This window comes from Leptodactylus fuscus, chromosome 1, assembly GCF_031893055.1.
Source record: "Leptodactylus fuscus isolate aLepFus1 chromosome 1, aLepFus1.hap2, whole genome shotgun sequence".
NCBI lineage: Eukaryota > Metazoa > Chordata > Amphibia > Anura > Leptodactylidae > Leptodactylus > Leptodactylus fuscus.
Window position 1 is genome coordinate 355,584,475 of NC_134265.1, and position 60,948 is coordinate 355,645,422.

Consider the following 60,948-nt stretch of genomic DNA (forward strand, 5'->3'; position numbering starts at 1 on the left):
GCAGACATGGCTGAGTTCATGTTGGGGTGCTTTACAACTGACAAGCGTATTGTCAAAATCATGGAGGACAACCAGTACTGGATCTTTGCTATCCTTGACCCCCGGTATAAAAACAACATCTCCTCTTTTATTCCGGTAGAGGGGAGGGCCAATCGCATCAATGCTTGCCACAAGCAATTGGTGCAGAATATGATGGAGGTGTTTCCAGCATGTTGCGTTGACGGCAGGGAGGGCAGTTCCTCCACTAGGTGACCAAGTGCTCACTGGTCCACACAAACAAGGGGCACTCTGTATAAGGTCTGGGACACCTTGATGGCACCCCCTCGCCAAAGTACCGCCACTGAGGGTCCTAGTGTCACCAGGCGTGAGAAGTATAGGCGCATGTTGCGGGAATACCTTTCCGACCACAGCCCTGTCCTCTCCGATCCCTCTGCGCCCTACACGTATTGGGTGTCGAAGTTGGACCTGTGGCTTGAACTTGTCCTATACGCCTTGGAGGTGCTGTCCTGTCCTGCCGCCAGCGTCCTATTTGAGAGGGTGTTCAGTGCAGCCGGTGGCATCATCACTGACAAGCGCACCCGCCTGTCAGCTGAGAGTGCTGACCGGCTCACTTTGATAAAAATGAACGACCACTGGATAGAGCCTTCATTTTCGTGCCCACCTGTGTAAAGCACCCCAACATGAAACTCCATGTCTGTGCTCAACCTCTCCAATTCCTCCGCATCCTCATACTCATCCACCATAAGCGTTGCACAATTCTGCTCCTACTAGGCTCCCTCCACCCTGATTTCCCTACACTCTGCTGGTTAGAGGCTCCCTCCACCCTGATTTCCCACAACTCTTCTGGTTAGAGGTTCCCTCCACCCTGATTTCCCACAACTCTGCTGGTTAGAGGCTCTCTCCACCCTGATTTCCCACAACTCTGCTGGTTAGAGGCTCCCTCCACCGTTATTTCCCACAACTCTGCTGGTTAGAGGCAACCTCCACCGTGATTTCCCACAACTCTGCTGGTTAGAGGCAACCTCCACCCTGATTTCCCACAACTCTGCTGGTTAGAGGCTCCCTCCACCCTGATTTCCCACAACTCTGCTGGTTAGAGGCTCCCTCCACCCTGATTTCCCACAACTCTGCTGGTTAGAGGCTCCCTCCACCCTGATTTCCAACAACTCGGCTGGTTAGAGGCTCCCTCCACCATGAATTTCCCAAAACTTGGCTGGTTAGAGGCTCCTTCCACCATGAATTTCCCCAAACTGTGCTGGTTAGAGGCTCCCTCCACCATGAATTTCCCAAAACTTGGCTGGTTACAGGCTTCCTCCACTATGAATTTCCCAAAACTTGGCTAGTTACAGGCTCCTTCCACCTTGAATTTCCCAAAACTGGGCTGGTTACAGGCTCCCTCCACCATGAATTTCCCAAAACTATGCTGGTTAGAGGCTCCCTCCACCATGACTTTCCCAAAACTGTGCTGGTTACAGGCTCCCTCCACCATGAATTTCCCAAAACTGTGCTGGTTAGAGGCTCCCTCCACTATGAATTTCCCAAAACTTGGCTAGTTACAGGCTCCTTCCACCTTGAATTTCCCAAAACTGTGCTGGTTACAGGCTCCCTCCACCATGAATTTCTCAAAACTGTGCTGGTTAGAGGCTCCCTCCACCATGAATTTCCCAAAACTTGGCTGGTTAGAGGCTCCCTCCACCCTGATTTCCCACAACTCTGCTGGTTAGAGGCTCCCTCCACCCTGATTTCCCACAACTCTACTGGTTAGAGGCTCCCTCCACCCTGATTTCCCACAACTCTGCTGGTTAGAGGCTCCCTCCACCCTGATTTCCCACAACTCGGCTGGTTAGAGGCTCCCTCCACCATGAATTTCCCAAAACTCTGCTGGTTAGAGGCTCCTTCCACCATGAATTTCCCAAAACTTGGCTGGTTAGAGGCTCCCTCCACCATGAATTTCCCAAAACTTGGCTGGTTACAGGCTCCCTCCACTATGAATTTCCCAAAACTTGGCTGGTTAGAGGCTCCCTCCACCATGAATTTCCCAAAACTATGCTGGTTAGAGGCTCCCTCCACCATGACTTTCCCAAAACTGTGCTGGTTACAGGCTCCCTCCACCATGAATTTCCTAAAACTGTGCTGGTTAGAGGCTCCCTCCACCATGAATTTCCCCAAACTGTGCTGGTTAGAGTCTCCCTCCACCATGAATTTCCCCAAACTGTGCTGGTTAGAGTCTCCCTCCACCATGAATTTCCCAAAACTTGGCTGGTTAGAGTCTCCCTCCACCATGAATTTCCCAAAACTGTGCTGGTTAGAGCCTCCCTCCACCATGATTTTCCCCAAACTGTGCTGGTTAGAGGCTCCTTCCACCATGAATTTACCCAAACTGGGCTGGTTAGAGGCTCCTTCCACCATGAATTTCCCAAAACTCTGCTGGTTAGAGGCTCAATCCACCCTGATTTTCAAAAACAATGTTGGTGCCAACCTCAACTCACTACAAGGGCCAAATTCACTGCTGGTGACAGGCTCTCCTCACTCCAAGGGCCAAATACACATGTTTCAAGGTGTTTTTCCACTGTCTGAGAGGTGGTATTGTGTGTGTAAAATGTGTAGTTGTTAGGCTGTGATGTTGGGGTAATAGAGGGTCTTGGGTGTGTTAGATGCCCCCAGACATGCTTCCCCTGCTGTCCCAGTGTCATTCCAGAGGTGTTGGCATCATTTCCTGTGGTATCATAGTGGACTTGTTGACCCTCAGACACGGATTTGGGTTTCCCCCTTAACGAGTATATGTTCCCCATAGACTATAATGGGGAACCTCGAACATTTTAGTGTTCGCTCATCTGTATTCTTAACCTCTTCCTCTAAATGACTGCCCAGCGGACTAATCCCACAAAATAACGAATCCTTGTGTAAACTAGCCCTGACCGGAGAGGCAGTGACAGCTCTACTATCCTTATCCTTCTCCAACTGTTTTGTCAATGCCTTAAGTGCGGGACGTAGACCAGACTTATCCACACTACCCAGCCCCCAAGCATCAGAAAAAGAGAACTCACCAGGAGTTGGAAGCGCCTCAGGAGGAACCAAAACCGTATGAGGAACCGCACTGGCCACGCTATCCCCACGGGACCACCGCTCCTGCGGCTGCTCAGGCACCTGCCTCTTGGAACGACAACGGGAGGACCTGCCAGAACCAGGGGAACTGCAGGAAGATTCATCCGAGGAAGAGGGTGAACGACGACGGCGTGCCCTGGGACTCTTTGACCTCCTACTCCTCTTGGACGCATGAGAAGTCCGGCCAGAATGACCCTTCCTCCGCTTAGAAGACCGATGGCGCCTACGCCTGTCCCGGTTCTGGGAAGATGACGATGAAGAAACTGAACTAGGGGTCCTGGGCCTCCGAGTACTATCCCATCTAACACTGGCATCAGGCTCCAAGTGGGCCCTAAGGGCATCCATGAGCAGCTGTGAAGAAGGAGATGGTGAGGTAGAAGGAGAACGCCGGACCGCAGCAGCAGGCCTAACTACAGCAGGAGGGGTGGGAACAGCCAGTTGGGTGGCAGGAGGAGTCAACAGGGGGTGAGCAGGAGCCACCTCCGGCACTGACTCTCTGGAGCCCATGAACACTCTGCTGCTGTCTCCGGCGCCGATGGATACTAAAATGGCAGCCGGAGACACGAAGGTGGAAGGGGTGGGGCTATAAGATGGCGTGAGCGGAGGCCCCGCCTGACGTGACCTCATCGCGGCAGATGAGCCTGTGACCATCCCACCGCGCGCTATACTGGAGGAGGAGGGGCTTGGACTCAGGCACTCCGGAGGCCTGGAGCGCCTGCCGGATTTGCGGGTAGGCGGCACGGAAGCCGCCGACACCGAGGAGGGATCCTGACGAACACCCACCATCATGCGGGACAGGAAGGCTTCCCCCCCGGCAGCGATACTGGCCCGCAGGGCCGCAATAAGGGACTGCTTGTCAACCATACCTACAGACCGAAGCTCGCTCGTCTGGAACACAGGCAGCCGGAGAGGAAGATGGCGGCGCTGCCTGGAAACAAAAGGGGGTGGGTCAAACCAACTCAGAACACGCCTCCACTTTAGCGGGGGGGGGGAAACCGGACGAAACCAACTACACAGACAACAGGTGAACCATTACAGGGGAAGACACACAAGACCACAGGCAAAGGTAAGGGGTAATGACACACAAAACAACAGGGAAAACAGCTCACAACAACAGAAGGAAGGGAGATGACAAGAGGAAGGGATAACATAACCCACCATCGCAGTCCCTGGCATCCTCCCGCAGTGGGTCCGGTGCCAACAAAGTTAGCAACACAGACATCTTTGGCTCCTTTTCCAATTAAAATAAAAAAAGATCGGTGGTGATCCGACACCCAGGACCCCAACTGATCAGTTACTTGAAAGGGATCATAGCACTTGTGCAAGCACTGTGGATCCTTCCCTGTTTACATTGTATCATTAATTTCATAGTGAGCATGTAATAAATCTACAGCTTTGTCCTATAGGACGAGAATGTAGTTACATCATAAGGTCAATATGAAACAGCATACAATATAAACAGAGAAGGGGTCAGTGTTCCTACACGTGCGCCATGGCCCCTCTGAACATCTTGTGTGTGGTCCTGACACCTTGTAAACCAGCAGTCCTTAAGTGGCATATGGCTTACAGAATGGCAGAGCAGGAAGCTGAATGCTTCCTGCTCTAGCATGTATTTCAACTGAACTGAATGATATGGCTGAAAGAATTGCATGTGTTTATGGTGGCCCCCAGGTTGAAGTTGAAACTCTCGGCTTTCAAATGACACCAGAACCACATTGTAAGTGAGGTACAGATATATGAACTGCTCTATCTGTATATACTGGCAATACAAGGTGAATACAGGGCAGATCTCCCTAACAATGCTTAGTCAGAGCTTTGTTTGAGAGAATTTTAGAACTTGGTTTCTAATAAAAAATCTGTACAATAGAGTAATAAAGCGTTTTATAAAAATATAATCATATATAAAACCCCTCCCTATAAAATAGCAAAAAAGAAAAGCGAAAAGTCACTTTAGCAATGGTAAACAATGGAAACACAGGAAAGACTATGAAACAGTTAAAACTATTGTGAATTAAGAAGGTAAAATTATCTTGAGACATTTACACATTTACTCGGATCTTTTCTGAGACTTCTATTCCCTCATCTCGCAATTCTCCTGCTCCGTCTGTGGATCGTAATAACTCTCTGTAACCTTTATAAGCTGCAGTTCACAGTCATGTTATTCCATTGCTGATATTCTGCCGAGCTGTCAGCATCTACACGGCAGGACACAACCTGGTGTAAGACATGATATGGTCTCCTCCTCACCATGTCTGGAATATACTGATGATCCTTCTACCTGGAGCGTTATATGGGAAAACAAAAGGGATGTGTCGAATGTCAAAGCTAAGGCCGTTATTTGAGTATGAATATTATCAGAAAGGAGACATCATTATTGGAGGACTGATCTCTGTCTATTATAATATTATATTAAATTCATTGGATCCAAGAGATAGTTGCTTATTTTATACTTGTAGAAGGTAAGGTTATCTGTCTACTTCCATTACGTCTTTCTTCATCTTTCAGGATCCTGAATGTATCTGATAAAAACAACCAAGATAGGTTAATGTGTCAGCACCAGGGGAAATCTGCTCAAACAGGAGGTATAGGAGGTACAAGAGGTATAGACAGTATAGGAGGTATAGGAGGTACAAGAGGTATAGACAGTATAGGAGGTATAGGAGGTACAAGAGGTATAGACAGTATAGGAGGTATAGGAGGTGCAGGACATATAGAAGGGACAGGAGGTGTAGACAGGTATATGTTTTCTTCATTGACAAAGTAAACTATTAACCCTTCTCTTTTACCAGAATTCTTATTTTGTAGCATTTCTTAGTACAATATACAGATGTAGATGAACCTGAGTCTTAACAAGTTAAATAAACAATTGCAGCCAGCTTCAAGATGGTTTTTGTAAAGGTTTTCTGTGGGTTATTTTTTTTTATATTTTTTGAGATATGAGGTTGCAGCGAGTTATCAGATCCATAATGCAGAATAGTAGTAGTGCAGTGTGTATACTGTATGGCAGGACATATGGCTGTGGGACATGGAGCCTGAGCCTATGTGCATTATACATTATCCATGCAATGTTTGGTCCATGTGACTGTTGTCTTAGGATCATTGCTTGCCATATAATGGAGGTTTAGTGTAAGATGACAATCTCCAGCTTAGGCTTTCCTCTTACTAGAGAGAGAATATAAAGGATTGTTCTTCTCACATTTATCCTATTGGAAATATTTCAGCATTTACATTACCCAATATAAAGCCATCTTGTCCTTCATGTTTACTATCGATGAGATTAATGAGAACGATGACCTTCTGCCCAACATTACCCTTGGCTATCACATATTTGATACTTGTGGATATCCATTAAAAGCCATAAATTCTGCCATTCATATCATATCTGGAAAAGGCGTCGAGATCCCGAATTATTCCTGCTCAGGTCATGGGGAAGTGGCTGCTTTTGTGACTCATCCTGGTTTTCATCACAACAGTGCCTTGATACAATTACTCAGCTTGTATAAGTTTGTGCAGGTAAGTTGTGTCTCCATAGTGTCGTTACCTGCAATGTCATGTAGCAATTGTTATGTATTAGTAAAGTCAGTAAAGGATAAAGTCCTGGCCCAGATCTTCTTACTGTGACACGGGACTATAACATATCTGTAATACAGTGAGAGGTGAAGGAAATATTGAGTCTTATCATATTATGACACAATCCGACTTCTACACCAATTTTACTTGTTCGTTTTTAATTTCCTAATTTTCGTATATTGCCACTATATAATATCAAAGGGCTTGGCCAGGTTTTCTTTTTATTTATGGCCTATCCATAGGATGGGTTATAAACATTTTATCGGTAGGGGGTCCAACAGGTGGGCCTACATAGATCTACTCTTCAGAGGTCCCTCTATACATTGTGGCATACATTGCGTACAGTTGGCTCTCGGCTCCATGTCAAAAAAGTAAATGTATTATGGGGGCAATGACTGGACCGAGGAAGCATAAAAATGTACATGATAAGGTTAGAGAGCACAGAGACCTCTACAAGAGGTATCTAATATAATAAAGAGACCCTAGTGTCCCATCAGGCCATGTTAGATATCAGAGTACTAGAAGATGTCCCTGTATGTTACCCTCTATTAGGTTCTACCCTCCAGTCATCTTCCATCTGTTCCGCATCTTTCCTGATTTCATCATTATTGTATGATATGGGACAGACACAGTTTTGTCTTTTTTTTTTTTTTTTGCTTGTTTTTTTTATTTTTCCATTTACAGAGCCATATGAGGTCTTAATGTTTGAGGGACAAATTGTTAATTCGAAGCCGAATTAATAAAGGATGAAAGGGAGGTAGAGGGTTTTCACCCTGCTAGTTCGTCCTTTATACTTGAGGACAAATTCTCCCCAAAAAATGCCACCAGTACCCTGTCTGGCCAATCCAGCTCAGATGCTAAGGTCTGAAACTCGATAGCAAAATCAACTACCGAGCTCTGGCCTTGCCTTAAGCGTAAGTGCTGAGAGGCGTAGGTGAACTGGGACACTGGGCTATGAAACACCAGGCGTAGTGCTTCAAATAGCAAAGATAGCGTAGCCAACTCCGCCGTGCCCCATTCTTTTAACGGGGTGACCCAGACCAAAGTTCTCCCAGTGACCAAGGAAACCACAAAGGCCACCTTAGACTTCTCACCTGGGAAGAGACTTACATACATACAGGCTTCTATGTATGTGTCACACTGGTGGATGAATCCACGATATCCCTGCATCTCACCCGTATACCTCTCTGGAGGCAGGAGAGGACACGGTGATGGTGCAGAGGTCGGCAGACTACCCACCAACTTAGCCATAGCCTGAACTAAACCCTGTGACAGGGCAGAAAGGTCAGCTGGGGCAGCTAGTGAAGCTTGCTGTAAGTGTTATTCCACCGCTCCCAGGCATGTGTTCAGACTGGTCAACAAGGCCGGACAGTTGACTTCACTGCCGGGCTACACCGCCAACTAAAGTGCCTCTCTGATAGCTTTTCAGAAAAGCTGCCACTGCAGGACCAAGCAGCCGACAAATGAATACAAAAGTCCTAGTGGTTACCTCACCACTAGACAAAATATCAATAATGACTGTGTGCTCTCAGCAGCTTACTGAGCCGCATACATGCCACAGCCCCCTGCTGTGGAGTACCACAGATAAAAGCCTACCTAAAGTAACTGACAGACTGTGAAACATACAGTATAACAGTGCTGGGCCAAACACACAGCCAGGGTCGGACTGGCCCGCCGGGGAGCCGGGGAATCCCCCGGTGGGCCCCAGCCTTGACTATTAGTGCTCATTTCCCCAATGCAGAAGCATTGGTCAGGGGCCCGATCGGGATTTTCAGTGGCTGGGTCGGGCCCCTGAACCAATGCATTTGCACTGGCAAACTGAGCACTTTATAGAGGCAGGGGCCGGATCTGCAAGCTCGGGGCCCCAGGCTGCCGGCAGCACTGTAATGATTAAAGATGGCTGGCTGCCGTCAGTTTCCCAGGGCCCCGACACTTACACTGAGGGGCCTCCTGACAGGGAGAACTGAAGACACGGGGCAGCAGCTGCAGTAGCTATTGCTACCATCCTATGTAGAACTCTCTGCCCGGACTTTCCCCTCCCCCTCCCAGCAGTGAGTCATTGCTCACATCGTACTGTGAGGGGACAGAGACAAGTCTGCTGCTGCGATCAGATCATCATCTTTCTACTTCACAAATGTGATTTTTTTTTTTTTTTTCATTTTTTGGTAAAATGTAATATTTAATATGTATATGTGTACATTTTTTTAACCCTCAAGTCCTATCATGGTGTCTGTCATACACCACTACCTACACATATCATTATCATAGACACCATGATAGTACTTAAGGGTTAAAGTATGTGTCTTGTATACTGTGTGAGGACTGTATGTTTGTATATAGGTATGTGTGTGTATACACAGTATGCTATAATAATGTGTGAGTGTATGTATATAGGTAAGTATATATAGTATTCATATATGTATATATATGGCTTATATATGAATATATATAAATGTATATATGCTATAATGTATATGAGTGAATGTATGGCTATATTTAGTATTCATATAAGTATATATTTGACTTATATATGGTATACTAGCATGTGCCCGCGACTTAGTCTGCGGGTTGGTTGCGGCGCTGAGCCGCTTATATGTAGCGAACTCATGGTGGCTATGATCCGCTGCACACCTTACGTCATCGGGCCCCCTCCCTATTGCCCCCCATGCACCAGGGCTCTTCCCCCCCGCAGGTCCCTTCCCCCATACATGCGCTACCGCGCCCATGCGCCTCCCCCCCCTTACGTCTGCCTGTGCCCATGCCCCTCCTTCCCTTGTGGTGTGACCGCAGCTGCCCCTCCTGCTACGCGTGTCAGCAGTTTGTGCGCTCAAAAAGATCCCATTGATTTCAATGGGAGTTACGATTGTATACGCCACGTTATTTTGCGCCCGTAATTTTACGGGCGCAAAATTACGGGCACAAAATAAAGCGGCGTATACACTCGTAACTCCCATTGCAATCAATGGGATCTTTTTGAGCGCACAAACTGCTGACACACGTAGTCGTGCCAGATCATGCTCCACTTAACATCGTGTGAACGCACCCTATGAGTGTCTAAGTAACTGTTGCAGTTTTTTTAAATTGCAGCATGTCACTTATACCTACAGAAACACCGGCGGTCCCTATAGGTATAATGGAAGCAGGAAACCTCTGTGGAGTTTCTGTAAAAAGTGCTGCAAGAAAACTGATGTGTTGCCGCCGGGGGGTTTTCCCACAGCGCTTTATGGCTGCGGGACGCTGTGCTAGGCCTTGTCCTTATAGTGTGGTGTACAGTATTTTGAGATGTTAAAGAGGAGCTCTCACCACCTGGGACACATGCAGTTTTATACACTGCTAGAAAGTCGGCAGTGCGCTGAATTCATCACACTGTCGGCTTTCCCGTTCTGTGCCCCTGGTGAACAGCTATTGGTGCCAGTACCGTAGCTCTTAATTGTCAGAAGGGCATTTCTGACAGTCTGTCAGGAACGCCCCTCCTCACAGTAGCGTCTATTGCGCTGTACTGTGAGCGTGGAGGAACGCCCCCTCCCCTCCTGATAATACTCGCCGATAGACAAGTACTGGGGGGGGGGGAGCAATCCTCACTGCTCAGCTTCATGGCTGGGCGGTAAGGAACACCCCCTCTCAGAGTACAGCGCAATAGACGCTACTGTGAGGAAGGGGCGTTCCTGACTGTCAGAAACGCCCTTCTGACACTGAATAGCTACAGTAATGGCACCGATAGCTCTTCACCGGTGGCACAGAATGGGAAAGCTGAATTCAGCGCACTGTCGGCTTTCAAGCAGTGTATTAATCCGCCTGTACCCCAAATGGTGAAAGGTCCTCTTTAAGGATTAGGCGCAACAGTGAGACGCAGTGTTTTTCATTGAGCTTTTGTCCCCAGCCCCCCATTGTCCCCGCCTGTGTCTGTTCAGTCTCATGGCCTTATTTCTGGAAATCCTGTACCTAATTAGTCTTAGTGATCACATGAGGTGCAGGACTCCCAGCAAGTAGGTGCCGGCACAAGACTAAATGGACACTGGCGGCGGACAACAGAGTAACGGGGACAGGTGAAGGCGCTTTCTATTGATTTATTTTTTATTTTACAACTCCCGTCCGGCACATGGGTCGCTCCAATTCCTAGACAAATCTTTAAAGGATTTATCCATCTTTCTAATATTGATGGCCTGTCTTTAGGATAGATCAGGGGTAGGGAACCTTTGGCTCTCCAGCTGCTGTGAAACTACAACTCCCAGCATGCTCCATTCACTTCCATGGGAGTTCCCAGAACAGCAAGTATGCATGCTGGGAGTTGAAGTTTTGCAACAGCTGGAGAGTCGTACGTTCCCTACCCCTGGGATAGACCATCAATATTACATCTGTGATGATACAACAGCCAGGACCTCTGCAGATCAGCTCTTCCAGGACAGTGTGGCTACAGGTAATGGTAACATTTCTAGGAGCCATGCTGATCACTTTCCATACAGTGCGTAGCAGTGGGTTTAGGTCAGGCATGTCAAACATGCGGCCCGCACAAAAGTCTCAAACTTTGTCTCTAAACTTTAGAGACAAAGTTTGAGACTTTTGTGCGGGCCGCAGATGTACAAGGAAAGTGAGTGGTGGATTGGGGCGGCCCTGCTGGATGCAGCGCTGCTCCAGCGGCTGCCCCTCACCCTTCGCAGAGAGCAGGTCTCCCTGTCTGCTCGGCTTAGCCACCTCCTCCCTCCGCCCCCTCCTCCCTCCACTCCCCCCCTCGTCCCCACACGCCGGGTGACATGGCCACGTAATCAGGCCCACACCCAACGTGTGCCTGCGTCCTACGCGGTCTCACAAAACCGCTACACAGGCTGAAGAGGATAAATACTAGATTTATGATGATGGGGGGGGGGTTGATGTCTGTCTGGCCCTTCCTTGGGCTTGAGGACTGTTTTTTTTTCCCACCCACCTTGTAATTCTTTCACTTGGAGGTTAATTGGAGCATTACAGTCTGTAGTGCTCCTATTAACCCCCAAGTGCAAGAATTGCAAGTGGGTGGAAAAAACAGTCCTCAGGCCCAAGGAAGGGCCAGACATCCAGAGGCCCCCCTCCCCCAGCCCCTCCTTCCCCAGCACCCCCCCCCCAGCACTCCAACCCTTCCCCAGCACTCCAACACAATAATGGTGTCTGCCAGCTTTAACTGAGGTGCCATTTTACCAGCAATCGCAGGCACCCGGAGCAAGATTCGGGGCCTGCGTGCATTTTTATGGCAGCCGGGAGCCTTGTGAGGCTCCAGCCTGTCATTCTATACTTTCTATTGTAGGCTACTCTATGTAGCCTGCAATAGAAATGCCGGATTTTTGCGATGCATGGTATCAGTCCCCTAGGCCCTAGCCATTAGCTGCTGTGTGCGGCCCTCACAACAACCTCTTGTTACTCATGTGGCCCTCGGGGTACCCTGAGTTTGACATGCCTGGTTTAGGTAGTGCGTTGTTGCATATCGTATGGCAGGTGAGCTGCATGGCTCCCAACATGTTATTACCTTTAGCCTCCCTGTCTCGGTATCGCTGGTCTGCAGTGGTCCTGATGGTGGGCCCCTAGAAACAATTCCACTGGTGGGCCCTAGACACCCCAGTCCGACCCTGCACACAGCCACAGCACATGAAACAATGTAGATTAAGTTTAGCTAGGTGGGAATTCCCTGGGCAATTTTAGGGAAAATTCAACTGAAGCCCTACCTAGCTAAGGTAGCTACTCTGCCAAACTAAAGTACTGCACCGAGGTGCAGCATGTGGTATCTGAATTCAGGCAAGAGCACTGAGCGCCCAAAACAGTCTCCACAAATGGAGGGAAGGCAGGACCGATCAGCCCGCCCAGGTGCTCAAGCCAGATGCCGATAGGCTGACACCAGTGTCTGTCAGAAGACCAACCACACCTATCGTCTGCAAAGGGATTAACCCCATGCATGCTGGACTGAAAGGAACCAGTGGAACAGGCTGCAACACTAATACCATGGCCACACTTGCTGCACAGTCCTAACGCACACAATCATACTTTATGTTTGTCTTGCACTGGAGTAACTTCAAGATTTTAGTTTTCATTTGTTGCTGCTCTGTGCTGAAAGAGACAGCTTCCCTGTGAAGTAACAGGGAGCACTCAGTTGGCGGTGTAGCCCGGCAGTTAAGGTAACTGTCGGGCCTTGTTCACACCAGGGTGACCTGCAGTTCAGAATTCAGTTGGGCTCCGCAGGCTTTTTTTAATTTTTTTTTTTTTTAAGAAAGCCTGCCGCCCATAACAGTAGGCTAAGGCCTGAGCCCCGCCGCAAAATGTATTCGCCTTTGCAATTAACGAAGCTTCTGAGCAGCCTGGACACACGACTGGGCTTGGTGGAGCAGCAGTTGCAGCAATCTCCACAAGCTGCCTCAGTTGACCTTTCTGCCTTGTCTCAAGGGTTAGTTCAGGCAATGGCTCAGTTGGTGGGTTGTCTGCCGACCCCTGCACCATGTCCTCTTCTGCCTCCAGAGAAGTACGCGGGTGAGCCGCAGGGATGTCGGGGATTCATCCACCAGTGTGAAACATACATTGAGGCCTGTCTCAGTCTGTTCCCAGATGAGAAGTCTAAGACGGCCTTTGTAATTTCCTTACTCTCCAGAAGAGCATTGGCCTGGGTTACCCAGGGTTAATCAGAGCTCGGTGGTGGACTTTGCTATCGAGTTTCGAACCTTAGCATCCAAGCTGGATTGGCTGAACAGAGTATTAACGGCCATTTTTGGGGAAAGCTTGTCCTCAAGTATAAAGGATGAACTTGCAGGCTGAAATCCTTCTACCTCCCTCTCATCTCTTATTAACTTGGTGACTTGTCTTGATACACAGTTGTCTGATTGGAAAGTGGAGCGAGGGCTCGAGCATAACCTCATATCACAGAAGGGAGCCTTTAAGTCATCCACTGCCCTGCCTGTTGAGGAGTTCACAGAACCTATGAACACCTCCCGTGCTTCCTCTTCTGCTGGCAGCAGGAGTAGGAAAATCAGGGGGGTGATCTGCTACCGTTGCAACAGGCTAGGGCATATTGCCGCTCAATATTCAAGCCCACCAGAAAAAAAGGTTAGCGAAGTGTCCATCGGGGGTGGGCTACTTGGTACACAAAAAACCCATGCTTGAGCCCGTTTCCTAGTAGCCCTTAAGCTGGGAAATGGTTGGGTCAACACTAGGGCATTTGTAGACTCTGGGGCCATGGGGAATTTTATCTCACATAATTTCGCCCAGCAGAATGGCATTCCCAAGAGAGCTCTTGAGACCCCCATTGACATTACAGTGGTCGACGGGTCTCAGATTCGGCCACAGATCCGGTTTGAGACACCACTGTTGCTTCTGCGGAGTGGGGCACTGCACTCCGAGTAGCTCTCCTTCCACATTATGAAGGGCTTAGGAGATGCAGTGTTGTTAGGTCTCCCATGGTTACGTAGGTACTCCCCAGTCATAGACTGGAGGCAGGGGGAGATCATTAGGTGGAGTCCGGAGTGTCAGGAGAGGTGTTGTGTACCTATACCACCAGCTTTCTCTCCAGTGAGGCCTTCGCAACAGGAGGGCTTGCCCCCTCAGTATGCAGGGTTTGAAAACCTCTCTTCTAGGAGAGCTGCTGAGACTGCTAGTACACAGGCCTTGTGTATACTTCACGGACCTGTTGCCAGGGGCAACACCATCTCTTGGCAGAAGGAGGAAGCCAAGAACTCCAAAAAAATTATTGTTCTCCCCTGCCATCAGGTGCTATGGAGGGTTTCTGCCCACAAAAGAAAAGTGGGAAAAAACTGAACACTAAGCATAGTGAAGGCACAGTATCTGGGCAGAATAAAAGGACTAGACATGTTCACTCCCCTGACTTGCTAAATCCTGTGGTAAAATTACCAAATGGCAAAGGTCCACGGCATATACATTCTACCATGAGACAGGCCAATGACAGGAGGAGAGAATCAGCTGACATCAGACATAGGTCAGGGATGGAATTGTCCCCGGGGAATCTTTTCTGACACACTTCTCGCCATTTTCGTTTGGAGACACATTGCATCATTGCCTCGTGGAGGGGGGGTAGTGTTAGGACTGTGCGGCAGGTGCGGCCAGGGGATCAGGGTCGCAGCCTGTTCCGCTGTTACTGCTCAGTCCTGCATGCATGGGGTTAATTCACTTGCAGCTGTGGTCGGTCTTCTGACTGACGGTGGTGATAGCCTATGAGCACCTGGCGTGGGCACCTGAGGCTTGCTGTTTAGACCTGCCTTCCCTCTATATTAGGAGGCAGGTCTGTTCGCCCAGTGCCTTAGCTTAAATCCTGAATTGTGATCATCTGTGCAAACTTTAGCTTGGCAGTAAGCTGCCTTAGCTAGGTAGGTTTTTGGTTAAAATTGTTCCCCAGATAGAATTGTTCCCTAGTTAGAATTGTTCCTTAGTAATTGCCCAGGGAACTCCTACCTTAGCTAGTCTGATAACTGTAATGCTTCTACAGCAAGTGGCTGTAGTGGGTGCGGCCCAGGAAGATACTGGGAACACACAGTCATACTTTATATATGTCTTGCAGTAGAGTAACTGCAGAACTTTAATTTTCATTTGTGGCTGATCTATGCTGCAAGAGGCAGCTTCCCTATGAAGTAACAGGGAGCACTCAGTTGGTGGTGTAGCCCGGCAGTAAAGCTAACTGTCGGTCCTTGTTCACACCAGGGTGCCCTGCGGTTTAGAATCCAGTTGGGCTCCACAGGATTTTGTTTATTTTAGTTTTTTTTTAAGTAAGCCTGCCGACCGTAACAACCCTTTAGTCAGTTTGGTCCTGCTAGTAAGTAGTATGTAGTTGTCTGCAGTGTGGTGGAAACATGTCTCAGATACAACTTTTCTATCTCGAGTTATTGGTAGTTTGGCTAGGACAAGCTTCCCAACAGCTGCCCCCACAGCTCAGAATAGAAACCGTTGTATTACTAAGAGAACATCTCCACTTGCCATTATTGAGGAAAACTGAAACAAGCCATGAATCTCCCCAATAGTGGAAGAAACTAAAAGGAAAAAAAAAAAAAGTCTGGATTTGCCCCATATTTATCCCAGTGGAAAGGGGTAAAAGACTAGAGGAAGGAGTGATGAGCAAACACCATTTTCATCCAAGTATGGTATGTACACTGTCTACCAATAAGTATTTGGACACCTAAGGTAGAATAGAAAAACAACATGTATTCCTATTCAATAGCTGATAGAACCCAACAGATGCTTCCTTACGGATGGCATTGATCAACACAATACTCCCAGATGTCTGGAGAAACTCCTGGTGTATGTGAGTCATCGGTTGGGTGCAGTTTCTCTGGCCAGCACTCATCGGTCTCAACCTCCCAGTTTCGGGGATCTGCCAATTCGGGGCACATTCGACTCTCACCGTTCACCTTCGTTGATTTTGGGTAATTCAGTTCTGCTGTGTCCCTTATGGATCGACCATTTCTGTGGTACCCCCACAATTACGCCATTCTCGAAATCGGACAACTCTGCAGTTCGTGGCATCTATTTAATGGCGGAAGATGTGACGTACATCACGGCTGCAGATATCTTCATTTGCATGGCTGTCTAAATATTTTTTGGTAGACAGTGTAGAGTACCCTGTGGTGATACTGCCTGACTAAGAATCTTTGCTATATGTTACTCTTAGTAAAATGTGCTCCAAGTGTCACCTGTTCAACAGCCATTGTGTCCCCTGTGTATTGTTTATATCAACATCAAGAGCCCCAAAAACAGCAGCAGTCAGGAGAACCAACTCAGGGAGTGCCAATGGTGAACAATCTAGATCATCAACCACATAGATGTGATCCCTCCTCACTGGGCCGCCATAGGGCCTGTAAGAGACTTTGGTTCCAAAGCCACAATGTCAGGTGAGGATGAGACCAGCTGCCATCTTAGCCTCCCCTATGGCACTACTTCCCTACTGCTAGCCCTAGTTGCACTTACTTATTTGTGGGATTAGGATTAAAATAAATAAGAATTTTATGTTTTCTACTTATACAGGTCAGTTATGGAATTGCTGACCCTCTCCTCAGTGATAGATTATTATATCCAACTTTGTATCACGTTTCCTCCAATGATTATATTCGATACGCGGCTATTGTTAAGTTGCTGAAATACTTTGGATGGAATTGGCTTGGGATCATTACAATAGATAACTGGAATGGTGAAATGGAGGCGGATATACTCAGTAAGAAGATGGCCCAGCATGGGATCTGCACTGCGTTTGTGGCTAAAATAAATAAACGTATGGCAGAAGAAACCAAGATGAGGTTGGCCAAGATTAGAAATCTAACTGTAGAAGTCATCGTGATTGCTGTTATTTTTGATGCAGATTATGCAAAGTATATTTATGAAGCCAAACTGGGAAACTACACATTGATCCTTCATGAGTCCTGGATGAGTGTTTTAGAGTTTGGAGAAAAGTACCTACAATTGCTCAACTGCAGCTTTATGGTGACGTTGCATCAAATATATTTCCCTGATTACGATATAGAAAGTGTGAACCCTTCCACCCGTCCAGACGACCCAATTCTACAAGACCTTTGGGTGTATGCTTATCGTTGCTTGACTTCAGATAAGAAGAAAAACTATTTTTTTCAAGGGTTGAGTATAAGACTTGTAAATAACTGCACTGAGATATATGACTTTCCTAGAACATCACACACAAATAAAAATATATACTATTCATACACAACGGTATATATTCTGGCGCATGCATTACATGCATTATTGAAAAGAAGAAATGCGATAAGGAAATCCAGATTAAGACAATCGGTAAGTAAAATATAATATATGATTTGTAGAGATGTTTAACCGGTCACGGACCAAGTCTGACAGTGCCTTATGGACCGGGCCTCATTTTTCAAAACTGACACTTTATATGGCAATAACTTGGAGACGCTATAACTCACACAGGTGATTTTGGAAAAATAAAATTGCTAATTTTCAAAATGTGCTTTTCAGACAGTCATGCCACGCAAATACATAAATAAATATCTGTAATATCTCTGCTTTATATTGGAATTATCGTCCTTTATTTTATTTTGGAAATTATAAACCTTACAAGTGTAAAAACAATTTTCCAGATTAACAAGAACATTTCCCAGACTCATTTTTTAGGGACCAGCGAGAATTATAAAGACCTATATAATAGAAACCTCCAAAAACCATCCCATTATCCAAACTGCACCCCTCAAATAATTCAGAACAGCATTGGGGAAGGTTTTTTTTTTTTTTTTTTTTTTTTTTAACCCTTTAAGCATTTCACAAAAATGAAAACATTATGGAGGTGAAATTTAGACATTTAAGTTTTTTTTTTTCACTAATACATTCATTTAGCTCTAAGATCAACACATTCACAAAGGGTTAACAGAGAAATTTATCATACAATTTGTTATGCTATTTCTCATGAGCACAGAAATCCCCCACATGTGGGTGTAAACTAATGTTTGGGCACACGGCAGCACATGGAAGGGAAGGGCATTTGAAAAGCAAATTTTGCTGGAATAGTTTTCAGGTGCGATTTCTCATTTGCAAAGCCAATAGAGTGTCTATACAAAGAAACCCCCCAAAAATGTCCCCATTTTGGAAACTACACTCCTGACATAATTTATCAAGGGCATTTTCACCCTACAGCTGTTTCACATATTTTAATAACATTGGGATGTGTAAATGAAAAATTAATAAAGCACCAAATTTATCTCCAAAGTTTTTATTTTCACAAGGGTTTAAAGTAGAAAAAGCCCCCAGAGTTTTTTTTACACAATTTCTCCTGAACACAGTAATATCCCATATGTGGTTGTAATCTGCCGTATGGGTACATGGCGGGGCTCAGAATAGAAAGAGCGCTATTTGGATTTTGGAGAGCAGATTTTGCTGGAATAGTTTTCAGGTGCCATGTCACATTTGCAGAACCTCTAAGGTACCAATACAATGGAAACCCATAAATGTGACCCCATGTTGGAAACTACACCCATCATGAAATTTCTCAAGGAGTATTATCATTTTGGGCCCAAAAAATTAATGTACAAACTTAAAATTGAAATTTTTAAAGAGATATGCCATTTTGGTGCCCAATACATTGTACTCACTTTGTGGCATCAGAGACATATACTCCTAACACTATCAAGTGGGCTATTCTGGGTACAAAAAAGTTATATATGTGGTTGTAAAGTGCTGCTTGGGCACACAACAAGGGTCACGGAAGGAGCACTGCACTTTTTAGCCTTTGGGGTATAGATTTAGAGGGACTTTCTGGACGCTATATTGTTTTTGCAGTGCCCTGGAGGTGCCAGTAAACTGACATTCCCCAAGAAGTGACTTAATTTTGTGCCAGTAACTTTATGATCAAATGTGACATTGTGTCCTAATCCAACAATCTTAATGAATGCTCAAAAAGCCGCATAGCACTTCCCTTCTGAACCTCTTCTGTGTGCCTAAACGGCAGTTTATGCCCACATGTATGACACTGGTGTACCCAGGATAACATACTTAATGCCATATGTGGGTATAAACTGCTGAACAGAAGGGATTTTGGTTTTTGAAGCACAGTTTGGTTTTTAGACATCATGCCACTTTTGCAGAGCCCCTGAATTGCCAGTAAAGTGGAACCTGCAGACATGTCACACCATTTTGGAAACTACACTCCTGAACGGATTTATCAAGTAGGGTAGCAAGCGTTTTTAATAGAGATGAGCGAGTAGTGTTCGATCGAATACTACGGTATTCAATCCAACACTACTCGATCGAACACTACTAGTTGCTCTAAGTTTAATGTTCGATGCAGAACCAGCGTTGATTGGCAGAATGCTATACATTCTGCCAATCAACGCTGGTTCTTCTCTTATCTTTCCGACGTCTTCTCCGTGCAGCGTCCGGCGGCGTCTTCCGCCTGGAAATTCACTCTGCCTAGGCATCCGGCCTAGGCAGAGCCGACTGCGCATGCGTGGGCACGCACGCACGCGCATGCGCAGTCGGCTCTGCTCAGGCCTCGGAACCTCGGCAGAACCGACTGCGCATGCGCGTGCGTGCGCGCACATGCGCAGTCGGCTCTGCCTAGGCCGCATGCCTAGACAAAGTGAATTTCCAGGCGGAAGAAGACGCGGGGACCCTGCGCCGGAAGAAGATATGAAGCAGAAGCCAGCCCGACTGTCACTCGTGGACTAGGTAAGTATAATTGTATCGAATTTTGCGTACCCCTGAAACGAGCATTTTCCCCCGTAGACTATAATGGGGTTCGAAATCCGTTCAAACAGTCGGACAGTGTGCGGCTGTTTGAATCGGATTTCTAACCTCGGACATTTTAGTGTTCGTTCATCTCTAGTTTTTAACCCTGGAGCCTTGCATTCATTTAATTTCAATAAATAATTACACAGCTGATATTGAAAAAGGAAAATTGCACTACAGCTTTTGTAGCGTTCTATCATCTATGATACAAACCAGGCACAACATATTACAAATCAAACATATTACAAATCAAAATGATGTATTCCTGGAAAAATTGCCATTTTCTCTTTTCACATTCAGGTGCGTATTCATTTCTGGAGAATAAATTATAGCAACCCTTGGATGAATTCCTTCAGGGGTGTAATTTCCAAAATGGGGTCACATGTCAGGAAATTACACCTTACTGTCATTTCAAGGCTCTAGAAAATTGTCATGACGTCCAAAAGCTAAACTGTCTAATTCTATGCACCATAAACCAAAAATAGCGCTCCTGCCCTTTCTGTGCCCGGCTCTTCCCAAGCAGCAGTTTATACCCACATTTGACATTGAGTCCGTTATCCTTGGTACACCAGTCTCACACATATGTGACATAAACTGCAGTTTGAGAACACAGCAGGGTGCAAAAATGAAGGTGCGCTATGTGGCTTTTGGAGTGCAGATTTAGATATTTGGTATCTGGACGCCATGTCATATTTGCAGAGCCTCTACGATACCAGATAAGTCAAATCCCCTAAGGAGTGACCCCATTTTTTATAACTGCACCCCTCAAAGAATTTATCAAGGGGTGTAGAGTACATTAGTATCCCAGGATGGAATGCACAGCGGATGGTGAAGAGTGAATATATAAGCTGTGTGGAGTAAATTGTGAACACCAAATTCCCTACTATATTCCCAGTAGCTCCTATGACAAGGGAGGGGGGTGGGGGTTACTCTTGCGGTCACTTCAGGTGTCTTTTTCTTCGTAAGCTCTAATTCTGGTTTGTATACTGATATACTCTCGCACAGCTTGTACATTGCCTTCCTGCCACAGCCAGTTGTGTTCTAACCATTTAGCGACTTTGGGGTTTTTTGTCTTCACATTGTGTAAGCTATACGCTTTTTATATAGGGCTTATTTTTTTGCGGGATGACCTGTGCTTTTATTTGTACTGTTTTGGATATGTATAACTTGATCACTTTTTATAGCATTTTTTGAAAGGCGAAATGGGCAAATATAATTACTTCCAGCAGTTCTTGCAATTATTATTATTATTATTATTTTTTTTTTTAATAATTCATTTAATTATTAGTCGATGATCTGCCTATATTCAGTAAATTGCTGCCGTCGATGGTTTGCCTGCTCCGGCGTATCAGCAGCTTTTAAGCTGTCCTGCTGCTGAACTTGTTCCTCACGCCGTTCCTGTGAATGTTCTGGCATCTCAGCAGCTCGCTGGGGCGCCATATAATGAGCGTGTTGTTGGCTTGTCAGCACTGCCTGGAGCAGATCAAATAATAAGCAGATGCATGTACACAATGGACTGATGGTTAGTTGAGTGTTTACATAGAGCGATAACAGCCCTGGATTTATCAGAACCTGAGATAAGCTGCTGCCAAGAGCAGTGTAATATAGTATATGAACATAAATTCATAACAGTCGTAAAGCCATGTGATTTAGTGGGATAAAATGTAGCCTATGTGTTAATTGAGGTTACAAACTATCTATGTGCCAAATACCATTGAAATCCGTTCAACCGTTTTTGCATGATTGAGTAACAAACATCCATACACACAAACTTTCACATTTATAATATAATTTGGATGTACAACACACACAGTGTAAAATCGGGATTTCCATAGCATACCTTACTTTGGTCGGTCACTGCGCTCGAGCAGGCATGTAAAAAAGGTAAAACAAGTTTGAGGAATAAATTATTTTTTCTGCATTATTAGAAAAACTAGAAACCCATTAAAATGTAACATTTTGTGTTCTTATAGGGGGCCGCCCTGCTGGCCGAGTTGTGCATAGCGTTGCGTTTCTTTGTAGGTTTGAATAATGATTCTCATGGGATTTATTTCTCTTCTTTTTGTCACACTTTATGTTTCTTTGCCAGTTGAATAAGTATGTGAAAGCTGTGAACTATATAGATAATATTGGACTTCGGATTCACTTTAATGACAGAGGTGAAGTGCCTACCGGGTGGCACGTAACGTTCAGGACTCTGTGGATAAATCATGACATTGGTGTGCCCAGAATGAATAAGACGTCTTTCTACTTTAATGAAACTAATGATGATTTGCAAGTTAATGAAATAAAAATTATATGGAAAAATGATAAAGTAAGTAAATATTCATTAGATGACATGTGATAATAAACTATAGCGTATATAGAGCTTGCGAGTTCTCAAAGAATCTACTGAAATGTTCTTGACTAGAGATGAGCGAATAGTAAAATATTCGATATTCGTTATTTGTTTCGAATAGCCGCTCAATATTCAACTATTCAATCACAAATCGAACCCCATTACAGTCTATGGAGAAAAATGCTTAGTTTCAGGGGAACCCACCATTCGACTCAGGAGGGTCACCAAGTCCACTATGACACCTCAGCAAATGATGCCAACACCTCTGCAATGCAACTGGGACCCTTTGGGTGAGTAGAATCTTGCACCAGCAGTGTTTCTGGCCCTTGGCATGAGTAGAGCCTTGCACCGCCAGTGCTTTTGGCCCATGGAGTGATTAGAGCCTCTAACTAGCAGAGTTGGGGGAATGAGGGTAGATTGAGACTCTAACCAGCATAACTGGGGGGAATCAGAGCGGATTGAGACTGTAACCAGCAGAGTTGGGAAGAATTAGGGTGGATTGAGCCTAGTAGGAGCACAATTGTGCAACGCTGACGGTGGAGGAGTATGAGGAGGAGGAGGAATTATAGAGGGTGAGCACACACATGAAACTTCATGTTGTGGTGCTTGACACCAGTGGACATGAAAATGATGGGTCTATCCAGTGGCTGTTCATTTTTATCAGCGTCAGCTGGTCAGCACTGTCAGCTGACAGCCGCCTGCGCTTATCCGTAATTTTTAGAGATGAGCGAGTAGTATTCGATTGAGTAGGTATTCGATCGAACACTATGGTATTCGAAATACTCATACTCGTACTACTAGCTATTCGAAGTTAAGATTCGATGCAGAACCAGCGTTGATTGCCAACGCTTACACTGTAAGCGGCTATTTTTTTGCAGCACGGGCATGCGCAGTCGGCTCTGCCTAGGCCCGATGCCTAGCAGAGTGAATTCAAGGCCGGAAGAGGACGCGGGGATGCTGCGCGGGGAGAAGAATCCAGCCCGACCCTCACTCATGGACTTGGTAAGTACAATTTAATCGAATGTTGCGTACCCCTGAAACAAGCATTTCCCCCATAGACTATAATGGGGTTCGAAACCCGTTCAAACAGTCGAACAGTGTGCGGCTGTTCGAATCGGATTTCGAACCTCGGACATTTTAGTGTTCGCTCATCTCTAGTAATTATGCTACCAGTTGCACTGAAGACCCTTTCCGAAAGCATGCTGGTGGCAGGGCAGGAAAGGACCTCCAATGCGTACAGCGCAAGTTACAGCCACAAATCCAACTTGGAAACCCAAAAAGTATAGGGCGCAGAGGGATTGGAGAGGACAGGGCTGGGGTCGGCCAGGTACTCCCGCAACATGCGCCTATACAGTCCTATGAAAAAGTTTGGGCACCCCTATTAATCTTAATCATTTTTAGTTCTAAATATTTTGGTGTTTGCAGCAGCCATTTCAGTTTGATATATCTAATAACTGATGGACACAGTACTATTTCAGGATTGAAATGAGGTTTATTGTACTAACAGAAAATGTGCACTATGCAATAAACCAAAATTTGACCAGTGCAAAAGTATGGGCACCTCAACAGAAAAGTGACATTAATATTTAGTAGATCCTCCTTTTGCAAAGATAACAGCCTCTAGTCGCTTCCTGTAGCTTTTAATCAGTTCCTGGATCCTGGATGAAGGTATTTTGGACCATTCTTCTTTACAAAACAATTCAAGTTCAGTTAAGTTTGATGGTGGCCGAGCATGGACAGCCCGCTTCAAATCATCCGACAGATGTTCAATGATATTCAGGTCTGGGGACTGGGATGGCCATTCCAGAACATTGTAATTGTTCCTCTGCATGAATGCCTGAGTCGATTTGGAGCGTTGTTTTGGATTATTGTCTTGCTGAAATATCCATCCCCGGCGTAACTTCAACTTCGTCACTGATTCTTGAACATTATTCTCAAGAATCTGCTGATACTGAGTGGAATCCATGCGACCCTCAACTTTAACAAGATTCCCGGTGCCAGCATTGGCCACACAGCCCCAAAGCATGATGGAACCTCCACCAAATTTTACAGTGGGTAGCAAGTGTTTTTCTTGGAATGCTGTTTCTTTTTGGACGCCATGCATAACGCCTTTTTTTATAACCAAACAACTCAATCTTTGTTTCCAAAATGAAGCTGGCTTGTCCCAATGTGCTTTTTCATACCTCAGGCAACTCTATTTGTGGCGTACGTGCAGAAACGGCTTCTTTCTCATCACTCTCCCATACAGCTTCTATTTGTGCAAAGTGCGCTGTATAGTTGACCGATGCACAGTGACCCCATCTGCAGCAAGATGATGCTGCAGCTCTTTGGAGGTGGTCTGTGGATTGTCCTTGACTGTTTTCACCATTCTTCTTCTCTGCCTTTCTGATATTTTTCTTGGCCTGCCACTTCTGGGCTTAACAAGAACTGTCCCTGTGGTCTTCCATTTCCTTACTATGTTCCTCACAGTGGAAACTGACAGGTTCAATCTCTGAGACAACTTTTTGTATCCTTCCCCTGAACAACTATGTTGAACAATCTTTGTTTTCAGATCATTTGAGAGTTGTTTTAAGTAGCCCATGATGCCACTCTTCAGAGGAGATTCAAATAGGAGAACAACTTGCAATTGGCCACCTTAAATACCTTTTCTCATGATTGGATAGATCTGGCTATGAAGTTCAAAGCTCAGTGAGGTTACAAAAACAATTTTGTGCTTCAGTAAGTCAGTAAAAAGTAGTTAGGAGTATTCAAATCAATAAAATGATAAGGGTGCCCATACTTTTGCACCGGTCAAATTTTGGTTTAATGCATATTGCACATTTTCTGTTAGTACAATAAACCTCATTTCAATCCTGAAATATTACTGTGTCCATCAGTTATTAGATATGTCAAACTGAAATGGCTGCTGCAAACACCAAAATATTTAGAACTAAAAATGATTAAGATTAATAGGGGTGCCCAAACTTTTTCATAGGACTGTACTTGTCCCTCCTGGTGACACTAGGCCCCTCAGTGGCAGTACTTTGGCCACGGGGTGCCATTAACGTGTCCCAGACCTTGGAGGGTGTGCCCCTGCCAGGAGTGGACCGGATGACAGTTGCTCGACTGTTGGAGGAACTCTCCTGTGTGTTGCCAACGAGAGTTGATGGAAACATCTCTATCATATTCTGCACCAGTTGCTTGTGGCAATCACTCATGCGACTTGCCCTCCCCTCTACCGGAATAAAATTACAAACATTATTTTTATACCGGAGGTCGAGGATTGCAAAAATCCAGTAGTCGTTGCTCTCCAGGATTTTGGCAATGCGTTTGTCAGTTGCAAAGCACTCAACATGTATTCAGCCATGTGGGCCAGAGTGGCTGCCCCCACCGGAATGGTCACTCTCCATTTCCTCCTCTTCCTCTTCCATTTTGCCCCAACCGCGCTGCAGCAATGGGACACAATGAACTTCCCCGCTAGCCTCCTGTGTGACAATGAGATCTGCCACTTCGACATCGTCCTCCTCCTCCCTCAATATACGCTGTGGAGCGGACCGGAGTGTGCCCTGACTATCCTGCTGAGATGGTTGTGCTCCTATGCCCGACTCCTCAGCGTCCAATGCGTTATCCCTGATGGCGATGAGGGATTCTCGCATCACACACAGAAGCGGGATTGTAACACTCATGAGTGTGTCGTCACAGCTGACCCTCATGGTTGAATCCTCAAAGACACCTAAGATCTCGCATAAGTCTGCCATCCATGGCCACTCATGGTGCAGAAACTGCGGGAGCTGACTCTGAGGAACCCTTGGGTTTTGGAGATGGTACTCCATCAAGGTTCTCTGCTGCTCACACACTCTGCTCAACATGTGGTACGAGTTCCAGCGTGTGGGAACGTCGCACATCAGCCAGTGTTCTGGCAGATGGAGGCGTTGCTGGAGGCTTCAGAGGCTAGCAGCGGCTACTGTGGACTTGCGAAAGTGGGCGCAGAAGCGCCGCACTTTCACCAGTAGCTTGGGTACATTTGGGTATGTTTTTAAGAAACATTGCACCACTAAATTGAACACATGGGCCAGGCATGGAAAGTGTCGGAGGTTGGCAAGCTCCAGAGCCGCTACCAGGTTGCGGCCATTACCACACACGACCATGCCTGGGCCCAGTTGCAGTGGCGAAAAACATGTTGCCGTCTCATCGAGGAGGGCATCCCTCACCTCGGAGGCAGTGTGCTTTCTGTCCCCCAAGTTGATGAGCTTCAGCACAGCCTGCTGACGTCTCCCCACGCCAGTGCTGCAGCGTTTCCAGCTGGTAGCTGGGGTCGATGTGATGGTGGAGGAGGAGGAGGAAGAGAAGGGTGGTGGTTCAGAGCCCCTGCCAGGAATGTTGGGAGGGGAAATGAGGTAGACCGCCCCAGATTGTGACCCGGTCCCAGCCTCAACTACATTCACCCAGTGTGCCGTCAGTGAAATGAAGCGTCCCTGTCCGCATGCACTTTGTACAAATTGAGGAACTTAGGGCCCACCTGATGTTGCATGACACGTGCTGGTGCAAAGCGGGGACGGCACAGCGGGAGAAGTAGTGACAGCTAGGGACGGCATAACGAGGTGCCACACTTGCCATCAGGTCATGGAAGGCCTTTGTTTCCACAAGCCGGAATGGAAGCATCTCCTGGGCCAGGAGTTTGGAGATGTGCGTGTTTAAAGAGGACCTTTCACCACTTTTGGGCACAGGCAGTTCTATATACTGCTGGAAAGCTGACAGTGCGCTGAATTCAGCGCACTGTCGGCTTTCCCGATTCGTGCCCGGTGTAAAGAGCTTACGGTGCCGGTACCGTAGTGCTCTATGGTCAGAAGGGCGTTTCTGACCATTAGCCAGGAACGTCCTTCTGCCTCGCGGCGCCTATCGCGCTGTGCTGTGGAGCAGGGAGGAACGCCCCCTCCCGCTCCTGATAATGCTCGTCTATGGACGAGCTGTGTAAGCAGAGGGAGGGGGCGTTCCTCCCCGCTCCACAGCACAGCGCGATTGGCGCCGCGAGGCAGAAGGACGTCTCTGGCTAATGGTCAGAAACGCCCTTCTGACCATAGAGTACTATGGTACCGGCACCGTAAGCTCTTTACACCGGGCACGGATCGGGAAAGCCGACAGTGCGCTGAATTCAGCGCACTGTCAGCTTTCCAGCAGTATATAACACTGCCTGTGCCCAAAAGTGCTGAAAGGTCCTCTTTAAGGCTTGTGCATGGGAGTGGGTAGCACTGTATTTTTGCCTGTGCTCATAAGTCTGGGAGATGGTGGGTTGCTGTGAAGAAGCGCATGAATGTACAGGAGAAGGAGCTAAGGCAGGAGAAGGAGCTGAGGCAGGAAAAGGGAAGGATGAGGGAAAAGTCTCCAAAGTGGTGGAGGCAGATGTGGAGGTTTCCTGGCTGCTGGTCTGGACTGCAGCGCCAGCACTGGCAACGGAGAGGCAGTGGCGGCAACGCTGGATGACAATTGTCCTGCATTTGCTCTCTGTCACTGAGCCCAGTGCTTGCCTTCCAAATGACGGCACATGGCAGTTTTTGTAAGGTTGCTCTTTTCAGAGCCCCTACTCAGTTTCGAGTTCCAGAGTGTGCAAACCACAGTATATTTGTCTGCTGAGCAGACATTAAAAAAATTCCACACCGTCGAAGACCGTGGCCTCGATGTGGGAGTTTTTCTAGGCTGGGTACAAGAGGGAACATTTTGGGCCCTGCTGGCTGTGGCCTGGCTTCGGTGAAGCAGTTGTCCTCTGCTTCTGGACATGCCTCTGCCTCTAGCCACCTTCTTTGGTCCTGCACTTCCCTCCATATCTACACTGCTCTCCCCACTTGACATCCACCCTGTCCAGGTCGGGTCAGTGTCCTCGTCATCCACCACCTCCTCTTCCAATTCCTCTTATGGCTCCTCCTCCTCTTGCACACAGCTTATGGCAACAGGGTGCCCTGATGGCAACTGTGTCTCGTCATCATCATCACTGAGGGCCGATTGCTGGTAAACAACAACAACAGGAGATAACGGATGCTCAAGTGTTTGTGAATCAGGACACAGCAACTCATCTGTTACTTCTGGTGATTCAGGAGGTAGTGGGACAGAGAGAGGGACAGTGAATGGACCCGAAAACAGCTCTTGGGAGGTGGGAAAGGTTGGATTAGGTTGCTGGGAAGATTGGGCATGTTGTGAGGAAGGAGGACCAGACTGTTGGGTAGGAGGAGGAGTTGACGTAGAGGCTGACTGGCTGGTGGAGAATGTGCTGGAAGCACTGCCCACCAGCCATTGTAACACCTTTTCCTGGTGCTCGGGTCTGGTTAGGGTTGTACCCTGCACCCTACTTAATGTGGCCATCAAGCCGGAGACTGTGGGGAAGCGCAATGTTTGCTGCTGGTGAGCGGTAGGCACAGTAGACGCTGTTGGTTGAGCACAACCTTGCTCCACATCTGCATTTCCATGCCCCCGTCCTCGTCCCCGTCCCCGTCCCCTTGCGCTAGCCTTATGCATTTTTTTAGGTATACTAATGCCCTCGTTATGGTCTATACACCCCAGAGAAAAGCTGTTTGTCATGTACATGGCAAGAACTGCCTGCTGTGGATTCCTGCTATGTTTTTGGGGGGACCCCAGAGAAAAGCTGTTTGTCACGTATAATATGCAAGAACTACCTGCTGTGGATTCCTGCTATGCTTTTTGGGGGAAACCCAGAGAAAAGCTGTTTGTCACGTATATATAGCAACAAGTAACTTCTGTATCCCTGTTTTCCACCATCCGTGGAAAGCTCCACTCATCTTCCTGCAGTATATAGCTCTGAAAAGAGCTGTTGTTGTTCTTCGGTTTTATTCCTGCCTACTAGAAGCTAATGCCTATCTAACCCTCAGCAGCTATGTCTCTCAACCCTATCTCTGACCGCAAAAATGGCAGCTGTTCTTATAAATGGGAGGTCACATGTTTTCGTCAGCCAATGGTTTTTTTCAATTTTTTTTCACTGCCTATGTTGTCGTAGTTCCTGTCCCACCTTCCCTGCACAGTTATCGGTGCAAAAAACGCGCCAGGGAAGGTGGGAGGGGATACAAATTTTTACTGCGTTTGCCTCGTGGTATTTGATCGGAATCGAATAGCTTGAATGGCCTGATATTCGATCGAATACCTATTCGATCGAACGGTGTTCGCTCATCTCTATTCTTGACCATAAAATAAGTTATTTATTGGTGGTGCGCTAATAATTTCCATATATCATATACAGATATACATAAAGTAATTTTGTCTTTCTGAAAATTATACAGACGTGTCCTCCATTACCATAAATCTCATTTTTCATTAAATGAATTCAATATAATTTCACAACTAGAGATGAGCGAGTAGTAGTATTCAATCGAGTAGGTATTCAATCAAATACTAGGGTATTCTAAATACTCGTATTCGATTGAATACTACTCGCTATTCGCAGTAAAGATTCGATTCAGACACTGTACACTGTATAGCATTCAGCCATTCAACACTGGTCAATGCATTCCTATGAGAAAAAGTCAGCTCCCGCATATCACAAGCTCCCAGCACTCCCTACTAGCAAAGACGAGCCTGTTGCAGAACCAGTGTTGATTGGCCGAATACTATACAATGTATAGCATTCAGCCAATCAATGCTGGTTCTGCAGGAGGAGTAAGGGCCGGTTCACATTAGAGCTTGCCTCCTGTCCGGAAGGAGTCCGAAGGAGGACCCCCCTCCCAAAACGGAAAATCAGCGCAACTGCAAGCACTGGACAGTTAAGCACTAGAGATGAGCAAATATTGTTTGATCGAGTAGATATTCAAACGAATTTTAAGGTATTCGACATACTCGATTCCTATTGAATACCGGGTGGTAAACACAGTGAAAATTTGTATGCCCTCCCACCTTCCCTGGCGCTTTTTTTGCACCAATAACTGTGCAGGGAAGGTAGCACAGGAAGCAGGAAAACGTAGGCATAAAAAAAAAAATAGGAAAAAAGTCATTGGTTGGCTAAATCAGGTGACCTCGGATTTATAAGAGTAGTGTCAGCCATATTCATGTCAGATGCGGTTTGGAGTTAGTTAGGGTGAGACATTGTGTTGAGGGTGAGAAAGATTGTAGCTTCTGCTAGGCAGGAAAACATTAATCAACAGCTCTTCTCAGAGCTACACTGCAGGAACAGTGTACATACACTGGACCTGCCAATGATGTGTCAGGGTAGCATCAAGGGACGGGGAGCGGGCACGTAGATGTGGAAATCCAGCTGGGGATACAGTCCACAGTCCAGCCACTGGAGAGAGGCTGCCAGCAGTGCCCCTCATCAGTAGCACAAGGGGACAAGGAAAACCAAGCTGGGGATCCAGGCCGCAGTAGCTCGACTCCAATTATATACTGGAGAGGGTCAGCCAGCAGTGCCACAACATCAAGCTGGGTGCAGGGTGTAGTGCTGACGAGGCCCGAGCACCAGGTACCTAGACTAGGGTGGATAGCAGATATTGTGGACCCGCAACCAGTATGTCCCATCCACAGCACTGATGAGACACAGTTCCATGTGTCTGTGCCAGCACACAAGTTCCTTGTCCTCCTCCTCCTTCTCCAACACCACCATCTTCATGTAAATAAATAGTTAAAAAAAAAACCACTAACGTTTTAGGACTCCCCCCAAGGGCCTGAAAAATAATGTTTTAGGGCTCCCCCCAAGGGCCTGAAAAATCATTTTTTAGGGCTTCCCAAGGGCCTGAAATCTAATTTTTAGGGGTCACCCCAAGGGACAAAATCTAAAACTTTGCTGGTTAAAGGCTCAATTCATCCAAAGGGCCTAAACACTGCTGGTTAAAGGCACTACTCACCACAAGGGCCAAAAATTAAAACACTGCTGGTTAAAGTCTCTACTCACCCAAAGGGCCAAAAACTATGCTGAATGAGAATGATAGACCCACAGGATAGTATTGCAGCATCCCTCTTGCAGAACCAGCATTGATTGGCTGAATCCTATACAGTATATAGCATTCAGCCAATCAACGCTGGTTCTGCAGGAGGGATGCTGCAATACCATCCTGCGGGTCTATCATTCTCCCCGCGCCGTGTCCTACTCCTTCCACTTTGCTTTTAGGGCCGGTTCACATTAGCGCTTGTCTCCCGTCCGGAAGGAGTCCGCAGGAGGACCCCCTGAACGGAATATCAGCGCAACTGCAAGCGTTGTGCATTTAAAGCGCACGGACCCCATAGACTATAATGGGGTCCGTGTACTTGCCGTGCACTGCCCGCAATAATCATTTGTGCGGGTGCTGCGCTGCAAGCACAAGGACCTCGTTATAGTCTATGGGGTCCGAGCGCTTTAACTGCACAGCGCTCCTCCTCAACTACACTTTTCTCCTCCTAAACACTCTCCTCCTGCTACCAGGACTTGGTGACTCTCCTTTAGTGGAATAGTGGTTTCCCCTGAAACAAGCATTTTTTCCCATAGAATATAATGGAATTCGATACTCGATTGAGTAGTTGAATATTGAGGCTCTACTCAAAATGAATATCAAATCTTGAAAATTTCACTACTCGCTCATCTCTAGTCACAACATGATAGCAAACACTTTGCTACTGTACAGTATAACCACTGAGTGGCAGCACCAACGTAGAGCATAGACATTTGCTGACAAAGTATCACTAAATCCTGTTTATTTTAAAGGCTGCTCACTTTGTGCCACACATATCAGGATATTGTGAACTAAGGCTGGGCTCACACGGGGTTTTTTGGATCGGATTTTGACGCGGAGAACACCTCAGAATCCGGTCCAAAAAATGGCTAGCCACGACTGGATGCCAACACAGTGCACACAGTGCACCATCATCCAGTCGCGGCTTTCCGCTCTGGATTAGGCCCAAATGAGTGGGCCTAGTCGGGAGGGATAAAAACAAACCTAGCACATAAGAGGGAGAAAGTAAATATAGTTTTGAAGCACATAGTATGTTCCCAAAGTAAGGTCCTACATCAAAAATCGTGTCTATACCAAAAACTAACAGAAGACATAAAGTGCTGGCTTAGTGAGACTGACTGGGTGGGCAGAGGTCATATGGGAACACGTGCAACTAGCAATGCTCTCCCTAAATGCTTCAGTAAGCTGGATATACAGCAATATAGATATCACATCTATGATGCTGCAGTCATCCCTGCTGATAAATTTGGCGGCCGCTATAAAGGGCTTGAGAAGCAGAGACATTTCCATCATAACCCTCCAATGGCATATAAAAAAATAACACATTGTCCCTTTGGTCTGCTGCATGGAATAATCATTCACCACCTTCTGCAGCTCACACAGATACTCCAGCATTTTTAAGTAGGGTTCCACCATGTTGGAACATTGCAGACAACAGATAACAAAGTGCGAACACAGACTTTTCTGACCATCAGGAGCATTTAAATCACCATATAGGATAAAAAATCAGAAAACCACCAGATTAAGCACATGCACCATACAGGGACAATGGGCTATTCGACCTAAATGCAGCACATCTAAAATATCAGTGCCCCTTGCTTGATACCCTGTGGGCTAACAATCTCTCCTATGCCTGACTTTTTCCATTAGGGCTCTCAGTGTCATGAAATGGCAGGAGAATACAGATGAATACTCCCTAAGATCTTTAAGCCACATGCCGCTGCTTGGCAACTTCCTGGTGACACATGACACTAAGTCTCCACTCACTTACCATCTACCCCCACCCCTCACATCCCCCTCATTTTCACTCAACATCCCTCTGCTTCTTCATTGAGCATTACTTCTCACACTCACTTACTGCTAGACCTCTCTCTAGACTTTTGTGTTGGGGTACAGCAATATCCTTGCCCTTAGTGAAGTGTTGGGTCAACTCCATTGAGACCACTCATTTTTTGTGTGTCTGACCATCTTCATCTAGCCTCTATTTTACTAACCTCCCTCTCATCTTCTTCTCTCTTTTCTCCTCCCTCCCTAAATTCCTTCCTTCCCTTTTCTCCTTGGTTTGGTGCCCAGTACCCAATCTCCATCTCAAAGGACTACTCTGATTGTTGAGATGTCGGATTTGGCATACACATCTATCAATGTTTTCTGAGAGCAACATTTGAGAGAAGAGAAAATTTGACCTAGCCTCTAGCTTCATTAGCGCTATATTCTCAATGTATGCTCAACCTTACGTCACCTTAAAGTAAATGGCACTTTCACCTCTCCATTCTAAATAAAAAATGGAATACACCAAGGTTGCCCCCTCTCACCTTCCCTGTTTATTCTGTCCTTGGAGACTCTTCTTCAAGCAGTACATTGTATTCCACGAATCAAAGGGATACAGATAATTAATGAGAAGTTTCAAGCCACCGCCTTTGCAGATGATGAGATCTTCCTAATGACTATTCCTTCAGAAGATCTCCCAGCTCTTGTAGAGATTTTTGAAGAAAATAGATTGGTTTCCAATTACAAAGTCAACTTTGGCAAATCGGAACTTCCACACATCAATATACCGAATACAGTGAAACAGACCCTGCAGCAAACTATCCCCTTTGGTGGGCGGGGTTTCACAGGCAACCTGCTGTTTAGCCCCACCCCCAAATTCGTGTGTAGCTCCGCCCACCCACATTGGACTATGAAGTACAGGCAGCAGCAACTCCATTCTGTGTTACATACAGACACTGCCATAATGAACACAATTGAATTAGCTAGCCTGATAACTGGGAGAACAGAAGAAATGAAAGCAGCTCCTCTCCTCTATCTGAGTGCAGGACCTAGGTCACATGGTGTAGACACAGGATTAGCTAGATACACAGGCTGGCTCCCTGCACTTAGTCCCTCCTCCCTCCCCCCTGAGAGCAGCAGATACATCATTTGACTCAGGAGCAGCTAGGTCAGGGCTGTGGCCACAAAGAATTGAATAAAGTAAGATAGTGGACAAACAAAGCAGTTTTGCTGAAGCAGTGTATTTAGGAAAAGTCTTACATCCACATTAACAAGCAGTATAGATAGGATCCTTATGATGGGACAACCCCTTTAAGGGCATCACTACCCACCTCGCTACAATCCGTGCTGTGGCTTCCTCACTTGTCTGAATCTAGAGACACATCTAATGTCCTGATCCCCAAGGGAGGCATGAAAGTATGACACGATTTGGCTGAGGAGTTCCCTCACCGCTCCTTCCAGTTAGTCTACCTTGAACGATTGATTTAAAGACCATTCCTTCCTTCTTTGGTGTAGTCTGTCTAAGCTCTAACTCCGTGATATCTGCCCTCACAGCAAACCGTTTCCTTTAGAAGAAATACTGTCTCTGATTCCAAACCTCCATCTAAATGTCATACACCTACAGCATATCTGCGATAATCTCTTTGCTTTCTGGAAAAAAATTGTGGTTCGCTCTGAGTTTCCTCCACTTGAGAAAGTCCTAGCTTCCGGCACAAAGATCCTTAGGAGAACATATTGTCTCCTCCATCATTATATTCAGCAGACTGAGCTTGGAAACCAACATTTCTAATCTCTTGGGAAAAGGAGCGGGGTATCTCCCTGTCTCAAGAGGTGGCTGAATTTATTCTCAGGATCTCTCATGGCTTCACCACCTGCATCCGACTACAAGAGAACCATTACAAGCTTCTTGCCACGTGGTACTGGACCTTAGACTCTGAATCAGGTACATACCTACATCTTTGGTGGTCATTCTAGGTTTTATCAGATTTCTGGAAACATGTTCAAGGTTGAATGAGACAAATTTCTTCTCAGGACTTTGAGTTATCACCTGCCATAATCTTTTTATCTCCGCCTTCCTGTCACTATCACCCACAATGGAACTACATTGATAACACACTTGTTGGAAGCAGGAAAGAAGAAAATACAAAAGAAGCTGGGCACACAATATGCAATAATGTTCGATACAACAAAGCTAAACGAAGTCAAAGACAGAACTACTATTCAATAAAATCTGATGGTTATTTAAAGAATTCATTAAAAAAATGACACAAACATCAATAACAATGATATGCTAAAATGAGGGAACCAATACTTCCAATCACATAACATACATGGCAAGGATAGATCAAGGAATACAGCGCATGTCAGTAATCATAATGGGGGGGGGGGGGTAAGCTTGCTGATAATGATCAATGGCCAAAAAGTCTCAATGAATGAGATATCAAAATGTGAACATGGGCACACTAGTATATAATAAATAGCCATATAAAACAGCATAGAAAAGAAAGCCCTAAATATGATATAATATATATAATCAGCTAAATAGTACAAAGCCTTACCATGTGTGTACGTGCCCCGATGCGCATCGGAATTTGCGGCAAGAAAGGGCAGCTCGCTTCTATTTTCTGCGAGCGGCAAAAAAAAACGCTTGCGGAAAAAAGAAGTGAACAGCCTCCATTGAAGTCAATGCGAGGCTTTTCTTGGAGTCAGATTCTGAGGCGGATTCCACGTCAAAATCTGGTCCAAAAAACCCCGTGTGAACTCAACCTTAAACCGTGTATTGGGTGAACAGGGCAGAACAAAAAACATTTTTATTTATTTTTTTGGTTAGTGTTGGCACCAATATTGTGTATTGTGAGTGTTAGGGCCAGAATCCTCCATCTTTGTATTTTGTCAGCCATCTTGTAACCTTTTTTCATATAAACTTTATATGAATGTCTGTTTAGAGTCCAAGAGGTTATAAGGAGCATGGAATGTTAATGGATGGGTTATAAATCCTTATCTGTTTGTCTTAACGACCTCACCTTTGAAGATGTATGGAATAGGGTGTGTAGAAACAGGTTCTAGAGCCTATTTTGATCACTAGCCCAAGGCTGGAGTGATCTGATCTTACTGTATACATAGTGTGAGATGTTAGTTCAAACATAAGTACTTTAAATTCTTCTTTGTTCCATGAGAAAGATAATAAGATAAAGAATAATTAGATACAGATTACATTAGGCCCTAGCCAATAGCCATGTGCCAGGTTTATGTTATAACGCTACAACCAATCATGTTATGCCAACCATGTTATGTTATTAGAATAATCCAACCTGCTTTTGTCTGTATTTAAACTACCTTTTTGCACCATTAAATTAGAACTCACTTGATACACTATCAGCTGTGTGTGTGTGTGACTTCTCCAGGCCTGATGATGGGTGTGACTTATCCAGGCCTGATATTTAATTTGGAACTATGACAACATAATTCAGGGGATCTTGTGCCCCCAACCTGAGCAACAACCAAAAATATGCTTAAGAAACATATATATTTCTCACATAATATAAGAAAAAAAATTATTATTTTCAGCTCTTTTCTTTCATTTTCTCCCTACAACCAAGATCAATGCTTAAATATTGACATTCAGGTTCATCAATTAAATTTTCTGAAGCTTTAGAACAAATAGTAAAATGCCTGAATTTATTACATTTCTAAGGTGTGTTTGTGTTTTACTCCATGTGTAAGAAGCCGCAGTCTCGGTGTAATGAGCCGTGTTCTCCAGGATACCGAAAAGCTCCGAATGGAGGACATCATGTCTGCTGCTATAACTGTGTCTCCTGTTCTGAGGGAGAAGTTTCAAATACAACAGGTCAGAATATACATTATATAATAAGTAATCCTTCATGTGTACATCACATCTGATAATCCATACCAAACAAGGCATGTTCTTATAATTAATTATCTAACAAAATATATGACCTTTCTTATTTTCGGGGGATGTTTTATGCAGCGGCTGGAGCGGGGAACCATCGGCAAACAAAGCGGGGAACAATTAGCGGAGTGCCGGCATGACTGCCGGTTGTATGTGATCTGGAAGGTGAAGGGGGGGGGGGGGGTCTTATTTTCGGGGAAACAGGGTATCTTACCAGAGAGCAATGTACTATTGACTATGACCAGATACCTTTCTACTTCTAGTTGTTTAGTGATTTTATAAGCTTCCATTATATTATTTTATGAAATATTTTCTTTAGCCTCTTTTTATAGCAGAAAACAAAACCCAAAATCTAAACAGCAATATTATCCCTTCACAAATACAACTTCAGTAGAAATACAACTTCAGCCATCATGTACTATATTACATGACTTTCCATGGCTTCCACCAGTAAAAGTCAATTGTTTGCCGGGAATGTTGAGAGCTGACCCCAAATCATCCCCAGGGCTGCAGTCACATGAAAGAGGTTTTATTTAATGGGACATTCTATTTTTTCCACCGTAGACAGTTTTGGCCTTTATGACACAGCCGTTGTCCAAATCTGAATATTTTACTTAGCAGAAAAATCCTGAGACAGTATTTTATGACACATTGTACTTTATATATAAGAAATCTTATAAGGTTAAGGCCCCACATGTCATCCCACAGTAAAAAAAAAAAAAAAAAAAAAAAAAAAAAAAAAGTGCTGCAGTAAAAGCCAGGGCAACGCATCACGGCTCTTCTCTCGCTAGAGTCCCATCCACTTTGCAGTGACTGTAAAACAGTGTCATGTAGGGCCCCAGCCTAAGACTAAAGTCATATTACTTTACACTCTTATTGTTCTTTGTTTAATATCACAAATTCCTGATTTGCTAAAAGACTTATTGCACTAACAATCTCAAGGAATGTACAATAGCTTTTTCTTATAGATTTATTTGGGCTGCACCCCGACTACATGTGCTCATCTCTGTGGGTCTAGAGTGTAACACCATTATTATATTGTCCTTTATGATAGTGATAAAAATGTCAACACAAAATAATTATAATTGAATCTATCTATCTTATATCTATTTATCTGTCTATCTCTCTCTCTTTCATTATCTATCTAGCTATTAATCTACAGTGTTGGCCAAAAGTAGTAGCACCCCTGTAATTCTATCAGATAATACTCCTGTTCTTCCAGATAATGATTGCAATCACAAATTCTTTGGTATTATTATCTTCATTTAATTTGTCTTCAATGGAAAACCACAAAAATAATTGTCAAAAAGCCAAATTGGATATAATTCCACAGCAAACATAAATAGGGGGTGGACAAAAGTATTGGCACTGATTGAAAAATCATGTGATGCTTCTCTAATTTGTTTAATTAACAGCACCTGTTACTTACCTGAGGCACCTAACAGGTGGTGGCAATAACTAAATCACACTTGCAGCCAGTTGAAATGGATTAAAGTTGACTCCACCTCTGTCCTGTGTCCTTGTGTGTACCACATTGAGCATGGAGAAAAGAAAGAAGACCAAAGAACTGTCTGAGGACTTGAGAAGCAAAATTATGAGGAAGCATGAGCAATCTCAAGGCTACAAGTCCATCTCCAAAGACCTGAATGTTCCTGTGTCTACCGTGTGCAGTGTCATCAAGAAGTTTAAAGCCCATGGCACTGTGGCTAACTTCCCTAGATGTGGACGCAAAAGAAAAATTGATGAGAGATTTCAACGCAAGATTGTGTGGATGGTGGATAAAGAACCTCGACTAACATCCAAACAAGTCCAAGCTGCCCTGCAGTCCGAGGGTACAACAGTGTCAACCCGTACTATCCAGCGTCAGCGTATGAATGAGAAGGGACTGTATGGTAGGAGACCCAGGAAGACCCCACTTCTTACCCAGAGACATAAAAAAGCCAGGCTGGAGTTTGCCAAAACTTACCTGAGAAAGTCAAAAACGTTTTGGAAGAATGTTCTCTGGTCAGAGGAGACAAAAGTAGGAAAAGGCCTCAACATAGAGTTTACAGGGGAAAAAAAAAAGGCCTTCAAAGAAAAGAAGACGCCCCCTACAGTCAGACATGGCGGAGGGTCCCTGATGTTTTGGGGTTGCTTTGCTGCCTCTGGCACTGGACTGCTTGACCGTGTGCATGGCATTATGAAGTCTGAAGACGACCAACACATTGTGCAGCATCATGTAGGGCCCAGTGTGAGAAAGCTGGGTCTCCCTCAGAGGTCAGGGGTCTTCCAGCAGGACAAGGACCCAAAACACACTTCAGGTCAGCACTAGAAAATGGTTTGAGAGAAAGCCCTGGAGACTTGTAAAGTGGCAGCAATGAGTCCAGCCCTGAATCCTATAGAACACCTGTGGGGGAGGAGAGATCTCTTGGTGGCAGTTTGGAGAAGGCCCCCTTCACATCTCAGGGGGGACCTGGAGCAGTTTGCCAAAGAAGAATGGTCTAAAATTCCAGCAGAGCCTTGTAAGAAACTCATTGCTGGTTACCGGAAGCGGTTGTGCGCAGTTATTGTGTCTAAAGGTTGTGCTACCAAGTATTAGGCTGAGGGCGCCAATCATTCTGTCCGCACCATTTTTGGAGTTTTGTGTAAAATGATCAATGATGTGACTTTTTTTTCATTCTCTTTTGTGTTTATTTATTGCAAGCAAAATAACTGAAGATATTACCAAAGAGTTTGTGCTTGTAATCATTATCTGGAAGACAACGAGTATTATCTGACAGAATTGCAGGGGGGCCAATACTTTTGGCCAACACTGTATCTATCTATCCATATATCATCCTATCTATCTATCTATCTATCTATCTATCTATCTATCTATCTATCTATCTATCTATCTATCTATTAGAGATGAGCGAACAGTGTTCTATCGAACACATGTTCGATCGGATATTAGGCTGTTCGACATGTTCGAATCGAATCGAACACCGCGTGGTAAAGTGCGCCATTACTCGATTCCCCTCCCACCTTCCCTGGCGCCTTTTTTGCTCCAATAACAGCGCAGGGTAGGTGGGACAGGAACTACGACACCGGTGACGTTGAAAAAAATAGGAAAAACCCATTGGCTGCCAAAAACATGTGACCTCTGATTTAAAAGAACAGCGCCGCCCAGGTTCGCGTCATTCTGAGCTTGCAATTCACCGGGGACGGAGGTTTCCGTCCATTTAGCTAGGGCTTAGATTCTGGGTAGGCAGGGACAGGCGAGGATAGGAAGGAGAAGACAACCAACAGCTCTTTTAAGAGCTAAATTCCAGGGAGAAGCTTGTCAGTGTAACGTGGCACTGACAGGCTCAATCGCCGCAACCCAGCTTTCCCAGGATCCTGAATGGAATACACTGACAGTGTATTCCCGTATACCCTATATACCCCCGATCCATGCTCCAACGGTGTGCCCCCCCCACCTCCACCCCAGAAACTAACTTGAATACACTGTAATTCCCCTAACAGTAGAATTGGGGTTACACACACCCTCAATTCTTGCTACTGCCATATAGTGCCAGGGTCTGACTGGTCATTGAAAGAATAAATTGTGGCTACATACACACTCAATTCTTGATACTGCCATATAGTGCCAGGGTCTGACTGTAAATTCAAAAAAGATATTGGGGCTTTCATACCATCCTCAATTCTTGCTATTGGCATATAGTGCCAGTTTCTGACTGTTGATTCCCAAAATATATTGGGGCCTTCATACAACCCTCAATTGTTGCTATAGGCATATAGTGCCAGTTTTGGAGAGTGAATTCCCCTAATATATTGGGGGCTGCATCCCCCCTTAAGTTGTTTATATTCGCATAAACACCCAGGTTCTGAGTGTTACTCCCACCCAATAAATTGGGGCCTGCATACACCCTCAATTTATTGGTATTGGCATATACACCCAGGTTCTGAGTGTGTTTAAGCAAGGAAAGCATATTAAAATGCGCAAGGCTCCCGGAAAGGGACGTGGACGTGGACGAGGCCGTGGGCGAGGTCGGGGGAATGGTTCTGGGGAGCAAGTTAGCATTGAAGCCACAGGGTGTGCTGTGCCTACTCCTGTGCCTACTCCAAGCCTTGAACGCCAACATCGCTAAGATGCTGACCCAGGAGATGTTGACGTTCCAGTTTGTTGAAACTCCGACCTTCCTGGACCTGATAGCAACTGCGGCACCTCGTTATGCCGTCCCTAGCCGTCACTACTTCTCCCAGTGTGCCGTCCCCGCCTTGCACCAGCACGTGTCACTCAACATCAGGCGGGCCCTTAGTTCCGCGCTTTGCACAAAGGTCCACTTGACCACCGACGCGTGGACAAGTGCATGCGGACAGGGACGCTAACTTTCACTGACGGCACACTGGGTGCATGTAGTTGAGGCTGGGACTGCTTCCCAAACTGGCCCGGTCTACCTGGTCTCCCCGCCTAACATTCCTGGCAGGGACACGGGAAGAACACCCTCCTCCTCCTCCTCCTCCTCCTCCATCGCCTCCTCCTCCGCTGTTAGATTGACCCCAGCTACGAGTTGGAAACGTTGCAGCACTGACGTTGGTAGACGTCAGCAGGCCGTGCTGAAGCTGATCAGCTTGGGGGACAGACAGCACACTGCCTCCGAGGTGAGGGATGCCCTCCTCGATGAGACGGCAATATGGTTTGAGCCACTGCACCTGGGCCCAGGCATGGTCATCAGGGAGTCATGGATAGCAGCAGATCCATCACAGTTGGAGAGTAGGTCCACACATCTGTCCGCTTCACCGCGTTTAATGGAGGAAGAGGAGGAGGAGGAAGAGCTGTCCGATGATGTCATGGTAATCCAGGAGGCTTCCGGGCAACTTCGAATTGTCCCATTGTTGTAGTGCGGATGGGTAGAAAGGGAGGATGAGGAGGAAATGGAGATTGAACTTTCTGGTGGGGCCAGAGGAGTCATGCCAACTAACACTGTGGCAGACATGGCTGAGTTCATGTTGGGGTGCTTTACAACTGACAAGCATATTGTCAAAATCATGGAGGACAAACAGTACTCCTCTTTTATTCCGGTAGAGGGGAGGGCCAATATCATCAATGCTTGCCACAAGCAATTGGTGCAGAATATGATGGAGATGTTTCCAGCATGTGACGTTGGCGGCAGGGAGGGCAGTTCCTTCAGTAGGCGACCAAGTGCTCACCGGTCCACACAAAGAAGGGGCACACTGTCTAAGGTCTGGGACACCTTGATGGCACCCCCTCGGCAAAGTACCGCCACTGAGGGTCCTAGTGTCACCAGGCGTGAGAAGTATAGGTGCATGTTGCGGGAATACCTTTCCAACCACAGCCCTGTCCTCTCCGATCCCTCTGCGCCCTACACGTGTTGGGTGTCGAAGTTGGACCTGTGGCTTGAACTTGCTCTATATGCCTTGGAGGTGCTGCCCTGTCCTGCCGCCAGCGTCCTATCTGAGAGGGTGTTCAGTGCAGCCGGTGGCATCATCACTGACAAGCGCACCCGCCTGTCAGCTGAGAGTACCGACCGTCGCACTTTGAATTTCCCTAAACTGGGCTGGTTAGAGGCTCCCTCCACCATGAATTTGCCCAAACTGGGCTGGTTAGAGGCTCCCCCCACCATGAGTTTGCCCAAACTGGGCTGGTTAGAGGCTCCCTCCACCATGAATTTGCCCAAACTGGGCTGGTTAGAGGCTCCCTCCACCATGAATTTCCCAAAACTTGGCTGTTTAGAGGCTCCCTCCACCATGAATTTCCCCAAACTGGGCTGGTTAGAGGCTCGATCCACCCTGATTTTCAAAAACAATGTTGGTGTCACTGCCAACCTCAACTCACTACAAGGGCCAAATTCACTGCTGGTGACAAGCTCTCCTCACTCCAAGGGCTAAATACACATGTTTCAAGGTGTTTTCCCACTGTCTGAGAGGTGGTATTGAGTGTGTAAAATGTGTAGTTGTTAGGCTGTGATGTTGGGGTAATAGAGGGTCTTGGGTGTGTTAGATGCCCCCAGGCATGCTTCCCCTGCTGTCCCAGTGTCATTCCAGAGGTGTTGGCATAATTTCCTGTGATGTCATAGTGGACTTGGTGACCCTCCAGACACGGATTTGGGTTTCCCCCTTAACGAGTATATGTTCCCCATAGACTATAATGGGGTCAAAACACGTTCGAACACTCGAACAGTCAGCGGCTGTTCGAATCGAATTTCGAACCTCGAACATTTTAGTGTTCGCTCATCTCTACTATCTATCTATCTATCTATCTATCTATCTATCTATCTATCTATCTATCTATCTAGTTCTACCTGCATGGAGTCCACTAAATGGAATACTGAACGCAACTGTACATGTTGTGCAGTAAAACTAGATTGTGAACTACTTTCCTGTCCACATGATTCCACGGAGATCTGTCGGCAAGCACACGGACCCCATTATAGTCTAGGGGGATCCGTGTGCTTTCACTGGCACACCGTTTGTAATTGCGTTTGGTATTCCGTTGGGGGGGGGCCTCATGCGGACTCCCGCCGGACAGAATACCAATGCAGATGTCAACGAGGCCTAAGAGAAAACCTGAACTAGAAATTGAGCACAGATGCTGATCAGTGATTTTGTTTATTGAATTAATTCTCAGTGGCAGAAAAACAAGTAGAGATGACTTAGTGTCCACTGGAATCACGCAGGGAGGAGGTGGAGATGGTTAGAGAAGTTAGGAGATAGGATCAAGAATCCTGGAAATGCTGCAGGTAATGATCACAGCACTGACAATAGAGAGGATTGATAATTGACAGCTGTAAGCACTGAGGAAAAACATAAATTCCAGCGTGGACAAGATCACAACATAACTGACCACAGAAATACTGTGCACGCTTATTCATATCTGAAAAGAAGAAGAAGACTTACAAAGCAAACAGCTGTAATTGTTTTATAAGTACACAATAACTAATAACAGCAAGGAGGTGGCACCAAACACCACTACTCTGTGTACCACTGGGCACAGTGATTGGATTTTGCCCCCACAATGGCAGACACAAAAGATCAACTGGAACAGATGCTTAATCAGATTGGAGACATTAGGATCCTAGAGGAGGAACTTGGCAGTTGCAGAAGGTCTCTCGGAGAGGGCACTTGCTTGGCAGCACCAAATCTTTGTACAAACACAGTTTTTACTGATAAAACCTTACAATTTGGACATAGCAAAGTACAACTTTTAACAATAGTCTCAAGTAGTCAGATGTGGTCTCTATCAGACTTCATAGTCTCAGGGCTGCACTTGGGCAGTACCCACATCAGGATTTCATACAACCACTCACCACACAAGCACGTGTGACCCAGGATAAATGGAAACTCTGCTTTCACACTCACTTCCATGCTCTCCTAAAGCACTAGGCTACAAAATAGTGAGGCAACCCCGAAATCAGCACCTCCACACAAATAGCTGCCACCAGCCACCAATTATGATAGACAAGACACCAATACGCCCATATATACACAACTCAACACCTGTGCCTTCTTCTGGTACACACTAACAAACAAAAAGGTGACAAGTCTAAGCATAAGGAATTGTGAGGCTGTTTAGAGCCAAAAACATCAATAAAACACAAGAGAGAGCACCGCGCGGCACCTTGTGCATTACCCTTTTAAAGTGATTCCACAAAGTATTATTCAACATATAATCACCTTTAAGCGCTGTGAAATGATCACAGCACTCAAATATCGCTTCATAGACAAAATGGCTAGTAGCTGGCAGATCTTAACCGTGAAAACGCGTATGCATGGTACTATACAGAAAAGGACCTATCCAACCAACTTCTTCAGAAGTATCAAATGAATAAAAGTATCAAATGGATAAAAGGATCCGTGCTTACCAACCGTAGTTCTTGTTCCCTTCGTTTATTAAAGCCTCACACACAACGCGTTTCGAAAACGGAAGCTGGTTCCTTCTTCAGGTGTACAAAGGATATAGATACTGAGAGCACAGAATATGCGCCCCCATAGTGACCTCATCACTTTACAATTGTAGCAAAAAACACATCAAATGGACAAATGACAACCAATAAATAGTTAAGAATAGAATAGAATACCTGAATCTGATTCTTATGGGAACGGGTGACCACATTTCCACTAAAACATTCTTCAAGAGTGTTGACTGTAATAGTCTTTTAGATTACAACAGTTCACACTACAACAAATGGAAAAAAAAACATTCCGTTCGGGCAGTTTAAACACATACGTAGAAATTGCACCACTGAACTGGATTATCAATGCCAGAGTGAGATTTTGAGGAGTAGATTTAAGGCCAAAAAGTACCCTAAAGCTATTATCGATTTAGCCAAGGAGAGAACAGATCGACTCACTCAATCAGACTGTTTGAAACCTAGAATTAGGGATAATGTGGACTCATTTAAATTTAATTTTCTAACTACATATAATGGAGCTCACATGACCATCCGTGACATCTTGCATAAGTACTGGTACATTCTACAAAATGACCAGTACTTAAAAAATCTTCTCCCTAAGAGACCGAAACTTACATTTAGAAGGGCTAAAAGTGTTAAAAATGTAATAGCCCCAAGTAGACTCAAATCCATAGCTCCTAAATCTGATACAAGTCCAACAACTGAAGGAAATGAAAAAGGAAGCTTTAGGTGTGGTAACAGGCGATGTAAGTGCTGTCAATGTATAGGTCACGAGGTCCAAGAGATCTCTAGTAGATCTACAGGTAGGACTTTCCAACTTGATTTCCGTATGGATTGCTCTACGCCCTATGTCATTTATTTAGCAGAATGCCCTTGTGGCCTGCAATATGTAGGGAGAACGATCATGAACCTACATATTAGAATAAATAAACACAGGTCAAATATAGTAAATGGGTACTTAAAGCATAGCGTCTCAAGTAGAGATGAGCGAACACTAAAATGTTCGAGGTTCGAAATTCGATTCGAACAGCCGCTCAATGTTCGTGTGTTCGAATGGGTTTCGAACCCCATTATAGTCTATGGGGAACAGATACTCGTTAAGGGGGAAACCCAAATCCGTGTCTGGAGGGTCACCAAGTCCACTATGACACCCCAGGAAATGATGCCAACACCTCTGGAATGACACTGGGACAGCAGGGGAAGCATGTCTGGGGGCATCTAACACACCAAAGACCCTCTATTACCCCAACATCAAAGCCTAACAACTACACACTTTACACACTCAATACCACCTCTCTGACAGTAGGAAAACACCTTGAAACATGTGTATTTGGCACTTGCAGTGAGGAGAGCTTGTCACCAGCAGTGAATTTGGCCCTTGTAGTAAGTTGAGGTTGGCAACAACATTTGTTTTGAAAATCAGGGTGGATTGAGCCTCTAACCAGCAGAGTTTGGGCAAATTCATGGTGGAGGGAGCCTCTAAACAGCCCAGTTTGGGCAAATTCATGGTGGAGGGAGCCTCTAAAAACCCCCAGTTTGGACCAATTCATGGTGGAGGGAGCCTCTAAAAACCCCAGTTTGGACCAATTCATGGTGGAGGGAGCCTCTAAACAGCCCAGTTTGGGCAAATTCATGGTGGAGGGAGCCTCTAAACAGCCCAGTTTGGGCAAATTCATGGTGGAGGGAGCCTCTAAAAACCCCAGTTTGGACCAATTCATGGTGGAGGGAGCCTCTAAAAACCCCAGTTTGGACCAATTCATGGTGGAGGGAGCCTCTAAACAGCCCAGTTTGGACCAATTCATGGTGGAGGGAGCCTCTAAAAACCCCAGTTTGGACCAATTCATGGTGGAGGGAGCCTCTAAAAACCCCAGTTTGGACCAATTCATGGTGGAGGGAGCCTCTAAACAGCCCAGTTTGGGCAAATTCATGGTGGAGGGAGCCTTTAAACAGCCCAGTTTGGGCAAATTCATGGTGGAGGGAGCCTCTAAAAACCCCAGTTTGGACCAATTCATGGTGGAGGGAGCCTCTAAAAACCCCAGTTTGGACCAATTCATGGTGGAGGGAGCCTCTAAAAACCCCAGTTTGGACCAATTCATGATGGAGGGAGCCTCTAAACAGCCCAGTTTGGACCAATTCATGGTGGAGAGAGCCTCTAAAAACCCCAGTTTGGACCAATTCATGGTGGAGGGAGCCTCTAAACAGGCCAGTTTGGGCAAATTCATGGTGGAGGGAGCCTCTAACCAGCCCAGTTTGGACCAATTCATGGTGGAGGGAGCCTCTAACCAGCCCAGTTTGGACCAATTCATGGTGGAGGGAGCCTCTAACCAGCCCAGTTTGGACCAATTCATGGTGGAGGGAGCCTCTAAAAACCCCAGTTTGGACCAATTCATGGTGGAGGGAGCCTCTAAACAGCCCAGTTTGGGCAAATTCATGGTGGAGGGAGCCTCTAAAAACCCCCAGTTTGGACCAATTCATGGTGGAGGGAGCCTCTAAAAACCCCAGTTTGGGCAAATTCATGGTGGAGGGAGCCTCTAAAAACCCCCAGTTTGGACCAATTCATGGTGGAGGGAGCCTCTAAAACCCCCAGTTTGGACCAATTCATGGTGGAGGGAGCCTCTAAAAACCCCAGTTTGGACCAATTCATGGTGGAGGGAGCCTCTAAAAACCCCAGTTTGGGCAAATTCATGGTGGAGGGAGCCTCTAAAAACCCCCAGTTTGGACCAATTCATGGTGGAGGGAGCCTCTAAACAGCCCAGTTTGGGCAAATTCATGGTGGAGGGAGCCTCTAAACAGCCCAGTTTGGGCAAATTCATGGTGGAGGGAGCCTCTAAAAACCCCCAGTTTGGACCAATTCATGGTGGAGGGAGCCTCTAAAAACCCCAGTTTGGACCAATTCATGGTGGAGGGAGCCTCTAAACAGCCCAGTTTGGGCAAATTCATGGTGGAGGGAGCCTCTAAACAGCCCAGTTTGGGCAAATTCATGGTGGAGGGAGCCTCTAAAAACCCCAGTTTGGACCAATTCATGGTGGAGGGAGCCTCTAAACAGCCCAGTTTGGACCAATTCATGGTGGAGGGAGCCTCTAAAAACCCCAGTTTGGACCAATTCATGGTGGAGGGAGCCTCTAAACAGCCCAGTTTGGACCAATTCATGGTGGAGGGAGCCTCTAAAAACCCCAGTTTGGACCAATTCATGGTGGAGGGAGCCTCTAAACAGCCCAGTTTGGGCAAATTCATGGTGGAGGGAGCCTCTAAACAGCCCAGTTTGGACCATATCATGGTGGAGGGAGCCTCTAAAAACCCCAGTTTGGACCAATTCATGGTGGAGGGAGCCTCTAAACAGCCCAGTTTGGGCAAATTCATGGTGGAGGGAGCCTCTAAAAACCCCCAGTTTGGACCAATTCATGGTGGAGGGAGCCTCTAAAAACCCCAGTTTGGACCAATTCATGGTGGAGGGAGCCTCTAAACAGCTCAGTTTGGGCAAATTCATGGTGGAGGGAGCCTCTAAAAACCTCCAGTTTGGACCAATTCATGGTGGAGGGAGCCTCTAAAAACCCCAGTTTGGACCAATTCATGGTGGAGGGAGCCTCTAAAAACCCCAGTTTGGGCAAATTCATGGTGGAGGGAGCCTCTAAAAACCCCCAGTTTGGACCAATTCATGGTGGAGGGAGCCTCTAAAAACCCCAGTTTGGACCAATTCATGGTGGAGGGAGCCTCTAGACAGCCCAGTTTGGGCAAATTCATGGTGCAGGGAGCCTCTAAACAGCCCAGTTTGGGCAAATTCATGGTGGAGGGAGCCTCTAAAAACCCCCAGTTTGGACCAATTCATGGTGGAGGGAGCCTCTAAAAACTCCAGTTTGGACCAATTCATGGTGGAGGGAGCCTCTAAACAGCCCAGTTTGGGCAAATTCATGGTGGAGGGAGCCTCTAAACAGCCCAGTTTGGGCAAATTCATGGTGGAGGGAGCCTCTAAACAGCCCAGTTTGGGCAAATTCATGGTGGAGGGAGCCTCTAAAAACCCCAGTTTGGACCAATTCATGGTGGAGGGAGCCTCTAAAAACCCCAGTTTGGACCAATTCATGGTGGAGGGAGCCTCTAAACAGCCCAGTTTGGGCAAATTCATGGTGGAGGGAGCCTCTAAACAGCCCAGTTTGGGCAAATTCATGGTGGAGGGAGCCTCTAAAAACCCCAGTTTGGACCAATTCATGGTGGAGGGAGCCTCTAAAAACCCCAGTTTGGACCAATTCATGGTGGAGGGAGCCTCTAAACAGCCCAGTTTGGACCAATTCATGGTGGAGGGAGCCTCTAAAAACCCCAGTTTGGACCAATTCATGGTGGAGGGAGCCTCTAAACAGCCCAGTTTGGACCAATTCATGGTGGAGGGAGGCTCTAAAAACCCCAGTTTGGACCAATTCATGGTGGAGGGAGCCTCTAAAAACCGCAGTTTGGACCAATTCATGGTGGAGGGAGCCTCTAAACAGCCCAGTTTGGGCAAATTCATGGTGGAGGGAGCCTCTAAACAGCCCAGTTTGGGCAAATTCGTGGTGGAGGGAGCCTCTAAAAACCCCAGTTTGGACCAATTCATGGTGGAGGGAGCCTCTAAAAACCCCAGTTTGGACCAATTCATGGTGGAGGGAGCCTCTAAAAACCCCAGTTTGGACCAATTCATGGTGGAGGGAGCCTCTAAAAACCCCAGTTTGGACCAATTCATGGTGGAGGGAGCCTCTAAACAGCCCAGTTTGGGCAAATTCATGGTGGAGGGAGCCTCTAAACAGCCCAGTTTGGGCAAATTCATGGTGGAGGGAGCCTCTAAAAACCCCAGTTTGGACCAATTCATGGTGGAGGGAGCCTCTAAAAACCGCAGTTTGGACCAATTCATGGTGGAGGGAGCCTCTAAAAACCCCAGTTTGGACCAATTCATGATGGAGGGAGCCTCTAAACAGCCCAGTTTGGACCAATTCATGGTGGAGAGAGCCTCTAAAAACCCCAGTTTGGACCAATTCATGGTGGAGGGAGCCTCTAAAAACCCCAGTTTGGACCAATTCATGGTGGAGGGAGCCGCTAAACAGCCCAGTTTGGACCAATTCATGGTGGAGGGAGCCTCTAACCAGCAGAGTTGGTGGAAATCAGGGTGGAGGGAGCCTCTAACCAGCAGAGTTGTGGGAAAGCAGGGTGGAGAGAGCCTCTAACCAGCAGAGTTGGGGGAAATCATGTTGGAGGGAGCCTAGTATTAGCAGAATTGTGCAACGCTTATGGTGGATGAGTATGAGGATGCGGAGGAATTGGAGAGGTTGAGTACAGACATGGAGTTTCATGTTGGGGTGCTTTACACAGGTGGGCCCAAAAATGAAGGCTCTATCCAGTGGTGGCTCATTTTTATCAAAGTGAGCCGGTCGGCACTCTCAGCTGACAGACGGGTGCGCTTGTCAGTGATGATGCCACCGGCTGCACTGAACACCCTCTCAGATAGGACGCTGGCGGCAGGACAGGACAGCACCTCCAAGGCATATAGGGCAAGTTCAAGCCACAGGTCCAACTTCGACACCCAATACGTGTAGGGCGCAGAGGGGTCGGAGAGGACAGGGCTGTGGTCGGAAAGGTATTCCCGCAACATGCGCCTATACTTCTCACGCCTGGTGACACTAGGACCCTCCGTGGCGGCACTTTGGCGAGGGGGTGCCATCAAGGTGTCCCAGACCTTAGACAGTGTGCCCCTCGTTTGTGTGGACTGGTGAGAACTTGGTTGCCTACTGGAGGAACTGCCCTCCCTGCCGCCAACGTCACATGCTGGAAACATCTCCATCATATTCTGCACCAATTGCCTGTGGCAAGCATTGATGCGATTGGCCCTCCCCTCTACCGGAATAAAAGACGAGATGTTGTTTTTATACCGGGGGTCAAGGATAGCAAAGATCCAGTACCGGTTGTCCTCCATGATTTTGACAATACGCTTGTCGGTTGTAAAGCACCCCAACATGAACTCAGCCATGTCTGCCACAGTGTTAGTTGGCATGACTCCTCTGGCCCCACCGGAAAGTTCAATCTCCATTTCCTCCTCATCCTCCATGTCTACCCATCCGCGCTGCAACAATGGGACGATTCGAAGTTGCCCGGAAGCCTCCTGTATCACCATCACATCATCGGACAACTCTTCTTCCTCCTCCTCCTCCTCCTCCTCCTCCATTAAACGCAGTGAAGCGGACAGATGTGTGGACCTACTCTCCAGCTGTGACGGATCGGATGCTATCCCTAACTCCTCTGTGTGATCTGAGTTATCCCTGATGTCAATCAGGGATTCTCTCAGAACACACAAGAGCGGGATTGTAAGGCTCACCATCGCATCCTCAGAGCTCACCCTCCTTGTGGACTCCTCAAACACCCGTAGGATGTCACAAAGGTCTCTCATCCATGGCCACTCATGGATGAGAAACTGAGGCAGCTGACTTTGTGGCACCCTAGGGTTTTGTAGCTGGTATTCCATCAAAGGTCTCTGCTGCTCAACCACTCTATTCAACATCTGAAACGTTGAGTTCCAGCGTGTGGGGACGTCGCACAAAAACCGGTGTTGTGGCACATGCAGGCGTTGCTGGAGAGATTTTAAGCTAGCAGCGGCTACTGTCGACTTGCGAAAGTGGGCGCACATGCGCCGCACTTTCACCAGTAGCTCTGGAACATTGGGGTAGCTCTTTAGGAAACGTTGCACCACTAGGTTGAAGACGTGGGCCAGGCATGGAACATGTTGGAGTCCGGCAAGCTCCAGAGCTGCTACCAGGTTCCGGCCGTTATCACAAACGACCATGCCTGGGCCCAGGTGCAGCGGCTCAAACCATATTGCCGTCTCATCGAGGAGGGCATCCCTCACCTCGGAGGCAGTGTGCTGTCTGTCCCCCAAGCTGATCAGCTTCAGCACAGCCTGCTGACGTCTACCAACGCCAGTGCTGCAACGTTTCCAACTCGTAGCTGGGGTCAATCTAACAGCGGAGGAGGAGGCGGTGGCGGAGGAGGAGGCGGTGGCGGAGGAGGAGGCGGTAGAGGAGGAGGAGGAGGGGGGTGTTCTTCTCGTGTCCCTGCCAGGAATGTTAGGCGGGGAGACGAGGTACACCGGGCCAGTTTGGGAAGCTGTCCCAGCCTCAACTACATTCACCCAGTGTGCCGTCAGTGAAATGTAGCGTCCCTGTCCGCATGCACTTGTCCACGCGTCGGTGGTCAAGTGGACCTTTGTGCAAAGCGCAGAACTAAGGGCCCGCCTGATGTTGAGTGACACGTGCTGGTGCAAGGCGGGGACGGCACACCGGGAGAAGTAGTGACGGCTAGGGACGGCATAGCGAGGTGCCGCAGTTGCCATCAGGTCCAGGAAGGCGGGAGTTTCAACAAGCCGGAACGCCAACATCTCCTGGGCCAGCAGTTTAGCGATGTTGGCGTTCAAGGCTTGCGCGTGTGGTTGGTTAGCAGTGTATTTCTGCCGCCGCTCCAATGTCTGAGAGATGGTGGGTTGTTGTAAAGAAGCGCCTGATGGTGCCTTTGATGGTGCAGGAGAAGGAGATAAGACAGGAACAGGGGAGGATGAGGGAGAAGTCAACAAAGTGGCGGAGGCAGATGAAGTGGTGTCCTGGCTCGTCCTCTGGAGTGCATCGCCAGCACAGTCAGCAGTGGCAGTGGCAGAGGCAGAGGCAGTGGCAGAGGCAGTGGCAGTGGCGTGAACGGCAGGCGGCCTTTGTCCTGCCGTTGCTGCCTGCCACTGATTCCAGTGCTTGGATTCCAAATGACGGCGCATTGAAGTGGTGGACAGGTTGCTCTTCTCAGAGCCCCTAATCAATTTCGAGAGGCAAATTGTGCAGACAACACTATATCTGTCCTCGGCGCATTCCTTGAAAAAACTCCACACCTTCGAGAAACGTGCCCTCGAGGTGGGAGTTTTTTGGGGCTGGGTACGAACTGGAACATCTTGGGAGATTCCGGGTGTGGCCTGGCTTCGCCTAAGCTGCTGACCTCTGCCTCTGCCTCTAGCTACCCTTTTTGGTGCTGCACTTGCCTCAACATCCACACTACTTTCCCCGCTTGACATCCCCCCTGTCCAGGTCGGGTCAGTGTCCTCATCATCCACCACTTCCTCTTCCAACTCCTGTCTCATCTCCTCCTCCCGCACAATGCGCCGGTCAACTGGATGCCCTGACGGCAACTGCGTCACATCATCGTCGATGAGGGTGGGTTGCTGGTCATCCACCACCAAATCGAACGGAGATGGAGGAGACTCTAGTGTTTGAGCATCTGGACACAGATGCTCCTCTGTTAGGTTTGTGGAATCGTGACGTGGAGAGGCAGGTTGAGGGACAATGAAAGGAGCGGAGAACAGCTCTGGGGAGCAGGGACAGTTGGGGTTATTGTTCTGTGAAGCTTGGGAATTTTGGGAGGAAGGAGGACAAGACTGTTGGGTAATAGGAGGAGAGGAGGCAGAGTCTGACTGGCTGCTGGACAATGTGCTGTAAGCGTTCTCTGACAGCCATTGCAAGACCTGTTCCTGGTTCTCGGGCCTACTAAGGTTTGTACCCTGCAGTTTAGTTAATGTGGCAAGCAACCCTGGCACTGTGGAGTGGCGCAATGCTTGCTGCCCCACAGGAGTAGGCACGGGACGCCCTGTGGCTTCACTGCTACCTTGCTCCCCAGAACCATTCCCCCGACCTCGCCCACGGCCTCGTCCACGTCCCTTTCCGGGAGCCTTGCGCATTTTGAATTCCCAGTTAGAAATTGGCACTATATACCAGTAGCAAAAATTGTGGGTGCACGTAACCCCAATATATTCTTTGAATTCCCAGTCAGACAATGGCACTATATACCAGTAGTAAAAATTGTGGGTGCACGTAACCCCAATATATTCTTTGAATTCCCAGTCAGACAATGGCACTGTATACCAGTAGTAAAAATTGTGGGTGCACGTAACCCCAATATATTCTTTGAATTCCCAGTCAGACAATGGCACTGTATACCAGTAGTAAAAATTGTGGGTGCACGTAACCCCAATATATTCTTTGAATTCCCAGTCAGACAATGGCACTATATACCAGTAGCAAGAAATGAGGGTATTTATAACCCCAATATATTCTTTGAATTCCCAGTCAGACAATGGCACTGTATACCAGTAGTAAAAATTGTGGGTGCACGTAACCCCAATATATTCTTTGAATTCCCAGTCAGACAATGGCACTATATACCAGTAGCAAAAATTGTGGGTGTATATAGCCCCAATTCTATTGCTAGGGGACTTGCAGGGTATTTCTGAGGTGAAGGTGGGGGGGCACACCGTTGGAACGGTGATTTGGGGTGTATATATGGGGTATACGGGAATACACTGTCAGTGTGTTCCATTCAGGATCCTGGGAAAGCTGGGTTGCGGCGATTGAGCCTGTCAGTGCCACGTTACACTGACAAGCTTCTCCCTGGAATTGAAGTTATATGTAAGCCCAATATATTCTTTGAATTCCCAGTCAGACAATGGCACTATATGGCAGTAGCAAAAATAGTGGGTGTATATAGCCCCAATTCTATTGCTAGGGGACTTGCAGGGTATTTCTGGGGTGAAGGTGGGGGGGCACACCGTTGGAACGGGTATCGGGGGTATATATCGGGTATACGGGAATACACTGACAGTGTATTCCATTCAGGATCCTGGGAAAGCTGGGTTGCGGCGATTGAGCCTGTCAGTGCCACGTTACACTGACAAGCTTCTCCCTGGAATTTAGCTCTTACAAGAGCTGTTGGTTGTCTTCTCCTTCCTATCCTAGCCTGTCCCTGCCTACCCAGAATCTAAGCCCTAGCTAGCTGGACGGAAACCTCCGTCCCCGGTGAATTGCAAGCTCAGAATGACGCGAACCTGGGCGGCGCTGTTCTTTTAAATTAGAGGTCACATGTTTTCGGCAGCCAATGGGTTTTGCCTACTTTTCTCAACGTCACCGGTGTCGTAGTTCCTGTCCCACCTACCCTGCGCTGTTATTGGAGCAAAAAAGGCGCCAGGGAAGGTGGGAGGGGAATCGAGTAATGGCGCACTTTACCACGCGGTGTTCGATTCGATTCGAACATGCCGAACAGCCTAATATCCGATCGAACATGAGTTCGATAGAACACTGTTCGCTCATCTCTAGTCTCAAGACATTTTTTACATAAGCATAATAGTAAATTTGCAGGGTTTAATGTTGTCCCCATAGACCACATCCCTTCGAATATACCCAATAGATTTGAAGTCTTGAAACGGCGTGAAATCTACTGGATCTACCAGCTGGATACTTTGAGTCCAGCTGGTTTGAATGGGACATTGGAAGACATCACCTCTTGAAAAATAGTAACGATTATTATGGTGAGTCTCTTTTTGAGTTGCATATATTTTTATTGGTTATTAACATAAAGTGTTTTTATACATATACAATCATTTTAATGAGGGGTAAATTTCATGTATCATTATTTTATGCATTATTGTTTAATAGAGGACTAGATGTGTCTATATTTGTAGTGCTCCATACCATTTGTTGTTTTGCTTGTTATGGGTTCAGATTTATAGGAGCCGGTATGTTACGTGCGCATGCACGTTCTGGGTCTCGGCTGCTTCGACACCGCCTTTATGAATCGCTGAGAGTCCGTCGACACGCATGCACACGTGACCCCGAATTGGGTTTTTAACATGTAGTCTATGCGGTTTACTATTTTTAACTACTTCTGGTATATGGAACGCAAGTGCACTCCAAAAGTAGTTCCGGCATGTGAGACGCATATGCGTCCCAAGCGATGGGCTATGACGCATAATTATACTTTAGGGCGGGCTTTTTATGAATACATGCGCAGGTAGATATACCTGGATGCTGGAAAGATTTTCAATATACTGCATAACGTTTTGTAGTTTTTTATTGTATTGCTGACATAATGTTAGTCTTATTCTGTTTCTTAACTATTTATTGGTTGTCATTTGTCCATTTGATGTGTTTTTTGCTACAATTGTAAAGTGATGAGGTCAATATGGGGGCGCATGTTCTGTGCTCTCAGTATCTATGTCCTTTGTACACCTGGAGAAGAAACCAGCTTCCGGTTTTGAAACGTGTTGTGTGTGAGGCTTTAATAAACGAATGGAACAAGAACTACGGTTGGTAAGCGCGGATCCTTTTATCCATTTGATACTTCTGAAGAAGTTGGTTGGATAGGTCCTTTTCTGTATAGTAGAGCCAAAAACAGTCTTATTAAATTTAATATGGACAAAAAAAGTACAGTGCTTAACAAAAAAGATGTAATAAAGAGATAAATAAAAGCAAGTGATACCGTATAAGAAGGGAATGAAATAAAGACCTGATGTTAATCCTGCCCATAAAGAAGGGTGGAAAAAAGGAACAGAGCGCCCTCTAGGCTGTGTGTCCAAGTATTTGTCCAATACATCTCTCTACATCATTCCTTTTTGAAGAACCCCGATTCCAGCCCCCTTTCTGGAACCTCCCACTTATGACTGGAGCTGGTTAAATAAATCCAGCAAATCCAGAGAGATATAATAGATATTACAACTCATGCCAAACATGGATTAGATACGCGCATCTACACACAATTCCACATGCTGGAGGATTAGATATGCAAGTCTGCACACAGTTCCACACACCAGAGGATTAGATACGCGCATATTCACACAGTTTTAAACGCCGGAGGATTAGATACATGCATCTATACACAGTTACACATGCCACAGGATTAGATACGTACGTCTTTACACAATACCACATAATGCAGGATTATATACGTAAGTCAGAAGGCAGTACCACACGCCAGGAGATTAGATACACAAGTCTGCACACAGTACCACAAGCCGGAGGATTAGATACACGCATCTTCACACAATACCACATGCCGGAGAATTAGATACACGGCTCTGCACAGAGTACCACATATTAGAGTTTTACTCTAGGTTTCCATAGCAACCCAACCATTTTTCTTCACCGCTTAATGTCATCTTTAAAGGGGCAGGGCGCTGTGGATGACATTGTTACACAAGGTCACATACACACAGCTTTACTTCAGGTATCCATAACAACCGGTCACAGGTTTTTCACTGATATCCAAAATGAGATGCTTATGGACACACACACAAACAATATACAAAATACACCAGTGCAAAACTGGACAATTCTTACGGGGCCACTACACAAACAAAAATTGAAATACACCCGTGTTCTACACTATGTTTTATAGGTAGGTTCCTAGAAGTCCTAAGTGGTCAGAAGTCTTGTTCCTCTGCCTTCCCTCCTGATGATCTGACTCTTGGTCACATGACTGACTCTGCTCTACACTGTGGCTCTATAGTAGGAGTAGAGCAGAGTTGATGATGTCACATAGAGCTGGGGCTGCAGAGTCCTCTGGCGCCCCCTTGAACTGAAACTTTATTTACCCCTTTAATTATGGGTATTTTATCTCTTAATAACACTGTCATGTTTGGAATGTTTTCCCCCTTTTTTATAAACATAATGAATACAATGTTATAATACCAATCCTATTGTTATCACATTATATCATGTATTTCTGTATATTTAGATTTCTTTTGCATTTCCACAAGTTTTACCTTTTTTCTATAAACTCTAACACAATAATATTTTTCTTTCTATAATCTTAGACAGTGACATGTGTAACAAATGTCCTGAAGGTGAATGGTCGGATGAGAAGAGAGTGAAATGTGTCCCCAAGCCCTATGAGTTTCTATCTTATGAGAAGGATGTTTTATCGCTAATATTTTTAGTCTTGGTTTTATTTTTTTCTTCTATAAATTTGTTTATAATCGGCATTTTCACTTATTATTTGGACACTAAAATTGTTAAAGCCAACAACCGGGCTACGAGCTTCATTCTCCTGGCCTCCATCTTGCTGAGCCTCCAATGTGTCTTCTTCTTCATTGGTGTTCCAGTGCACACAACCTGCTTACTGAGACAGATTTCATTCGGAATCTTTTTTACTATCGGCATCTCTTCTGTTCTGGCCAAAACTATCACAGTCTGCATTGCCTTCAAAGCCACCAAACCTGGCAGTTTCTGGAGGAAGTTTGTCTCTCCTAAAATGTCCAATGGTGTCGTCTTAGTTTGCTCTTCTGTACAACTTCTCATTTGTGTTATTTGGCTTTGTGCGTCGCCTCCTTATGTAGAATTTGACTCTCACACTTATCTGGGAAAGATCATCATCCAGTGTAATGAAGGCTCAGTCATTGCCTTCTACTCCATGTTGGGTTATATGGGGCTCCTGGCCGCTGTCAGCTTTCTTCTGGCCTTCATGGTGAGGACATTACCAGACATTTATAATGAGGCCAAGTACATCACCTTCAGCATGCTGCTGTTCTGTAGTGTCTGGATTGCCATGATCCCGGCTTATCTGAGCACTAAGGGGAAGTATATTGTGGTCGTGGAGATCTTTGCCATAGTCACCTCTTGTGCTGGGGTTCTTGGATGCATATTTTTTCCAAAATTGTATTTTTTGCTTTTAAAACCACAATCGAAGGTCCGAAAAAATATTGTGGAGAAAAGTAAGATACAGAGCATTAGATATGGGTGAACATTGCTAGATTAGTTTTACAAATATTCACCAGGTTCAACCTCTAGTTTTCTTTCAATCTAAGTATAAAGTGATTTCATTGCCCTCTGGGGCCTCTTCGGACTTTGGATTATGATAAGCCCTAGGGTAGGTGCGGTAAAATAAAAAATGCTAATACCACATATCACCATTACAGATGAGTGAGTAGTGAAATATTCAAGATTCGATATTCGTTTCGAGTAGAGCCTCAATATTCGATTACTCGATCGAATATTGAATCCCATTATAGTCTATGGGAATAAAATGCTCGTTTCAGGGGAAACCACTATTCCACTAAAGGAGAGTCATCAAGTCCATGAGTAGCAGGAGGAGTGTTTAGGAGGAGCGAAGTGCAGTTGAGGAGTGTTGAGGAGGAGCGCTGTGCAGTTAAAGTGCACAGACCCCATAGACTATAACGGGGTCCGTGTGTTTGCAGCACAGCACCCACACTAATGATTCATGCAGGCAGTGCACAGCAAGCACACACATCCCATTATAGTCTATGGAATCCATGTGCTTTAACTGCACAACGCTTGCAGTTACGCTTGTATTTCGTCCGGGGGGGGAGCGGCCATCATGCGGACTCCTTCTGGACGGAACACATGAGCTAGTGTGAACTGACCCTAAGCTAATGTGAACCGACCCAAAGAACTGTACAGAGCAGGACACGGTGCGGAGATAGTATTTTACCTTTGAGTAGCAATCCCCGTATCCATCCTGCAGAACTAGCGTTTATTGGCCGAATGCTATACAGTGTACAGCATTCGGCCAATCAACACTGGTTCTGCAGGACGAGTAAAAGCAAAGTGGAAGGAGTAGGACACGGCGCAGGGAGAATGATAGACCCGCAGGATAGTATTGCAGCATCCCTCCCGCAGAACCAGCGTTGATTGGCTGAATCCTATACACTGTATAACATTCAGCCAATTAAATCTGGTTCTGCAGGAGGCTTGTCTTTGAGGAGGCGGAATCTAAGATTGGATCACAATGTAGACTGTATATTTAACATTACAGCAGTCTACATTGTGGTCCAATCTTAGACTCCGCCTCCTCAAATACGAGCCTCATGCAGAACCAGTGTCCTTCTCCTTTATTGCTGAAGGTTTCACATGTGGCTTTAACTTTATGCAATACAAAAATTAAGGTCTCTTGTACATGGCCGAATACGGTCCAGAACATATATTTCCCAAATTTCTTCAACCAATGCTCATCTAGAGACTGGTATTCCTTACATCACAATGATCTATGATAAGCCCGCGGTGGCTCCAGCTTGTGGTGTGTGGTGCCAGCCTTAGGACTAATGCAGACAACTTAGTTTGGCCCTCCTCCTGAGGAGGCTTCCTATGATAACTGTAGGGGAGGTCCTATCCTACTCTGTAACAATGGATTGGAATGGAACAGAGCCCCCTATTGAAATAAATGGAGCATGGAAGCCATTTGGATGATACTCAGATGTATATTTAACATTACAGCAGTCTACACTGTGCTCCGATCTTAGACTCTGCCTCCTCAAAGACAAGCCTCCTGCAGAACCAGCTTTGATTGGCTGAATGCTATACACTGTATAGGATTCAGCCAATCAACGCTGGTTCTGCAGGAGGTATGCTGCAATACTATCCTGCAGGTCTATCATTCTCCCTGTGCCGTGTCCTACTCCTTCCACTTTGCTTTTACTTGTCCTGCAGAAACAGAATTGATTGGCCGAATGCTATATACTGTATTTGGCCAATCAACACTGGTTCTGAATCGAATCTTTACTGCGAATAGGGAGTAGTATTTCATCGAGTACGAGTATTTAGAATACTGTAGTATTCTATCGAATACCCACTGGATCGAATACTACTCGCTCATCTCTACTCACCACCCCTCACCTATTCTGGACTCCTATGAACATTTCCTACAATTCTGAGTTCTCTCCGGGCCTCTTCTGTGTCCTCACAAGCCTGCAAGTATCATAACGATGACGTGCCCCACACGACCACTCACGCCTCAGAGGCTCCTGGGGGTCGGTGATATCACAGCAATGGCTGGAAAAGGCCCAAAGAGGACTAAAGATGTTGGGGACCAAGCATCAGATATCTAAATGGAGTTTTTATACTTTAAAAGCTATTTTAGAATAAACGTATGTAATAAAGAAAATAATAAAAAAAAATAAAATATGGCAACAGCAAATTTCTATCTTTTTTAAATTCCATGTACAATAAGAAAAAAAGCCGCAGAATTTTTTGAAAAAGGTAAAAAATTAATTTTCAAACCTGCATGTAGTAGATATCTATGTATTATCTGTGAATAGTTATTACAATAGCAAAAAGATTGTAGAGGATTGAAAGGACAACCAGGTAGTGAATGGAAGCAATGGCAATTCCCAATTGTCAGTTTATTTATTAAAGGGGTATTGCAGTTTATTCTTATTGATGACCCATCCCTTGTAAAGGTTATCAGTAAGAGATCACTAGGGGGCCGACACCCGGGACTCCTGTCTGTCAACTGTGTGAGGGGCTGAAGTGTTCAAGCAGATGCAGGGACCCTTCTCTCTTTCCATTGCAAGTCATCTGTTATATAGCAGCTTATTAGATGAAAGGGTCTGTTCTGCCATCTCTGTTGTAGATCATCCGAAGATATTCCATGGGGTGAGGTCAGGGTGCTTTTGCATGTTTCTCTGTTGAGAGTATTTTTGTATTGCAGGGTATT

At 46.2% G+C, this 60,948-nt stretch overlaps 1 protein-coding gene across 1 annotated transcript; it reads left to right on the forward strand.

Annotated features, from left to right (window-relative positions):
• The first annotated feature begins 16,821 nt into the window (after nucleotides 1-16,821).
• On the forward strand, nucleotides 16,822-58,239 carry LOC142202481 (G-protein coupled receptor family C group 6 member A-like). Its single transcript, XM_075273032.1, has 6 exons — nucleotides 16,822-17,271; nucleotides 21,968-22,192; nucleotides 33,452-33,676; nucleotides 34,684-34,822; nucleotides 36,575-36,727; nucleotides 57,314-58,239. Exons 1-6 carry the CDS (start codon nucleotides 16,822-16,824, stop codon nucleotides 58,237-58,239), a joined length of 2,118 nt encoding a protein of 705 aa, XP_075129133.1.
• Nucleotides 58,240-60,948: the final 2,709 nt, after the last annotated feature.

Coding starts and splice junctions, on each gene's coding strand:
- LOC142202481 (XM_075273032.1), top strand. CDS start 16,822: ATGGAGGCGGATATACTCAGTAAGAAGATGGCCCAGCATGGGATCTGC. Junction 22,193..33,451: donor TTATATGGAAAAATGATAAA/GTAAGTAAATAT, acceptor CTGTCCTTGGAG/ACTCTTCTTCAAGCAGTACA. Junction 34,823..36,574: donor GACCTTAGACTCTGAATCAG/GTACATACCTAC, acceptor TACATTTCTAAG/GTGTGTTTGTGTTTTACTCC.